Source organism: Phalangium opilio, unplaced genomic scaffold (assembly GCF_054372755.1).
Source record: "Phalangium opilio isolate 3A_F unplaced genomic scaffold, DU_Popi_V2 ptg000209l_1, whole genome shotgun sequence".
NCBI lineage: Eukaryota > Metazoa > Arthropoda > Arachnida > Opiliones > Phalangiidae > Phalangium > Phalangium opilio.
This window is the reverse complement of record NW_028324217.1, coordinates 15,314,811-15,386,899: the sequence shown is the minus strand read 5'-3', so window position 1 is coordinate 15,386,899 and position 72,089 is coordinate 15,314,811. Positions and strand designations below refer to the sequence as shown.

Below are 72,089 nucleotides of genomic sequence, written 5' to 3'. Positions count from 1 at the left end.
TTGCAGTTTTAAACTAGCAGCTGGTTTTTCTACTTTTTCATCACTTTTGCAAACCTGTAACATATGTCAATAAATATAGTCAAATTACAGTTTTAAACTAGCAGCTGTTATTTCTACTTTTGCATCGCGTTTGCAGAATTGCTCTGCATATTTCTGCCAGTACAGACAATTAACAGATAATAAACAGAAAATGTAGAAACGGCAGACAATTTGCAGTTCTGGAATTGTTGTTAAATTTTCGCGTTTTTCGAGCTGCAGAAAATGTAGCCTTAATGTATACCTATTACAGCGTGGTAGCGATAAAAAAGCGCGTATGCAGATGAATTACAGCCTAAAATTTCTGTACGGGTAAGCTTACCTGGGGCGCTATCGGCTATATTTTCATACACAGGGTGCCGCCATTGAACATTTGTTTTATCAATCAACTTTTTATGAATTCCATATTTTTGGGGCAGTCCGTGGTGTATTTTTAATACAAGCTAACGTATTAAGTAGTTTAAGTGAGCCAGTAAAATAATTTAAACTTTTCATTACATGTTAGAGGAAGGGGCTCTATACTGGGCTATAAGTCGGACTGAAGTAAATACTAGCCGTTCTCCATTCCAACTTCTAAAATTAAATCTATCTCTGTTTAAATAGAAAAGTAAAGCAGAAATATTCTCGCCAAATCCAGTACTATTCCTATGTTCTCAGGACGTGAGTCAATCCTTTCTTAACATAATCTAATTTTACCTGCCTTACTTAATAGAGTTAACATAACGTTCGTCCAGGATGATCAGCGCGGTGTAATAGTTGGACTTCTTTTCAATATTAATTTAGAATATAAATAATTATAAGCGTAAGTTTAATTATTATAATTTCATTAACATATATTTTCTTTCCAACTATGGTGATTTGCATACTAGTGCCTTTTTCCTGTCATATTACACGACGACAGTGTGGCGAATGGCACCTTATAACCGAACCTTTACATCTCCAACGAAATTATTCGAATATAAAACGCTGTCCATGTTTTGTGAAGAAAACTTTATTTCTTTAACTCAGGCTATGAATATGTTTCAACTGGAAGTAAATGCATTCCAAGTTCCTTCTTTTTACGGTCAAATTGGTCTCGTGACTTAACCTAACCCAACGCAACCCTACACGCCCTTTATTTAAATGATTCGTCTTTTAAACCCCGATAGATAAGAGTTTCGCCTGACTAGTAACAGCATGAAAAGTTCCTAGAAAATAATAAATACAAGTTGAAGACGTAAGTTAGGAAAAATGGCAACTTCTCATATTTCAAACCTATTTTGTTAACTCCCGTGGTGAATGTAGTCAGGAAAGACCGTTCATGGGAGTAGATATATTGAAATTGTACCAAAAGCTCGCCTTAATTCCGACAAACCTAAACTTATCTTGTCTGTGGTCTCATTTGGACGTTTAAAATTATTTATGTTATGAGTGTCGAGGCCAAATAATCACAAAAACAAACTGTCCCGAGACCAATCTGCCTCGAAACTAAATCAGTGATAACAATTTTTCCTTTCGTTATCAAGTCAAATATAATGTTAATGCAAACTGTCAGCATAAATATTTTTTCAACAATAACGTCTGAAAGTAGTTAGCCATATTGTTATTTTTGATTAATTTTCATTAGAATAGAAGAGCAAAGCAAAACTAATAGAACGGAAGTCATAGAACACTAATAATATTAAACGGAAACGTACTAAAGACGTTTTGCTAAAAAGTACCCTAGATGTTAAAAAAAAATTAAGAAAATCAGCTAGGCCTTTTCGACGTAATAGCGCAAAATGTTCAAAAATATGTAAAATGAGCTTTGAAATGATATATTAAAAGGTATGTTCTAAAAACGACTGAAATGATCCCAGTCATCCCATGAAAATTAAAGCTTTAAGTTAGAATTACGAAGAAAAAGAATTGTACACCTTTTAATTATTAATAGGAATTTCGATGTATGCGTAAAAGAGAAAAAGCTTCATAATCTGTTTAAAGCGCGAATGAATAAAAAACATCCCAACTTACAAACTCCAATTTCTAACTTATAGTTATTTTATTTCGTATATCGCTGATTTACTTTTTAAAAAGAGATGTCACGTAAGACACAATGTTACGCTTTGTTGTGATTTTTAGGTCTTAGATAAGTTTATGTGTTCTTGCTAATAAATTCGAAAATCCATTAGTGTAGTGGTCAATAATTATAATGTTTTTCAAAATTTAGGTATGGATTGCTGTATCAACATTTTTGATTATATTTAGGGTTGTAAATTTTCCGGAAAAATAGAACGCGGAAAATTTTCCGCTAATCGGAAAAATATAAAACTAGCAATTATGTGAGCTTTGAGTCAATTTATCTAACTTTTAAAGATTTAAAACATTCTCCAGTTATTTTGCCATATTTAGTAGATCTATTAAAGTACCACCAAATATTAGTGGTTGATTTTCCCATAATTTGTGACTTTAAACAGGGTTAACAAACTTAATAATATTAACAACATATTACCTCGTTTCCCTTACAATGACGCAGACGATCACTATCCTTTATGCCTGATAATTTTAGTTTCACTTGGGTCTCTTAACGGTTAGGTCTCGACTCTCTAATGCCTTATACCGTCATAAGAGCAAACAGTAACCCTATGCATGCAAGCAATAGCAAATGAGTGAGCTTTTCCTATAGAGAATAGGGGTCACTAGACTCTGTGCCCTTGGACAATTTTTTACCCCTCCAAATTAACCTAAAACAAAATAATGAATGTTTTGAAAAGAAAGGCAATTGAAAAATTTTAAAGTTTTAACTTTTTAATTGAAAAACCGGTAGCGGAAAAATACGGAAAATTTTCCGGAAAAATATAGCTCGGTCATTTTCCGGAAAATTTTCCGAGCGGAAAAGTTTCCGAGGAAAATTTTCCGACTTACAACCCTAATTATATTCAACTGTAAACAGTTAATAAAATCAGTTTTACCAAGAAAATTTTTATTTCCTCGCTGCAAAGGTGAGGTAGCTCTATCTTTCATGAATCACTGATACATTTCTTTCTTCGCCAAAAATGTGTCCAGTGCTTGTCATATTCCTTGAGATCGGCACTCATATGTAGGTAGGGGCTATAAAAGACTTGGCGTTTTCAAGCCCTTTTCATATAAAAACGCATTCAATTTGTGGAAGATTACTCGTACATCAGTGTACTTGGTTTGAAAATGTTTAATGCCAAGATCAACCTTGAACATTATCGCTTCCGTCGCATCATCGAAAGATGATACGTCTGATCAGAAGTAAGTTGAGACTAAAAGTGAAGGGCTCTAGCATTGATAGTAGATCCTGGCACTAGTAAACAAATTTGAGGATTTTATGCCGCTTCCCACGCGCTAAAACTAGAGGAAAAAAAATTGGTAGAGTTCCAAAAACATTTCCTACCCCTTTCCCCTCAACCTAAAGCCACGGAACAGGGACGCGGCTCCTTGATTCTAGTTCGGCCGTCTACCACCGCGAGCGTCTCACGTTTTGGAGGGAAAATTCTGAAACCGCCACCAGAGGGCCAACCGTTCGTGTGTTATCAAAATTATTCACTTTCGCCGAGTGAAGAATTTGGTTAGCTCAGTACTTCTGGTCTCATCTCACTTCTGCTCTGATCGAACAGAGACCAGGTTTAAAACAAAACCCTACCCACCTAGTTTTATTGGGTTTTTATCTTTAGTGGTTGCGTACGTGGTAGAAATGTCATTCACAAGTAACTGCATAATAATAAAAAGTCTGAAAATGTTTCACAAAAAATAATAACTATTATTAAATAGTACAGTGCTTTTGAAGTTGAAACAACAAATATGTTAAACTATCTTTAAAGTGAAATTATTCTAGCAATCAAATTCATGAAACTTGAAGATCTTAGTTATGGGTTTTTGTTGGTAAAACCCAATAAAAACCCTTGGCCATTTTTGGGCTGGGCTTTTTAAATTCTAATCCTGACATAGACATTCTTTTAAAAAGAAGATAAAGTCAACTTTCTTAGTGTAAGTCTATCATTGAAAGAAAAATTTTTATGAGACGATTCCAGATATACCACCGCTTGTTCAACACGTACCTAACTTACACAACCTTTCCCCTAATTATTGTATTTAAAATAATATACAGGGTGTTTTGATAAGTCTGACATAAATTAAAGGCCCGGGTGTGTTCTTGGGGTCAAACTAAGGATGTGCAATAACCGTCATTTTTGAAACGGTAGTTTACCCATCATCATTTTGAGAAAAAAAGTTACTGTTCAGGTGTTAATTGATATTTTCACGTGTTCATATTTCATTAAGTTTGAGCAACCTTGAATTATGAGCATTTTATACATAGTTTGACGGCATTACACGTTTTGTGGCTTTCGCTACCAAGACGACAGCAGTGCCGTGGCCTTTCTGATCTGATTTCAAACTAAAGATTTATTAAAAGACAAAATATCTAGCGCGCTTTTGTAGGTGCCTTGTGAGTCATTTTATAAATAAATATAGAAATAATTGATATTTTAAAAGTAAAATGAACCTTTAATGCGTAATGAGCCCTTGCCTAAATATAAAAAGCACTAGCATGGGCGTGTCACTTCTTGGACCGGCTGGCAAGTGAACACTACAGTGACAAACTTATATTAGGAATTGAGGATGAGAGAACTATGATTTTTTCGCCAGAACTGCCGAGTGAATGAACGGGTAACGGACTCAGAAAAAAAGGGGCATTGTTATAGTCTTTGGCAGGCTAGCAAACTTGCTTTACTCCCAGTAGTTTGGACTTCGAGGGAAGTTCGAGCACCAAAATTTCAAAAACATTTGATAAATTACCTTTGCAAAATTACGCAAAGATATAAATCGGCACATTACGCGGGGTCCTTTGCAAATTAGCGAATCACATCTCTAGGTCAAACTGTGTGGAAAGTGTCATACAACTTGGGGTCTTCAACATTTAGTTACGGAGATATAGGATATTGTCAGGTATTTGAAGTGAGACGTATTAATCAATGTTTGTCTTGATGCCGATGTTGGACATTTTGAACAATACTACACAGTTAACGTTGTAATAATAAATAGTACCTAAACTCGAAATACTTTTACTCGGTGCTCCGAGATCTTGAAACTTTATGACACTTTGATAGGCTGCTGGCCCATTGGGCCGAATCCCATTAGACCGAATGACTCAATGAACCGAATATAGCCAAAATGTGCGGGTTTATTATCTTAAAATTTTCATTGCTATTAAACGAGATATTTTTAACGCCGTATTTTAAAACCAAATTAAAAAAATACCTCTTTTGGTTGAAAGAAAATACCCTTGTCCTTAAGCTTGCGTCTATCAATACACTTTCCTATATAAAAAATGATACTGTGATGGTCAAATCCCAAGTTTAAAAGGATGCCTCTATTGTAACCGAGCCGAATCAAAGCCAACCTGAAATGACCCGTAAAACAATCAATATTTTGGAAAAGGCATATATTTATTGTTAAAGGAAGTTAATAAATGCAGCGTTAATTGTTCCAGAATCTTTATAAAAATAATTTGTTGGAAAAGGCCCGCTTTTATTATGCAAGGACCTCAATGAAAATAAAAATATTTTGGAAAATCGGTTATCCTACCACTTCCAAACCTAACCTAACCTAACCTAACCTAACCTAACCTAACCTAACCTAACCTAACAAAACCTAACAAAACCTAACAAAACCTAACAAAACCTAACCTAACCTAACCCTAACCTAACCTTAACCTAACCTAACCCTAACCCTAACCTAACCTAACCTAACCTAACCTAACCTTACCTAACCTTACCTAACCTTACCTAACCTTACCTAACCTAACCTAACCTAACCTAACCTAACATATCCCAACCAAACCTAACATATCCCAACCAAACCTAACATATCCCAACCAAACCTAACATAACCTAACCTAACCAAACCTAACCTAACCTAACCAAACCTAACCAAACCTAACCCAACCTAACCCAACCCAACCCAACCCAACCCGATTTGACAGCTTAACCCTATAAAATACTACCGTAATTTTAATAAAAGTTACGCAAAATATTTCAAATACTCAAAGGCCATTATTGCAATAGTATTTATTATTACTTTATAGTTTCCCACACTGTCTAACGTAACTGCAATTAAGTTCAAATGAAATTAATAATCAATTGCATAAAACTACTATAACGTAGTTTACATTTTCTTTCGGGGAATCGATCCAAGGACTGTCGCACGATAGTCTGATACTCTTCCACTGCGCCACGCTGAGACGAAAGTTCCTATCGCTAAATTAACTTATATAGCCTTATAAGTAATAATAATATTCTTAATAAAAAAATCGCAATAGGCAGAAACCGCACAAACGGCGGAATTTAAAATCATATTTCAGATAAAATCGGTCGATTGGGAATTCGGTCGAATGGGATTCGATCCAATGGGAGGACACCCTTTGATAGAGCTTGTCATTATCTATCCATTATCCACGTTATTTTATCTTCTTCCATACTCGAAAATTATCCACAGAACTTACATGTTAAATCGTATTATAATCTACAACTTAGTTTATAAATAATCGGTTATCCACCAATTTGTGGATAATGGATAGAAAATGCCGAGCTCTACACTTTGAATTAGCTTTACTTTTGAAGTGCACTCTTCTGCTAGATAAAGGTTCAATAACGTTCTTAGATGAAGGTTTTTTTTTTCAATTTTCAAATACTTTTAGACCAGATGGTCAGGCTGATAGTTTTACTACACACGTGGTGTCGAGATTTAGCGCGTTTGGTTTCGATGATTAACTGGGAGAGCTAATTAGTGGCCTGTGAGATAGGACGGACTGAAAACATCCTATCTAAGCGATTGGTTGTTACGTATAATTTACTTACTAATTGTTGGGATTGAATTGCGAGTCGACACGAATTTTAAAACTTAAAGAAATAAAACTGTTTAATACTTGAAAATAGTATTTCCGTTACAAAAAATGATTAAGTTTCGATGCGGTATAAAAATTACGCTGGGGAGAGAAAGGTGTTTCTCCTTGGCGTTCTTAAAATCAACTGATGTTTTTCAATAAAACGTACAAGAAAAAAATCTTAACAACTGGCTTCTTTATAGTGGTTCCATGAGTCACGGGTTTTTCCGGGGTCCGGAAAATCTACCCGTACCTGGAAAGCTTATTTACTCCTTGCCTGTATTTAGCTTGAAGACCACCAGTAAAGCTAGATTCCCACTCGACCGAAAAAACCCGGCGGAAATCACGCAGCCGACGGAAGAAATTTTAACTTACGCCGGAATCCGGCGGTAGACCGTTCACACTACGACTGAATTTAGAGTTTGGCGGTAGATATTATTGGGTCACGTGAGAGATTTGAGTGGTTTCCACGACATCTATTTCGCACCCTGAATTGATATATTTGTCCCCTTGTCGCTTAGACCATAGTACAAGAAGGGATAATTTCTAACCTCCTCAATAAAATCTTCCTTATTTAATCTTCCTTATTTTTCTAATCTCTTTTTACTTCCATTAGTTTCATTTTTCTTTCTTGGTGGTATGTTTCCGATAAGAATTGGTCAACCACAAAAAAATGGCGGCTATCAATCTATCTCGCGTATGCGTGCCCTCTTGAAATTTATGACGTAGTCAGTATAATAATTTCATTGGCTGAGACACCGGCGTAACGCCGAACACGACCGAAAAAATAGAACACAACTTACGCCCGGCCGAACGGTAATTCCGTCGGGCTCGGCGTAAAGATGTTTCGGTCGAGCCCCTTTCTGCCGGGTTTGTAACGATAGCTAAAGCAGCTTAAAAAATACACCCAGGCCTACTAGCTAACTGATAGAGAAAAAACAATGTATAAAGAATAAACTGGCCTACTGTTATGTAAATACGAGGTTACTACTACGGTAACGTTTTATGTATAAGTCAGAGTTGTCTGATACGTCAAGTAATAAACTTAATCTAATTTTATCCACGAGTATTTATTGACCGACAAACACATAGGTATAACCGAGTGTATAGGATAATATTACATGGTGTCAGAATTCCACGCGCCTACTCAAGATATCGGTCTCCTGCGTCTTCAACGATGGACGGATTAAAAACACCACCCGAATTACGTCTGTCTGGCAACGCGGATCAGTCATGGAGGGTGTTCCGACAACGATTCGAGCTCTTTGAGAGAGCCACGTCACAAGGAGAGGGCCGATCCGACGCTCAGAAGCTCTCACTTCTCCTTCATGTTGCGGGACAGGAAGCAATAGACGTCTTCAACACGTTTGTCTTTGCCACGGAGGATCCCACCTACCAAGACACTGTCGCAAAGTTTGAAGCTTACTGCACACCGAAGCGTAACGAGACATACGAACGCTACGTTTTCCGAGGGAGGATGCAGAAAAAGGGGGAGAGTATCGAGCAATACGTCGTCGATTTACGTTTAAAAGCGAAATCTTGCAACTTTGGTGACCTTGAAGACTCGCTAATAAGAGACCAAATCGTGTACGGGGTGACAGACCAGAAAGTGCGTCGAACACTACTGGCTGAGGAAAACCTAACCCTGAAGAGAGCAGTGCAGTTATGTCAAGCGACAGAAACCATGCTCCATCAAATGCAGACCTGGACCGAGAGTACGACGAACGCGGTTTGCGTTGAGGCCATCACGGGGAAAGGTCCACGACGAAACGAGAGATGCAACAGGCGGCGGCAACAACCAAGGTCACACAAACAGTCGAAGGACAGTCAACCGCAACAAGGAACGTCCGGTTCCGAAAGAGTTAAAAATTGCAAGCGATGCAAGGGCACGCACGACCGTAACAAGTGTCCGGCCTACGGGAAGACCTGCCATAGTTGTCAGGGAAAAAACCACTTCGCTGACGCATGTTGGAAAGCGAAGATAGACGCGGTACAACAAGTAGAGTACAGCGACGTCGACTTCATAATCGATGCAATCGAAACCCGGAATGAGAAGAGGGACTGGATAGTACCAGTTACGATAAATGGTATCTCAGTACCGTGCAAATTGGACACGGGAGCACAAGCAAATCTTCTGCCACTCGAATATCTGGAGAGAATGTCACCCAGACCCGTGAAGAGTACAACCAGAGTCCTAAACGCATACGGAGGCTCGAAGATTGAAACGTTCGGACAAATCAGCGTACTGGCTCAAGTCAAGGGGGCTACAGTGCACACCGAAATGATCCTGGTACGGAAAGGAGAAAGACCAATTTTGGGCCGAGAAACGTGTGTGGACCTGGGCTTGGTCCGACTGATCTACGAAGTGGTGGCGGAAAAGGAAGATAACAGAAAGTCAGAGCCCGAGGAGACAGGAGGCCGGAAATTTGGCGAGCAAATAGTTAATGAGTTCTCAGAAGTCTTCCACGGAATTGGCTGTTTAAAGACGGTGTGTCACATAAAACTGAAAGACATGGCGGTTACAGTTATCATACCACCCAGGAGAATACCCTACGCACTAAGGGAGAAACTAAAGGCGGAGTTGGAAAGGTTGGACAAGTTGAAGGTAATTCGGAAGGTCGACGAACCAACGTCTTGGGTCAGCCCGTTGGTAATCAGAGAGAAACCAGACGGCACTCTACGGCTATGCTTGGATCCGAAAACGCTGAATGAGAACATTCAACGGGAGCATTATCAAATACCCACCAAAGAAGAGGTTGAAGCAGACTTAGCAGGAGCAGAGTTCTTCACGAAACTAGACGCAGCATCGGGCTTCTATCAAATCCCACTGGATGAGCAAAGTCAATTGCTCACAACTTTCAACACTCCGTTCGGAAGATATTGTTTCAAGAGACTGCCGTTTGGGATAGCGTCCGCTCCAGAAATTTTCTTCAAGCACTTCAGCCAAATCTTCGACGGGGTGCCAAGCGCAAGACCAATACATGACGATGTCCTGGTATGGGGTAGGTCGGTGGAGGAACACGATCGGAACCTCAGAGCAGCGTTGGTAAAGTTGAGAGCAGCTAAAGCGACACTAAATGCCAAGAAGTGTGTATTCAGAGCAAGAGAGGTTACGTACATGGGAGAAATCATATCCAAATGCGGAGTGAAACCTGATCCAAAGAAAGTAGAGGCGCTCTTGGAAATGCCAACCCCAACGTCGAAAACAGAAGTGCAACGAGCGTTGGGCATAGTCAACTTCGTTGGAAAATACATTCCGAACCTCTCAGCACACACAGTCCACCTACGAAGTCTTAAGAACAAGGACGTAGACGACCAACAAATCTTGCCCGAACATCATAAAGAATGGAATCACATTAAAGAGGTCCTAACGAAGCAGCCAATACTGAGGTTCTACGATCCGGAAAAGCCTACGAAAATCTCAACCGACGCTTCAAAAGACGGGCTAGTAGCCGTGCTGATGCAGCTACACGGTGAAAGTTGGTGTCCGATAGCCTATGCCTCGCGAACCATGACTGAGGCGGAAACAAGATACGCGCAAATTGAAAAGGAAAGTTTGGGGCTAGTCTTTGGCTGTCAGAAGTTCCATAACTACGTCTACGGGTCCGGCTTTATCCTCGAAACTGACCACAAACCGCTGCTAGCTATGGCAAAGCGAACACTTGCTGAAGTCCCACCGCGACTGCAAAGGCTGTTTCTGAAATTGATGAAGTACCAGTACACGCTCACCTTCACACCAGGGAAAAGTCTAATTCTGGCAGATGCACTATCACGGGCAAGCATACCTCAGAAGCCAGGAGAAGATGACAGAACGCACGAGGAAGTAGAAATCCACGTGAATGCTGTAGTCCAGTCTTTGCCAGTGAGCAAGTCAATGATTGATCGCTTAGTAGACGAAACCCGCAAGGACAAGGACCTCCAGGATCTGATACAACAAATACGAGAGGGCTGGAAAAAGAAGAGCTCGCGAACAAGCAGTTACGCAAGTGTACGGGAAGAGCTGACAGAAGCAAACGGGCTAATACTAAAAGGCTCCAGAATAGTCGTCCCGACGGCCTTGAGGAAACGAATGTTGGAAATAATTCACGATGGTCATATGGGTATCGAAAAATGTCGAAGAAGGGCCCGTCAGTCTGTCTATTGGCCGAATATGAATGCTCAAGTAGAAGAACAATGCAAGAAATGCTCCACCTGCAACATGTACCAATACACGCAACAACAAGAACCTTACATGCTACGAGAAACACCAGACCGACCGTGGGATCGGGTAGCCACGGATATTTTCCATAACGGAGGGAAAAACTTCCTGTTGGTCATAGATGCATACTCGAGTTACATAGAAGTGGAAGAAATACAAACCACGTCAGCTAGAACGGTAGTCAACGTCCTGAAACGAATCTTTGGACGACACGGAATCCCGCGCGAACTCTTGTCGGACAACATGCCGTTTCAGTCGCAAGAGTTTAACGACTTCGCGACGGAATATGACTTTATCAGCACGAAATCAAGTCCGAAGTATCCGCAATCAAACGGCCTAGCAGAGAAAGGTGTACAGATTGCAAAACGCCTATTGAAGAAAGCCTTGGAATCGGGCGAAGACTTCCAATTGGGGTTGCTGAGCTACAGGAATACGCCATTAGAAGGTGGAAAGTCCCCAGCGGAGTTGCTAATGGGAAGGTCCATTAGAACTCGTCTGCCGGAGTTGGAAACAAAAGTACGAGGGCGTAAACCTATCAAACAGGAGCAGCAACTAAAAGGAAAGGAGCTGGGAAAACTAAAGCCAGGCGATGTGGTCAGAGTGCAGAACCAAGAAGGAGTTTGGAGGAACAGGGCAGTTGTACGACAGGCTGTAGCACCAAGATCGTATGAGATAGAATTAGAGAAAGGAGGAATATGGAGAAGAAACAGAAGACAACTAAGACGAGTTGACGAAAGACTTGACAGAGCCACAAGCAAACCGGAAAACCAAAGCATTGTTGACACATCTCTCATATATCGGGTGTCTAACGAAGAGCGGGGAGAGCTCCAGACGATAATTGACGACGGACCGAGACTACGAGCCTCGACACCAGAGGCAGCAACTAGGAGCAGGCCAAGGGTAGATGTAGCCCACGAGGATCTGACAACTCCAGAACGCAACACGGAAGCTCAGTCCTTAACAGATTCAACACCGGAGGTGCAGATAAGCAAAGCTCCAAGAGAAGCTAGAAGCAAGAAAGACGAACAGATCGGAATACCAGTCAGAAGGTCGCAACGGCAACGGAAGCCGCCACGCAGGCTAAATCACTACAGCTTCGAAGATGTAGACTATTAAAATACAACCCAAAATGTTAAAGTTAAGATAGGAAAGTCTGGCTGAAAGGAAAGATGTAACGATAGCTAAAGCAGCTTAAAAAATACACCCAGGCCTACTAGCTAACTGATAGAGAAAAAACAATGTATAAAGAATAAACTGGCCTACTGTTATGTAAATACGAGGTTACTACTACGGTAACGTTTTATGTATAAGTCAGAGTTGTCTGAGACGTCAAGTAATAAACTTAATCTAATTTTATCCACGAGTATTTATTGACCGACAAACACATAGGTATAACCGTGTTTTCCGTCGAGTGGGAATCTAGCTTAAGAAAATTTTGAAGAGGTAGCTAAAGGAGCGTTGGTGACGTGGCAGGTTTTTCTATAGGCTTTCAACGGAGGGAATACGAAAATAACCCAACGTGACAAAAACAACTCCTTCGAACAGATAGAGAAGCGAACTTGTTTTACAAATATTAAGAAATTAAAATGCACAAACAAAAAAATTACATTTCAATAAATCAAATTTTAACTCAAATTAATTAAAGTAAAGATATATATATGCCTATTGTCGCTTGGGCACAATATAAAATTCAACACGTGGGACTATTTCCTTGTTTTAGAGACCTATGTTTGGGAGCCCATACTTTCGTAACTGAATGTTATAGAGTCCATGTTAGAACAAACCCTTAAATTTATGCCAGACATATCAGAAACAGCCTGTGTAACTAGCTTAGCTACCCAGCGGTGCCCGGATTTTTTAAGGAACTTTAAACCGGGAAGTTGTGCCTGACAATAAAACCTAATGTGTCTTATAGTCTACACAAATGAACAATCTGCATGATGATGTTTTTTAAAATCTAGCCTTTTATAAAACTTTCAAAATTGAATCTGAAACACTCAAAATTAGAGGTAGGCTATAGAGTCATGGATCGATAATAGTACATTCTGATCAGCCTAGAGAAACACCACGTATAAAACCTTCTCCGATAGTGTAACCGATATCAACCGTGCAGTTTGGTCAAATTCGGAAATTAACTTATTTTGACTGTCGCTATGCATAAGGAAAAAACCACTTTGTGAAATATACTTATAAGATAATTTTAGGTCGTTTATAAAGCACAATTTTGAAAAGTGATCTGTTCGTCACTAATTTCAGGCATAGCCAATTAAATGTAAAAAAGAAACAGTTATTTTACTTAGATATGTTAGAAATTCTATGGTGACTTAATGAATTACAAATCGTTTAAAATTATCTTCATAACGTAGTCCCTTGCGCGTGACAAGTTTGTTCACGAAAATATTTTTTGGGAATACTCATTTTTCACAGTTATATCATGAACCAATCACTCATGCACATCCAACACTAACTAGTTATTAAATTTTACGTTTCCCAGTACTTGCTACGTTGTTTGCGGATTTAAAGTCTAAATGGTTTCTATTTCGTTTATAGGCTTAGCAATGCCCATACAAACTGCGAAAAGTATAACTGATGTGACTTACGCCATTGGAGTGTTTATTATACTACAAATCTTCTTGGCTTACCTGTCGACAAAATTAACGGTCACCGTCAATTGCAATGTCGATAGTCTGGATGATATTTTTAAGTTTCCCAAGCTTGGAATATATTACGACGGATATAATAGAGATTTACTTAACCACCTACTGGTTAGTAAGAGCTATTAAAACAATATAAGCTTAATAATATAAATGGATTTTATAGGTTTTGAAGGACTTTCATAAGAAGAGATCGCTTAGAGAGAATCAGCCGGAAAAGAGGACTGATTTTAATCAAGGACAAGTGGTTTATTTAGGAGACCATGATACTTTAGAAATGTTTTGCAAAAACCAATATCTAGCTGGAAAACGACTTCATTTCAGCAAAGAAACATTTATGACGACCTACCTAAGTCATTTTATTTCAACAAACATAAAAATGGTTTTGAAAGAATTATTAAATCAGAGGTAGGCCTAATAGAACTTCAAGCAAAATGTTTCACCTTGATTAAGGGAATGTAATATGAGATTCGGTTTTTGACCAAACGGTCATCGTCCAAGGTCGTTGGTACCACCTGATTTTTCGACTTCTTAAACACTCCCACCATTATCATAATTTTTGGTGAATGTGTACGAGCAGGAATACATAGATCTACTTGGAATCTTTAAGAGGCCATAGACCCCACACAAATATCTGATTGACTGTGAGGGGAGCGCCAAAAACTTTTAAACCGCCTGCTTCTCCTTCCTCGCGTCTCATTGGTTATGCGAATGTGTAAGACAGAGTCGAGATCATGACCTTTTAAGCTGTCGTCTGCACCAGTTTCGGCTCGAAAATGACCGGGAAGTGCGAGAACATGGAACAGTTTGACGTTAATGACGTTTTTGAAGCGGAAATTTCTCTAACTGTAAAAAAAATCGACGATTTAGAAGTTAGTGTAGCTCGTAATTCAGTATTGAAAACGAATGCTATAATAATTTCGAGAAAGTATGACGTTTACTTCCCCTTAAAACCTAAGCCTATGCATAGGGATACTGATGTATTGTCTTTGTGTAAGTTTGGTGAAAAGTGGAAGGAATTAAATTGTTACTCCACCCCGTAAGAATAGTTAAGGCGGATGCATACATGGGTTTGGGAGCGGCAACGGCCAACGGAGCGCGTCAGCGGAAAATCATTCACACATACAGTTTGGTTTGACGCGTCGCTAGCACCAACGCCACCGATTTCCATAGATATAGGTGGCGTTGTAGGCACAAAATGTAATGAAAACCAGTAGCAGACGAATACTTTGGTAAAATGGATTCCCATTTATTGACCTTGAGGCGAAGAAAATTATCATTAACTTTACTTGTTAATAATATAAACAAGAGAGAGAGAACCAAGTGGGTTAAAGGTATATTTCTCAAGAGGCGGCAACAAGGAGACTTGCAAATCCATATTATACACTATATACGAACCGCATGTAATTATGTAATAAAATATATATATATATATATATATAATAATAATAATAATATATATATGTATAATAATAATATATATATATGTATAATAATAATATATATATATATGTATAATAATATATATATATATATATATGTATTATAATAATATATATATATGTATAATAATAATATATATATATATATGTATAATAATAATATATATAAATATATATAATAATAATATATATTATACAAAATACTATATTCGTCTGCTTTCTAAAGAAACCACGTGATCGTCTAAACTGTCGTGATTGGATTGCGCTTCTCCGCCGTTCCGTTACCTTCGGCGAAAATAGAAAAATATCCTATTCTCGTCAAGGCTCACGAGCGGCAAGCGGAATACGGCGCGGCATGTACCGAGATGGTTTAGCGCATGCACGCCGGCGACAACGGAGAGCGGCAACGGCTCAGCGGCGTATGTATGCATCCCCCTTAATATCGAATTCTAAACAGAAAGCAGGTCTCCAAGTATTTACGTTTTTTTTTGTTGGAACTTAACCCTAGGTCTACTCGTTTAGACGACGCTTCTTGTTAACACTCGGGTTCAGCGCGCATAGGTCGCGGGAGTCTCGGCGCAGGTCGCAGAATAAGTCAATGTCACGTGGATTTTAAGATCAAATAAATTATGCATGACGTCAACGGTTTCTACGTCTCCTCCCCTTTCAGTCAAGCGCACAGGCCCATAAAATGGACTCTAAGATTCCAAGTAGTAAATCTCTGTATTCATGGTACGAAGTTATCGCCTGATTGGTATACAGGGGTAAAAACAAACCTCAATAATTCACCGTCCGTGCTCTCGTCTTGATTTCGGTATACCCCTTATAATGATTTTCAATTGAACGTGGTCTAGTTCTTCATCTTCAATTTAAACTACAAGCATAACCTTTATATTTTCACAGGGTTACGCTTTACTGGGACACTGGACACCGAGTTAAAGCCGAGTATTTTCTGTATAAGAATGGTTGCGTGAAATACTTGAAACCAAACGATAACTACGAAGTTTTGCCAACGTCCTTCTATGATCTTTCCTTCATGTTTTTCATTTGTTTTGCTTTGATTGCATTTCCAATTTTCTCATTCATTAATGAATTCGCATCAATTATCAAACATAGAAAGGTGGAAAAACGAATGAAACGCTTAGAATTAAGAGACTACTAAGTAAAGAAATTGGAAAACCAAATTTTCTTTACCTCGAAAATTTTATTTGCCAATAGACCGATAAAACAATTCGTCTGTAAGTTGTTTTCCCTCAGTAGTACTGGATTCTGAAAATCTGAAATTGAAATCAGTTCGGTTCGGTTCATATCATTCTCGATTCTACTTGAAGTCCTAGGACTGCGAAGTTTTTTATTATTATTTTTAGTTGTCGTCTTCTTAGAGTTCTTGTTGTTATAAAAAAAACCGTTAAAGCTTAGCACCTTTTTATTGTTATTTAAGTGGTTAATTATCAGTTTACAAATAGAGGCTGAGCCTTGGACACTTGGACACTCCGATCTACAGCTCTACACGACTCACGAGTATTATAATAATAAGAGAAGAGTGCTTTATCCTAAAAAATACTTAAAACGTTATTTCCCTGCCTGATCGGAAAACGTTGAACAAGATTGGGTAACAAGTTTTCTTTTTTTGATGACCAACCAGTCATAGGGTTATTGGTATAAAACGTTCTACCAGGTTGCACACATATTCTGACCAATCATGAAGGACCACACTTTTGAGACTCTCGAAACGGTGTGTATTGCGGTAAAAACAACTAGTAGGCGAATATTTTTATCGGTCTATTCGGGAAGTATTATTAGGGCATAATTTTCTTCGAGTAATTGCATTGAATTGAACACATTATAGTCTGTCAAACGAAAGAAGAGCCCTGAGAAATTTGTCCAAATTGGTGTCGCCACCATCGACCCCATAGTACTTTATCAACTTGTTTTGTTTTGTCAATAGTCGTCTGTAATATAGTCTGCTATATACAGATAGGCTTAATCGCAATAGAACCAATACATTTTGCAATATATATTTAATACGTTTATGTTTCATGGTTTTTTTACGATCATCGAGTATTAAAGAATATAAAACAAAATTAACGACAAGACACCAGTTTTATCTTTGTTGAACTAGCATTGCAATATATTTTAATGACATAAGTTAAAGTATCTGTATATAGCAGACTATATTACAGACGACTATTGACAAAACAAAACAAGTTGATAAAGTACTATGGGGTCGATGGTGGCGACACCAATTTGGACAAATTTCTCAGGGCTCTTCTTTCGTTTGACAGACTATAGCATCAATTAGAATTCTATCGAACATTATAGCATCGGCTAGAATAGTTTCAAACACAATAGCATCGACTTGTTGTAACTTAAAGTGAAAAATGTATAAAGAATAAAAAACCTGATAAATATTTTAAGAGCTACTATGGATAAGTACTTATAATTAAACAAGTTGGGAAACTAAAAAAACCTCTCCGAGTCGAGACTAGGGCTGTCTACCTACTTAATTTTCCGAATATGCAACTATCGCTATAGGATTGATCTGTGTCCGCCATGACCATATTCGTACCCCTAAGCATAATGTTGAATAACATTTTTTTGAGATCCTATCTGAGATTGAAAAACGAAGGGGGAAAACTTTGCCACAAGAAATAGTAGATAGTGTTTCTTCTTTTTTCGAAAACGATGAAGTATCAAGAATGTGTCCTGGAAAAAAGGATTTCGTGAGTCTACGCATAAATGGAGAAAATTTTCATAAACAAAAGCGACTTGTGCTATCAAATATCAAGGAGGTTTATTTACAATTTAAAGAAACAAATCCGAATTTCAAAGTTGGTTTCTCAAAGTTTTGCTCCTTACAACCACGATGGTGAATTCCTGTCACATCCGGAGGAATGCACAATGTTTGTGTCTGTGAAATACAAAAAAACTTGAAACTCATGTCTTTCGCACTACCATCAAAAATTGATTATAAGTCACTTATGCTCGAATTCGTATGCTCGACAGAAAACTGACAATGCATGATTCACCGCTGCGATCATTGTCCATCCCAAAACAATTTCAAAAATTATTTGATCTCTTTATGTGATCAAAAGGAAATAGACCAAGACGATTACGTTCGTTACAAACAATGGGCACACAAAGATGGTCAAGCGAAGCTTCTTGATATCCATGAAAAGGTTTTTGAGTTCGTTTCTAGCCTGACAATTTTGATAAGCAAAGGTGTACAACACCATTATGTTGCCAAAACACAAGCAGCATACTTAAGAGAATTAAAAGAAACCCTTACACCGAACCACGCCATTATTCTTCTTAACTTTGCGGAGAACTATTCTTTCATTGTACAAGATGCTGTTCAAGGATTTCATTGGGAGAATACTCAATGTACTCTTCATCCCTTCGTGTTACATTCCAAGAACGAAAAAAACCTAATTCAAAACATAAATTTAGCAGATTTTTGCAATTTTTATGCTGCGAAGCAGCTCCATCGCTAAAATAGTGGAGATGTGTGACGTGTGGTAAAATGTCCTTAATGTAAGATATCATAGACTTAATGAAGCAGTTAACGGTACCGGCACTGTGATCCATTTCATTACTAACTATGCATGATTGTCATTTTAAACGTCGCTTTGGTTTTGCGCCTTCATTTATACGACCATGATTCAATTGAGTCCCTTTTTTGTGTCGACGATTTAAAATGTTTTATAAATCAATCATTAAAATTTGGATGAAAGATATTATTATGAAAAAACCGATATATTATTAGAGTGTGTGAGAACTTTTAAAAGTTGTGATTGAATTAGTTTGGTATGACTTCGACTTGCTATTTATGAGGAACACATTATAGAGCAAACGTATAGCACGAAACACGTAAATGGACACCGACAAATGGTGGGCTGTGTATTTATTTCATTATTGGGCTTAGTTTCTCCCTGGTTTCCAGTATTAAAACGTATTGTAGTTCAAATTAAATGCTGCAATCCTTTTAAATATCGCTAACGAGGAACTGTTTCTATCATGGACCACACTGGAAATCCAGCTGTAAATATAAACGAGGTCGCATGTATGTTATATAGTAAAGCCTTGACACGAGCCATTTTGAAAAGAATGGAAAATTTCATGATACAAAATGTTTGGGTAAATGTAATTTTGGTGAAAAAAACGAAGATAAGCATTTTTTTTTAAATAATTGAGGTTTTATAATCATGTCTTTAAACTGAAAAGATTTAATATCTGTCACTTCGAACATTCCATTTAGTTCTCTTATCATTTACTTTTTCTAGTCTTTGCCCACTAAGACATTTTTTTTTATTAAAGGAATGGTTCACCCATAAACGTTTTTGCTGTAATCCCTTTAATTTCACCCTAAACCAAGATTAAGAGAGTTGAAAACATTTTACAATAAGTATATTTTAAATTAAATAAGAAAAACTAATTGCATTGAGGACCTTATGGTACTTTTCGGCATAGCCAGAGAGAGTGAGATACGTCACTCTCATATATTAATTTAGTAATCCATCTTATTGGCCGAGGTATCTATAGGACAAGCTTCTACTAAAAAGTAAACTCGACTATTAAGCGCTTGAGCGCTAGACCGGCGACAAGTTATGTTGGTAGCGCCCGTAGAGATACTATGGTAGCGCCGTAGAGCGCTGTAGCCAAGGCCTAGGACGCTAGCGAATCGTGGCATATCGTACCCATTTTGATGCAATATCAGGGTACTTAAAATGATCGGGAACAGTATAAAAACTAACTGCACTCCTAGAGTTAACACTCTGACAGTCTTTTATAATAGAACTTGGCATTTCGGTAATTAATTTTGATTCAAATTGATCAACGATTATCAACGAAACGACAAACGAGAGCTAAACATACTTGAAGACAAAGTTGTCACATTTAAAAAAAACCAACCTAAATTCTTCTGCTGGGAGTGCCAAAATAATAATAATAATAATCTACGCTTTGTCTATGAAGGGATTTCCACACTAAGCCTCTGGCTTGTTTAGAGGTGGGTCTGTTACAACTTCAAAACCGCCAAGATAAAGAAATGAACTGAATAGAATCGAACTAGAATTTAGACTTAATGGCTTTCAATTAAAAAAACTAATGATTATAAAAAACTAGATAAACAAGGATAAGACTGTATATACGTTTATATACAGTCTTATCCTTGTTTATCTAGTTTTTTAAATGACAGAATAATATTTCTTAAACTATTGTAACTTCCGGTTAATTTCAAACTTAACTAAACTAACTCATTATTTGTAAAGTTATCATAAACTACAGTATAATATTAATTCAACTAGGGTCAGCAGCCCTAATTTGGAGCATTTTTCTTAAAATCGTCATAACTTACGTTTTAGAGCTTCAAATGAAAATTTTAAGGACTCATTTTGAAGATTGAAATTTCCTCTATCCATAAAACACGGCCTCTAGACTCTAACAAAAAATCCAGAGAATATGCAAGCCTAAGTAGAAAACCTCATATTTCGCATATTTTATTTTTTCCAAACTGAAGGGAAAGTTTTCCCTTGGGTCTCGGGAAATAAGCTTCCACGGCAGTAGTACCTATTTGAGAGTTCATGCACAGTACCGCCGATGCCGCTGTTGGCGCCTGACACCAGGTTGGCGCCGTTGCCGCTGTTACCGCCGTTATCGCTGAAGTCGCTTCAATCTCCCTGTTGACGCCAGATATTCAATGCGCGTCTTATTTTTATTGGCTTTGATAAGGGAAAACATATGTTAGGCTTAAGACTGAGCGCCATATTTCCACAACTTCACCTGAAACTAGAATTCATTGCATCATTATTTTGTGGCGCCAGATATTTGTGGGCGCCTTATTGACTTTGACAATGCGGTGGGGGGGGGAAATACGTATGGAAAAATATTTAACCAATCAGTGGCGCCGCTAGAAACTTTTGCGGGGTAAGCGGTATTTTGTGAATGGGCCCCTACCCTATAATAAAAGGCGTTGCTACCACATAAATTTAATCGTTATTATTTATTTAAAGTATTATTTGTGATTAAATCGGTTTAATACATAAATGATAATATTCTATTTTGAGATTTGGCAAATTCATCAACAACAGTTGTGGGATTGTCCCTTAAAATGTTACAGATTTCTCTGTTGATTGATAGCAGAGCTAGATTTGATAGCCTACTTTCCTTCATTGCAGTTCGCGAGTAGACTTTTATTCGGTTTAGTGCACTGAAACTTCTTTCACAAGAGGCACTCGACACCGGAATATACAAAACTAGATCGAAGTATTTCAATAAGTTTAAAAACTGGTCCTTTGTTTTAATTAAGTAATTGTAGCATTCGTCAAGAGAAGATAGTTGATGATTCTTAACAATGTTTTTAACTAAAAGTAGTTCAGATTTTAAAGAAATCAAATTCAAATCTTTCAAAAACCTTGCAAAAATTATTCACGTCTTCATCTCTTAGAAAATTGGCATTCTTAGGCTCAGAGGCCGATAAAAACTTGTATAGACTAGCATTATTTGTTAACCTTCTCATTAATTCATGGTTAAATTTATCCAAAACTTCATAGAATATTAATTTTAATTTTTCTTTTACTGTTAAATAATCATCTGACCTATTTCCTAGAGTACTGTAAACTAAACTGCCCGCAAAGAAGGTTTATTTTCCAACGAAATTAGTTAAGAATTTTAGAGATGAATTTCAAAGGGCCAGATATATTGCAAATATGCTTTACATATAATTATCTCAAAATATTTTTACCCAAATTGTTTAGCTAAAGTTTTCATAGATAGATATTAACTTGATGGTTAAAAAAATTACAAACGTTTCACGAAGGCTTGTCCCGTAGCTGAGGCTCAGCAAGCGCTGAAATGGAATGTTATATTTACCTATTTTTTTTTTTTTGCTTTCAATAATCCGTGAGGTGTTTATGTAAAGGATAAAATAGATTAAAAGTAAAATAAAAGTAATTAAAATCGTTATGTTTAGATTTACAGGGAATCTAAGCTGGCAGTCGGAATTTTTGCTTAATTCTCTTATGGCATGTTTTATCTTTATTTCGAGCGTAATTAGAGTCCAAAATAAATATTTTTGAAAAAACATTGTAGAGGAAATTAGGTTAAACGCGTTTCTGATACCCGAAAAACTCTCAGTGAATATACATTATTAAATTTAACAACGACGTCTGTATCTACTGCTTGGCCGTTAAAGCCTCCAAAACCCACTTAGTACCCCATACAATTGCACAAGGTTTAAAACTTTCTGCCGTTTACGGATGTTTTTAAGTCGATTAAATGTCTGACTTTTAAAGCAATTTCACACTGCGTGCGAGAACTTCCCTCTCTATAAGGGGTGTAGTTCAGCATATAAGAACTACACTTCCTGTATTGGGATATGGTTCTGCATGTAAGGACTATCCTCGTTTCAAGTGGCTAAATTAATTTACCCACTTCTCTATATATTTCCCACGAAAATTCCAAAGATGTTTCCCAAGAACATTCCAAAGATATTTCCCAAGAAAATTCCAAAGATATTTCTCAAGAAAATTCCAAAGATATTTCCCAAGAACATTCCAAAGATATTTCCCAAGAAAATTCCAAAGATATTTCCCAAGAAAATTCCAAAGATATTTCCCAAGAAAATTCCAAAGATATTTCCCAAGAAAATTCCAAAGATATTTCCCAAGAAAATTCCAAAGATATTTCCCAAGAAAATTCCAAAGATATTTCCCAAGAAAATTCCAAAGATATTTCTCAAGAAAATTCCAAAGATATTTCCCAAGAACATTCCAAAGATATTTCCCAAGAAAATTCCAAAGATATTTCCCAAGAAAATTCCAAAGATATTTCCCAAGAAAATTCCAAAGATATTTCCCAAGAAAATTCCAAAGATATTTCCCAAGAAAATTCCAAAGATTTTTCCCAAGAAAATTCCAAAGATATTTCCAAAGAAAATTCCAAAGATATTTCCAAAGTAATTTCCAAAGAAAAAGAGGCCAATATTCCCCAATTTCCTAAAGAACGCCGTAAGGATTTCCATAGAAATTTCCCAAGGAATTTTCTTAAGAGTTCTTAAGAAGATTTTTGTAAGGGATCACTTCGACGTGAGTTTTCAACACTTCTCTGTTTCTATTCACGCGATCACGGTGATGGTCATCAATTTTGCATGCAATTGAACCGTTATTTTTCGCTTGAACGTAATCTAAATGTTTTGCACGAGCTTCTTGGTGAACCGATTTTTCGGACAGAAAGTGATCTTTTAACACTTTGCTTAAATTCCCCCAATCACTGAATCCTGAGTCTAGCATTGTATCAGCAGATTTAAAGAAATGACGACAGCAAAAGCAATATGCTTTGTTCAATTTCACGGAATACTCCAACATATCATATTTATACCAAAAGGTACTGAAGCTTCTATTTTCTGCGTTTCTTGGGTAATCTGATAAAACAGGTCGAACAGGCAGAGAATCTTGGTCCAAGCTTATGTCCAAGTTTTCTTTTGTACTAGTTGATGCCCTCAGCGTGTTATGATCCGAAGTTATTTGGTTTTTGATTGTACTTGAAAGCTCTTCCGTCAAAATGATTTCGTTGCTGGAGCAAGCGGCTGCGGCAGCCTCAGGCTCCGCTAATTCTACTTCAGATGCCGCGGCAACATTTTGCTTCTCAGTCGATGAACTTATGTCTTGCAAAGCAGCCGCCGAATGGCACAAGAAACGATTCATCGACTGTTTCTGGTTCTCTATAAGTTTTCTATTTTTCTTAATTTTTTCCCGTTTTTTGGCACCCGATTCATGTTTTTTCTTTAAAACCACGTTCATTTTTCAATAAGTTAAATTTTAGACGTATTAAGTTAGAAAATAACTTTATAACAAATTTATCAGCGAAAGATTCAGAAGACCTACTGTCCCGTTTGAAAAACACTTACGAACTGGAGATAAAATTCTACTGACCCACTCAATGGGCATTGCCTCATTGGTATTTTCTATTTCGAAATAAGAAGTAACAGTAGAGAGTTTAAGTTGCAATACGTGTAAGCTTCTACAGTGCATTGGACAAATGCACTGTAGAAGCCTACAAGTAGTGCAGCATAAACTCTCTAATAATAATCCTCGAGTCAGCGCCGTCAGGTTAACGATCCTTATCAGTACACAAAAAAGTAACACAATAGAGCTGGTCGAAGTGAGAAGTGCTCGGTTTAGTTACCTCTTTCGCTTCCAAAAAATTCCTACCAGCAGGAGGTTTCGATCAAGTGAAAATATTTTCGCCTCTCACTTCTAGGTCCCCATCCCCTAAGCGCATTCTTTACTAACCTAACCCCATCCCATTATGATAGCGACGGTCTACAAAAGTAACAAAAGCCGGCCAAACCTGTAATAGCCACCGCGGTATTCCACCTGCGACTCAGGACTAAATTTTTGAATATTTTCAGTAAAATCGTATTTTTGTAAATGAGGCCCTTCCTCCAAAATTAGGCCCCCTTCAAAATTTGAAGTAAGCAGTCGCTTACCGCGATTACCACTGGTCTCTCTATTGGCCGAGAAGCTCATCGCAAAAATTGAAGTTTCGTACCTTTTATAAGGGGGGCGGAATTGTTTTAGTGAGAGCCAGCTTTCCGCGGCTGATGTTAGTTGGCGCCGAGAAAAAATGTTAGGAGAGAAAAACTTTGGGTGTTCAACCATTATTTACTCTACAGTAGATACATTCGGCCTAGCCTTGGGATATCAAGTTTTAGGAACACTCGAGATGAGACGTTCGTTAGAGAGAACCTGACACACAATACCCTCATTCCTAAGCTGGAAAGCTAGGTCCTTGGTGTTAGATTATTCACCTTGTGACTCTAATCATGTCAATATTAGAAGTGAATTAAGCGCATGCACCAAAGCGTGATAATTCGAAAGTTGAAGTGCTATATAGGTTTCCCCTATTTCTACACTTACCAATCCAACTATCATTTTGCTTACACAAGGAAGAAATTTTCCTATGATTTGGAAGTACGTATTTACTCACAAAATATATGAAAAGTAAATATGGCCAGCAAGTCAATAAGAAGGCGCCATTGAAAACAAGGGATTCCCCACATGTATTTTCCCCATTGGTTAAGTATTTTTCCATACGTATTTCCCTCCCCCCACCCCATTGTCAAAGTCAATAAGGCGCCCACAAAATAATGATGCAATGAATTCTAGTTTCAAGTGAAGTTGTGGAAATATGGCGCTCAGTCTTAAGCCTAACATATGTTTTCCCTTATCAAAGCCAATAAAGATAAGACGCGCATTGAATATCTGGCGTCAACGGGGAGATTGAAGCGACTTCAGCGATAACGGCGGCAACAGCGGCAACGGCGCCAACCTGGTGTCAGGCGCCAACAGCGGCATCGGCGGTACTGTGCATGAACTCTCAAATAGGTACTACTGCCGTGGAAGCTTATTTCCCGAGACCCAAGGGAAAACTTTCCCTTCAGTTTGGAAAAAATAAAATATGCGAAATATGAGGTTTTCTACTTAGGCTTGCATATTCTCTGGATTTTTTGATAGAGTCTAGAGGCCGTGTTTTATGGATAGAGGAAATTTCAATCTTCAAAATGAGTCCTTAAAATTTTCATTTGAAGCTCTAAAACGTAAGTTATGACGATTTTAAGAAAAATGCTCCAAATTAGGGCTGCTGACCCTAGTTGAATTAATATTATACTGTAGTTTATGATAACTTTACAAATAATGAGTTAGTTTAGTTAAGTTTGAAATTAACCGGAAGTTACAATAGTTTAAGAAATATTATTCTGTCATTTAATTAATATTAAAATAAACCTATCTTCACGAGTGAGATGAATGATAACTTTATAAATAACGAGGTTTCAAGTAAGTTAATTGATGAATTTACTGTAGTTGAATTAATATTATACTATAACTTAATTAAAATTATACTGAAGTTTAGGAACCTAATGAGTAAGTTACTATAGTTGAATTACTTGATGTATTTTATTCATTATAGGAAAGTTTTTTATAAACCATGAGAAAAAAACTCCGAAAATTCTGAAATAGCCGGGAACATCTAATAATGAATATAGTAATACTAGTGCGGTAAAAAGCGTAAAATGAAGGGTCATCTTGTTTAGAATAGAGACCGACCACGGCCTCTAGGCCTAGGTCTAGTAACTTTCTACCTAATTTCTCTTTTATCGGCGCTGTGTAACCACAGAAACATCATAATTAAAATTGAATAACAAAAATCATACGAATTTCTCGCTAACCCTTTAAAACCGTGCCGCTTAATTTTATATTAAATTCCGTATTTTTCATGCACAACAGAAAATTAAAGGTTTTTTACAAATAGCTACAACAAAAATAAAATGACAAATTTCCAGAATACTACAAAATATTTTCTCTACTACTGGCCTGCATAAAATCCTTAAACCAAGACGTAATCCCCAAAGATTGTTTCCAAGAGAAGGCCTTTTATGTTAATTACTTCAAATCCTTATTTACGAGTTTAGTTGGGAAGCGGTAGTTTCGTTTCAGACATGTTTTTATAATTCTGTTTTGAAGTCTCGCAATTTTATCAATTAAGTTGTTGGAGCAGTTTCCCACCAATCGAGACCATACGACATGATTGGTTACCGTCAACAAAAAAAGCTGAGTTGTGACCGTTGTTTTAGCAGTCATGAATGGCTACTGTGGTTTGGCCGTTAAGTATAATGACAAGTTAGTTAATATCATCGAGAAAAACACTAAATCGAGTGTTATATTTACGGCGAAACTTGTTACATTCGTATGACTGTAATTTTACAGTGTATCTTACTGCTTGGTTGAGTTAATTTCTTAGAGTGTACTCATTCGTCAAACTTTGAACTTTTGAAGACTATTGTAATTATAAGAATAGATTTTAGCCAGAAAAATTGACAACAAACAATGTGAATTAACAAACATAATTTATTGACTAAAATAGAAGCAATAATACATTTGTAACACTGTATACTCCTATTACGCAGACAAGGAGAAAGTTAAATTTATACTGTTAATTAAAAGCCATATGGCATGGAGAAATTAAAAATTATTTAGCTAGTGAAATTAATTTTTATTAATTAATTTATTGCGATCGCCCATATTCGTTCAATTTTCGCAAAACTGCTGGGTAAATCAGTTTATGAGCGTTTTGTCCCAAACAGAAATCATAGTGTCCAAATTCTTCCATTTTGTCTACAATGTAGTCTTCAACTTTATTTGGAAGATTTTGACGTAGAAATTCAATGTCTCTTTGATCCGCAAATACGTCGATATCGCTACTGTACAACGCTACTGGTGTCTTTATCTCCCAAACAGGGAAGCTGGGTGGTTGTTCCTTAAATGTTATAAATTGTTAAATTGCATTTTAGATAATGAAATATTTTTTTGAAATTTTTAAACAGATGCCGGTAGTTATATTGCAATCAAGTCTAACTAAACACATTGCATAAATAGTGTGAACTAACTTAAAATTATAAAAGAAATCAGTACAAAGGTTTTAAGGTTAAGATTAACTGCAATATTGTAACGGAATAATGACTTTCCTGCATCTTTGTACTTTACCTGATGGTATATTATCTCATTTTTAAATCCGAAGTTGAACATTTGAAATCGGTCAGATTGAACTAACTTCGAAGAAAGAAAAATTTCAATAGTTTAGTATATCTACAGAATGGTTTACTAATATAGTGGTTTCTGATTTTCAATATTATTTAAAATGAATAGGTTAATATTTCAAAGCGATAAACTAACTAAATAACAGTACTGCTAATTATATATTTGTTAAAACATTTATAATATAAAGTTATACTCTAAAAATCTTAATTTCCCCGTTGCTCCTATGTATACAAATTTAAAATACGGCGACAATTTATTTCCAGCCCGCATTTAATCATCCTTAATTTTACGCTTGTCTTGACAAATATAACCAATATTCAAATTATAAGTCATCTGCTTGAAATCTGGTTCAGCGTTTGCGTTAAGAGTAAAGTATAGCAAGCCCCTGATTCTAGCTAGCCCTGTGCAAGACAATGGTGCTATTCATTTGTATGTATTCAAAGTTATTTTTAACAATAACGTTTCGCAAGTGAAACGCTGTCCTAATCTCAAGTCTTGTTTTTTTATGAAGTCGATACATTATATAATATATCATAGTTAATACGGAGCGAAAGTTTAGAACGTTATCCCATTGTATTAGAAATAATGGCAAATCTTTACAAATACAGTAATCATATCGTTAGTTACTCAAAAAGGAGTAGAGAAGTCGATGTAGGATAAATGACAAATGAAGTTTATCTTGTGAATCTTTAAATTAGGATAGAAAATGTTTTTTTTATAATATGGAAAATTAACATCCAAAACTATATTGCAATAACGAACTGTTCTGATGAAAAACATAAAAGATAACATTTTATATTTCCTATTATGGCCACAGCTTCCACTCCTCAGGTAACTTACGTGTATTTTGCCAAGAAACGAGAAGAATTTTAAAACAAATATTAACTTGCCCGGGGTTCTTAAAAGTTAATTTATTTTAACACTGTTAAGGGTAGCGATTCGAGGGGCAAATCAATAAAAATGCCTGAACACTACGTCTATTAAGAGTTATATTTTGGGTTAGGGGTATTCATTTGAGCACTCTTAATGGTTGTGCATCGAGGGACTATTCACTCAAATTTTCTTTTCCGGTTATTAAGGGTTACATGTTGGTTGCTGGTAATAATTTAAGCACTCAAGTTTTCTTAACACCTGTAAAGTGCAATACTATTTGGCTAATATTATGAGCCCAGACCTTGGGCCATTTAGTTTCAAACATAACGTTCTGAAAAAGGATTTGTTTAGTCCTAAACCTCTCCTGATTCAAGTTACTACGGTTGGATATTTATTTGTTCGCGATGGGAAAACATTTTTCTATTCGTTGCAAATCAAGTGCTTTCCATTGAGTTTTAGAGATTTTATTTACCTGGCTAAAATGTACTAGAACATACGTTGATGTGCTTGACGGAAATTGAGCAAGAATAAGTGGATACAAAGTCTAATAAATGCGATTAGTAATTAATATTTTTTCAATACTTCATTAGAAAGAAATTTTAGTACCTCATTCACATTTTTGGATCTTATGGAGTATAGAATTGAATAAGCGGTTTGACAAACAAAAGAATTCAAGATGTTTAATTTGCATACACCAGAAATGAGACTGTCAAATTTCTCCATGCCTGGAAGTAACTTTCCTTGCGTTCCCATTAGACTCGACAATATCTGTTCAGGTTAAAAGTTGCATTAGTGTTTTATAGATCATCTAAAAAATCACGCATAAGCCGCCACACATGGTAATTTTTCTCACACGCAAAAGACAAAGCTTAGAATGTCAGACGCACAGTAGAATTGTCTAACATACCGCACGTAGTGTACTGAAGCTTCGTCTAGCTTTGCTTGTAGGTGAGATTGAAATTTCCTAGCATGGCAGTCTGCCTTAATGCTAAAGTTTTTTCATATTCCACATCTACGAAAGGGTAAGACTTAAAATAGACCTTTACGAATTTTGAGGAGTGATAAATTGCTAGTTTTGCGCCAGTCATTCAATTCTACATGAACGAGGACGTGCTATGTTTTGAAGGGCCCTTCAAAACGCAATGTCGAACACGAACTCTCTCAAATGTAAATTATGTAGGGATAGAATATCATAGGGGAATGGAATTGTGATCAAAAAGCCGAGATAAGTAATTTTTTAAAATAATTGAAAGGGAATAAATTGATTACAGATGGAATACGGAAATGAGACGTTGTTCTCTTAACTTTGTCTATAAGTTTTGATTTGAAAAAAATCAATACCTGGTCATTCAGTCAAATGATAACCTCATTCTTATCGATACTTTTTAGCCACGTCGTAATATACGATAGGCTCTTAGTTTGACCCGAGCCGTTGTAGTAGTAGTGGCCGGGGTTGTCACTTTCGTTATCGTTAGATTTTAGCCTCAAAGGAATTCGATGGCACCTCAAACCCACCAATAAGGATAACTGAGCTCGGTTTGAAATTTTATTTAAAATTTTCTTGGTCGCAGCCGAGATTCGAACCCGGATCGATCGCACAGTAGTAAGACACTTTACCACTGTACCACTAGGACTTTACAGAAATAGCGAGTTTTCTTCCTTTAATTTATTTGTTAGGTTGGTTATTTCTGTATTTTTGGGGTCGGATACTTCTGAGTTTGTGTCTTTTGGTCTTTTTATTTATGTGCGAATTAAATAGATAACGATGCGGCTGCAATTAAGGCCCAGCCCTTGGGCCATCTTGTTAACTCTTGGTTCTATCAAGACAGTTTTGATTTATGTTTTAAAAGGCTTATCATCATATCAAATAAGTAGCCCACACAAAAAAATGCGGGCGCTTACGTTTAGCAACTTAATGTGTGCATGGCGGAGTGACCATTTCAACAAGATACCTTGGCTCCATAAGGGATTTGCCTATTGAATGCTTAGTTAATAATAGTTATATTTTGGATGTATAAACCAGTTTAGATTCTGTTTAAGCGAGCCTAGCCCTATGAAAAAGTGCAGACAGTTTTGATTTATGTTTAAAGGCTTATCATCATATCAAATAAGTAGCCCACACAAAAAAATTCGGGCGCTTACGTTTAGCAACTTAATGTGGGCATGGCGGAGTGACCATTTCAACAGGATACCTTGGCTCCATAAGGGATTTGCCTATTGAATGCTTACTTAATAATAGTTATATTTTGGATGTATAAACCAGTTTAGATTCTGTTTATGCGAGCCTAGCCCTATGAAAAAGTGCTGCCTAAAACCAAAACGCCAACGCTGAAAATTTCTCTGTTATAGTTTCAACTGGCTGTGATTTACACTTTCAAAACATTCGACATGGTACATTTCTATTCCCTATACTTACGGTAATAACGTTAGATGCTGGAGACAAATTAGTTAATAGGTAAGTCATGTGCGTTGTTTTCGCCACTGGAGCTAAGGCTAGAAATATATTGATCTGAAATTAAGAAAAACGTTAAAAAATTCTAGAATAAATTTAATGTGAAATTTTAATAACTATTCGAAGCGACGACTCTGGGATATTTTTGCGGTTTTAATATAACGGATTATAAAATAACAAATACAAAAAAGTTTTATAATATCCGTTCCTTGCTGCCCTTGTCCGTGTTTGTTATAAATGCTATTTGAAAGTCACAAGAGCGCGTGATAGAAACTAGACAATAATAAATCTATTCAGTTAGGTAATCCTTTCCCAATAATAGCGCTCGCCCGAAGGCTCACGGAATAGGATATTCTGCGTTGGCGGAAATGCATAGGTGCTTCGTTTGCGAATGATCGGAAAACTACTCTTCAGCATATCCTATCACACTGACCCTTGCAGAAAAACGAGGTAAAGTAGCTTATCCTAGAAAATACTTAAAAAAAATGGATAATTACAGGCGAAAAAGGCCCGGTAAAAATCTCTAGCATTCCTAGGGACAAAAAAAGCCAGAGGTGCAGTTTACACAATGCAATTTATCTCTGATAAATTTAATAAAAAGAATACTTCAATTAAAATTTAATCGTGGGGTCGATCGCTAGCTTACGGCAAAGAAAATATAGTAGCACTGTTTGAGGGTGCGCATGATTATGAGTAGATTCCTTTTCAAAAAATAGGCATGGAGATGAAAGTAATTATTCGAAACGGATTTCATCAACCATATATTACGCCTCCAAGACTCAGTCAAGCCTTTTGTTTTATATTTAATTTTGATTTATCTTAATTTTCCATTTAGGATAACATCGTCGTACAAGGATTAAAATGAAGTGTTTGTAAAATATTAATAACGAGAATTTATAAATCTTTCACTCGATCGTAAGAACAGATTCTATTAAGTATCCACTCTGAGTTAACGTTTTTCACCTCGTTTTCACGCTTTCTCTTTTGTATATACTCCCATTGGATAGAATTCCGTTGGACTAGATTCAGATTTGTACAACAGTAGCCAAATTTTATACAATTTATAGCGTGAAGGGCGATTTTCTGCTGAATGGGAATGTTTAAATGGATGAGCTTTCGACTGAATGGGATGGGTTTACACACATAAAATCATAGCGTTTTTCTTGAGCTGCCGAGCTCCAGTAGCACAATGGAAAGAGTGTGTTGGATGATCGAAGAAGTATAACAGAATCGAGCGCCGTCAGTACTTGGGAGGGAGACCTGGTAAAGGTTGGTTAGGTTCGGTTTGTTAGGTTAGGTTTCGTTAGGTTTCACAATTTCCAACAATAAAAACTATTAAATCATACGAATAAATAATAAACTTAAAAAACAACAATTTGGGGAAAAAAACAGAAATGAATAGAAAATTCATTATTGGAAAACCGCCCAAATGTAGGTATTCGGTCCGTTTGGATTCGATCGAATAAGACATTCGATCCAATGGGATTCGACCCAATAGTACGCAAGGATTTCGTGAAATCTTTAAAACCCCTGCCCTCGACATTGCTAAAATGATTACTAGTATATCGTGTTTGGTGTACTGTACAGGAAACCTGAAAGTGACGGCTGAGAGTCAGACGTCCTTCGCTACACATCAAAACTATATAAGGAAGTACCTTAATAAAGAAATAACCGACCTCTCGAGCTCGACAGAAAAAATAAGAAACTCGTGTAATATAGAAAAGACGAGGCTATGGAAATATAATATTTCTATTTTTGGTAATTAATCCTAGTTCAACTCCAGGTGCTGGATCAACAAAAGTCGTCCCGGTATGAGTTAGATATTGATTCATACTAAAGTTTTATATCCCCCATATTATTCTTAATATAACGGAGACTCATCAACTAAACATATAGAACTGCTGGAATAAATTAGGAATTCAGCAAAGTTTTAGAAGGACCAGGCGTAAGAAGTGTCCGTGTAAGCTTTCCAAGCGCATGCGTGAAAAGCTAAGATTCTGTCGCAGGGAGTTAAAGCTGACACAGTTGTGAAATTAGAGAAATAAAGAAAGATCTTAATTGTCCAATTCAACTATATGGGTAGTTTTTCACCATCTTACTTCAGAGTGCAGTTATTAGTTAATTACCTTGTAGGCGTAATCAAGATTTTTGGACAGAAATCCAAATGAAGCAGCAGTTCCCATTGAATGACCACAAAGCGATAGAGATTTTCTACCAGTGATTTTTAAAACGTAATCCACCACTTCAGGAATATCGATCAAAGCCATTTCGTTTATACTAGAAGACAAAATGTTTTTCACACATAAATAAGAGGTTTTGGGAAGTGAAATCACCACATCTGCTTTCAATGTCGACGAAGTTCATAAGTCTATATTCCTTTTTATAAGCAATAATTTATAAGAATCAGTTTTTAGGATCAGAAGCTTATAACCGGACCAAAGTTTACATCATATGCCTCTCCCAGTTGGCATTGACTATGAATTTTTCTATCGATGTGACCACAGCGCGCTTATGCGTAATTTTCGATTCTTGTCATCCGAAAAAAATATACAATAAATGTTCCTCTAGCTAAAGGAGGCTTTGTCCTCGGCTTTGTCACTTTCTGAGAGTCGGTGAGAGAGAATAGGCGACGAGAGAGAATATAATCCAGGTAAAAAAGTAGATACAGGCAGAGGCTAGTAAGGGCTTTTAAAATTCTAATTTTGACGGGTAAAATTATGGTGACCTCAATATCCATTACAAAATGTATTCTTATATATTATTGACACTTCTCAACTTTAGAATGGGAAAGAATATTCAACCCGGTGTGTGCTTAAATGGGGAAGCGTTAGGAACATTTTCATTGCCACGCTGGTGACATTATAAAGCTTTGCTCTAATTAACTCCTATTTAATGTACTCCTGGCATCACCTAAACCTAATTGTATTAGGCAATTATAAATTTTACCTCGATAGTAAACTCTTCGAACAAACAGGTGTGATATAAGTGTTTAATCATGATCTGATCACACTGAAACTCTAAATTTTCTTCAATTAGCGTTCCAAATAGATATAGAAAAAATTATAGTTCTTGTCAATAGACGAATAACAAATGTACTAAACATTTACCTAAATTCCCAAAATTCAGGCTCATCCTCGGTGTATTTTACGTGTCGCCTTGAATATGGCGATCCTCTGAAGTTACCCAACCACACATCGTATCCTTCGTCCGATAAAATGGTAGCTGAAATGGCCAAATTAAATTGTATAGCAAACCTATTACTGAGAATGATATTTAGTGAACTTACGAAGGTTTTGATAAGGATGAGAATTTATGACGTACATTTGACTTGAAGCCAGAAATCCGTGAAATATCAGTACTACTGGAGCGTTCCCAGTCCTGGGAGAAATTCTCTCCAATCCTAATATATAGCCATCGCTAGTTTGAACCGTATGCTCCTCCACCGGATATCGCAGCTGTATACTTATTAATTCACTCTAATACGAGGATTTGAATGAAATGTATTTTGAAAGAACTTCGTGTCCATGTACTATCAAATATGATTTAATTTTATGCTAGGTTAAATCAAATGACTGTGGCTACGAATAATTTGAAAGGTCCATAAGACGGAGAGACCATCTTCTGACGTTAATTTTAATCTCCTTACTCGATTTCAAAATTGTGTGGAACTGTGAGTTAAAAGATTGGGTCTTCATTGAATCAACCAAATTTTAGTAGTCAAACTCTTATTTGAAGCCTAGCACTTAGCCTTTCGGTTGCTATTAATTTAGGTTCTTGAATTACACCATAATAATTGTGATTTCAACTACTACGCGTTATTTCTAGATATCTTCAAATAATTTTTGAGATCACGACTGTTACGAGAAGAATATGGGCTTCGCTGTATATAAATACTTAATTTCTTATTATAGTGCTAATTTATATGACCACTTCCTATTGGAATTTACCCTCTGTGGTTACCACAAACCTTAGTTAAAATAATACTATTTTTGACTCTTGGTTGACTTAACTATCCATCCGCCATCCATAGTTTTCAAAGTGTTATTTTATTTATGCAGGGATAGATGTAATGTTAGAAGCAGGAATGGAGAACGGATGGTATTTACTTCAGTCCGACTCATAGCCCAGTATAGAGCCTCTCCCTCCAACACGTAAAGAAAATTTTAACTTATCTTATTGGCTCACTTAAACTACGTTTTGATGACGTTGTTGACGAGGAAGGCGAAAAATATGTTATTCCAATTCCTTTTTACCTTTGTCGCTATGAGCCGCCTCTATTTCATACCCCCGTCCGGGGAAGGGGGTCCAGGACTTTGATGTGCCCAGGTTACTCTGTTCTCCATTCCTACTTCTAAAATTAGATCTATCCCTGGTTTATGAGAAAAATAGTGCTAGTAAAATAACATGCAGTTCAAGAGTTATTAAAGAAAGGGCTGAAAATGGTCTCATTCTTCTCTCTGATCATTCTAACTCGATTCCACTTAAATACTTGGCAAAGCTATTTTAAATTCTCGGTATATACTTACAGTATTGAATCCCGCTTGCGGTAAATCAGTATATAATTGCGCCTTGGGTAATTTAATATTTTTAATGGCTAATACAGTTTGCTCAAACAGAATACCGGCAAACTCTACGACATTTTCGATTGACTCCGATAAGGTTTCTATTAAATTGAAGTCTTCCTCGTCATAAGGCTGAAGAATCAAATCGTAGTTCCGGTATGGGCTTAGCGGTGAAAAATCACCACTTTTAAATACATTATTCAAAATAAATATTGAGAAAAAGAACATCATTCCATTCATTTTTACGAGTGAAAAATAATCTATCATTAAATGTTGACGATTCGTTTAACAGAAAGGGATAAAATGATTCGCGTATAAAAAATAAATGACGTACTTAGCGAACTCCAATAACCTCAAAACATCGGTGGAAATTTTGCTAGTACGTCTACTATTCAGTATATATATTCCATTCGTAAATACCTCTATAACCTCAGCGCATAAAAGGGATGGTGCCCTCTATACTACGCATGTATATTTTTTTTCTGGGTCATTGAAAAAACGCCCTTAACACAATTACTTAAAAGCTCCAAAATTCATTATTAACACAAATTAATTTTGAATTAATTACACTTCTGCAGCGTTGTATTTCACATTATTATTGACGGGCTTCTTCGAAAAGTACTACCCAAAAGCTAGGATTGAGTACCATCCTTTCATTTTCTTTAAGTTCAAGAATTCCTCCTCCGAGTGACGTATTTCATGGAGAGGTATTACAATGAACGTTTCTGTCTTGGTATCCGTTATTATAATAGGGTAAATTCGCAGTTTGCTTATGGAAGCAAACATGTTTGTAATTTCCGGACCACGTTGGCGGTTTCCGGAAATCGGTGCGTAGCCCATCTGCATGAGTACCCACCTTCGTTTTGTTGTTAGCAATGATTCCTTCATTCACTATTCATACTCCTAGTTTTCAACCCAATCTCTAAACATTGACTTCAAACTGGACCATATACTGGTCAGAGAAATACTGCGATTGGCTATGGTTAAGAGAAACAAATATAGATGAAGATTCTTAAAAAGAGTGTCTAGAAATGTTGCGAACTAGTCCATCAGTATCTGAATAAGAACTTTTGCGCCGTCAAGGAAGGTTTACAAGAAGAATAAATAATGGAGTATGATATACTATATTACATGATATACTCTTGTATTTTTAGAACATCCAAGAATTTAATTTTCAATATATATATAATAAAAAGTATTAACAAAAATAAATAGGGGAAAGTGTCGGACTGCAATATTTTCCTGCCTTTGCCTTAGCTTTCGAGACGCTCAAGCGCGCGAGAGATGTTTAAAATGGTTTCAGTCAATCACATTTGTTGTTGATGATGTCATTTTTCCCTAAAATAACGCTCGTACGCCACCAAAAGAGAGAATTTGGCATAGGCGTATCTCAAGGAAGAGTCACAGCCTCCGCGCTCTGTTCTACTTTTAGTGTTATTTTCGCGTTTGAACGAGGTGAAAGTTTCTTTAAAACGTTAGCACGCCGAAATTAAATTAAAATTGCCGCAGATGTTCTTGAAATCATTTAATTCAAAAAACTCCTCGTTAAAATCCTTAAGAATTTCGTTTAAACTTAGGTCCTGGGTTGTCATTATAAGCTAAAACGTTTTAATATTAGTAAATAACATCAATATTAGCATATAAATTAAGACAATTATTTACATCATCAAATTAAATTGTGGCGATAAACTGCAGTGGCCACGGTTAGCCTCACTCAACAGTTAATGTAAAATAAAACCGCACTACTTCTTCACGCGCAATATCAAAAATTATCTTAGGAACGTGGTGAATAGGGGAGGGGGATGAAACAGATTTTGCGAGTATGCATTCACACCTCCAAATGTACGTCACAGACGAAGGAGAAAGTCCGACACTTTCCCCTATTTATTTTTGGTATTAACAAACCTAATCTAGCTTGATTAACTTTCTATGTGCTATTTAAGATACCTGTTCCGTGTAAGTGGTACAATGGTAAAAAAATCTTCTGAGATTATTCTGGGACGGATAAAAAGGCTCGTATTTTTTAGTCAATATGTAGATCATAAGTGCATGACATATGTTCCATAAGTATAACACTTCCTTTATTTCGTTATTCTAGAGACTGAAATCTAGTTAGAGAACGACGAGAGAATTAACTACACGGATTTTACACGGAAGTCCATCTTCATGTTTAATCTGTACTAAGCCTCAGTAGGTAGATTTTGAGAGTTCAACATAATTGCCGCCGTTGCCGCCGTTGCCGCCGATGCCGCCGTTGGCGCCGATGTCGCTGTTGCCGCCGTTATCGCTGAAGTCGCTTCAATCTCCCCTCCCGCCGACAGTTCCTTATCATGCTGATAAGGATGTAAACAAATAAAGCTATTGGAATTCGGAAATCAGTCCCTTCCCTGTAAGAGTTGTGACTTATCAATCATTGATGGTACGATAATTCATTTTGTTTAGGAGAATAAGTGCATTTTTGAAAAACTGTATGCAAAGTGATGTAATCTATCCCTTAGTGAAACTTTGAACAGAACTGAAATAGTGAGAATACTTTAACATAATTATATTTATTTTATTTTCAACAACATTCAAAAATTTATAAAAAAGAAAAAAAATAGCAAGTTTATACATATTTACATATACAAATTTACACGAAAGATAAGATATTTTTAAAAAAGTTATACAATTCTAAGATATTAAAGTTACACAGTTCTAAGATATTAAAGTTACACAGTTCTAAGATATTTGAAAAAATAATTTACATAAAGCGAGAAACCGGGCTATGCCACGGAGGAAAACTCGCTTCTATAGATCCCTAATTTTAAAATGTCCTAACGAGTAAGTAGACACACCGTCGATGATGTATCGCTTGTCATCGCACGGGTTCAATGCAAGTTTCTTTTGGGTGACGGAAAACAGTTCATGTTTCATACTCACAATTCTTTTCATCTCTTCCACGGTGAGTTTTCGTTGAAGTAGACACTCCTTGTAGTCGGCATGACGAATCTTCTTCTTAACCACACGACGGCAAATTCCCTTCGCCGTCTTCTTTTCCCCTTTCGACGACAAGATGGAGTCCGCAGAACTCCCGAATCGGTACTCTATTAAGCTCGTCTTTGAACTTGCCGAGAACCTTCTTGTTCTCCTCGCTGAACAAAGGATGGTCTCGAGGGTAATCGGAGAAGTCGTACATCTCCTTGTTTTCAGCGAAGTCTCGGGGCAGATGGTCGGTGGAGATTTGGTAGGTCAGGGAATCTGTGTCTGTGAAGAGAAGCTTGGCGGCTTCTCCATATTTAGCTCTCACGGTGTTGTAATGGAAATCGTACATAACCAGTTTAGACAAGTCTAAAATGGTGAAGCCCGTATAAATGGGTCGGTCCAAGGTTAAGGATTTCTTCAGTTGGTGAATTCCAACTAGGTCGTTCTTGAAAACTGTTAACCTTTCGAACGCCGGAGAACTCGCCTTCTTGATTGCCCATCTCCCGAGTTTGCACAAGGTCGAAATTTATGCGGTTACGTAGATTCTCCATCGTCTTCCCGAACACAGAGTTGTTGCATGGTTTGAAGAAATCCTTTTCGAACGCGTTAGCGGCCATCTTCCGCTTCTCCGTGTTAAACTCGATAAAGGGTTTTAACCAGGCCCCTTGTTCAAACGTGAAAATACGGTGAACCTTCCCTAATTTCATACCTTTAGCGAGGTAGAACTTTAGATTTCGGTAATGGAGCACGTATTTTTCTCTGTTATAAAGCGAGGGGACTAATTTGGGAAGACTATCTTTAATTTTCAGTTTTAGTTTGTTCAATTGATCTATTGAATATGGTGATAGTTCGCCGGCGGTAACAACACGTCTTTCAGGGGCGAGGGGGAGACAATTATGCTCCACGTGTAAACTGTCCGGGTATTCAAGATCCACCTCTAGAATGAAACCCTGAGGGTCATCGTCGGGATGGTTAAGAATAACTTCTCTGGTGAAATCTTCACATGGCTGCAACCATCGGAAACCCCTCATAGGTAAATGCTGACATATAACTGTTCCATAAAGATTGTTACAGTCCAGGTAAGTGATGTAGGAACTAGGTTTCGAGGCGTCGTAGGTTTCAGGAAGATGTTTGTTATTCGCCTCAGCCAACCTGTGGGTTATCAGAGAAACTCCTCCCCTAATTCCCTTCTCGATAAATAGGTGCATATCAGGGTCTAAAAGAAGTTCTAATTTAACTCCAGTCATACGTAAAGCGCTCTGCCAAGCAAAACCGGGACCGGTAAAGGCGTGAGCGCAGTCTAATTTGTAATATTCCAAGCACATGGCTCGGAAGTTTTCAAATACGTCAGCCAGGAGTAAAACGTCGGTTTTGACGTATAAATCATGATACTCGCCGAGGTTAGCGATCTTGAAATTTTCCCAAACTGTTTGGGCTTGGGAATAATCCTCGTCACTAACTTTTTCATCGATGAGCGAGTTGAAAAAAGCCTCCTTCGGTGGTAACTCCGTCTCGTCAAATTTCTCCTCGCGATCGAAATAGTCATACGGGTAGACTTGTTTCCTCAGTAAATGCTCCACTTCGTCCGGTTTGAAGACAGAGTTTAGGCATTTGAACTTGTCCGCACCTCTTTGGCCAAGTTGGAAGCGAGGGAGTCGAGCGAGGCTGGCATAAACCTGATAGAGTCTAGAAAGCGTAGATTACCCAAGGAAAACGAAATGTAAGTCTCGGAATTCGTCGGGATGCACTTAATTTGCTCTCTCTTAAAAAGTCCGATTTTGTCCATTATCAAGTGAGCATCATAGCGGGATAGGTTATGCATAAACACCGGAACGAATTTCAATGTCTTCAACTTGAGGTTACAGGTATTATGAGCCGCTCCCCTGTAGGACCCATCTGTATGGTCGTGGTCCCGAACTTTGCAGTTATCATGGGTGAACGCCTTCCCGCATAGGTAGCAGACTTGGGCTGATACAAATTCCGTCATTTCCGAGTTTGTCAGGTTCATTGGTACGTTGGCTTTTATTTTCCCCTGGATGATTTCATCTTCACGAATAAGGTTTTGTAAAAACCTTTCCGCCGCGTCCATTCCTCTGTACGTCACTGGTTTTGACACTGGACCGTCTGGTCCAACGATGACGTAGCTGAACCCGCAGGCTACGTGTTGGGAGGTTTTCGTGGAAGAAGAGAGGGTAGCGTCCGGATCACAGCCCTGTATTTTACTTAAGATTGACTCGAAATCCGCATAGATAACGAATTTAACCTAAGGGAAATAAAAATAGTTAACATTTCTTTTTCATGGCACACTTTATCGCGCGCTTCTTATGTATTAGTAAAACCAAAAGTGGATGAAAAAACTTACTTTTTGCTCCCAGGCGATGTTTTTGAACTCTAGGATGGGCTCCTTGACAGGCATTTTGATTTTCTGGGGGCCGTGTAAGCTACACTCTTTGACGTGCTCTACACGTCTTTGTTCTGACCCGAAGCCGGAGAAACGGTGCAGACAATAACGAAAGTAGAAGGCTCTACCGTTATGTGCGGTGAATGACGATAGAAGCCGACTCAGGCTACGAATCAAACAAAAATGCTTCTCTGCCCCCTGGGATAGTAGCAGCAGATCTATTTGACGCGCATCGTTGACCCTGTTCGAGCTCACATAAAGTGGGAAAACCTCATCCTCATAACCATAAATGTTAACTGTTCAGCTACATTAACTTGTTCAGGGAATGTGATTCCCGTCAAGTCTAACTCGTTTTGATAAGGGAGATAATTTTCTACGCAATTCGGGTTATTTCTAAAATTTACAGGATGTAAATGAGCTAAAATTGACCATAGAAAACACTTATTATCATGGTTTTTAACATTAAGAATAGCTTTCTTAGACACGAGTTTTTTGGGGTTTCGAAATACGTACCCCCATTTAAAGGCATATATGTAATTATGTTAATTTGTATAAACATAATTCTATCTAATGACCAACCACTACCTTGCGTTTCAAACTCTTCCATTAACAGTTTTAATGTTACTATCCCGTGAGCTATTTGTCCCGGAATAACGTCGGGGGTTAAAATAATAAGATTGTGCGTTCTATGGTATATTAGAGTTTCTACATCCTGTTCCGAATTTCCCAATTCGCGTGTATAGCGAGCCCTAACCGTCAAATACCACTTAATCCCCCTATCTTGAGCTAGTTTGTTTCTTAAGTAATTTTCTATGGCGGCTCTATGTCTACCAATGTAAAGTTCCGGGCTAGTTTCCACGGCTGCCGGCGCAAATCTAGCGCAGAAAATCGAATTACGCAATACGTTTAACTCCTCCAATTGATCGGGAAGAGACTCGACGGGTGTGGTAACCAAGGGTTGAGGTTCGTCATTGGCTCGCTTGGTCTCCTCCCTGTCCATCAGGGCTTGTAAGTCCTGATTTTCCTGACTAGTTAGATCGTCCAGTTCGTCAGGATCATGAACTTTCCCTTGGTCCATCAGCATGCGTCGAGCCCCCGTTTCCTGCCTTGTCAGGTCGTCTAGAGTGAGAGCTGGCGAAACTTTTTCGGCGTCGATCATAGGAGCGGGGTAGGTAACAGAGTGGTTGTTATGGGTCGAGGGGCCAGAAGCGTCCTTGGGGTCTACTATTTTACGTCTCTTAACACCGTGAAACTTGGCCTGGTGACTTACTAAGTTTTGACGCCTTGTGTAAGTTGCAGAGCAGTCATCACAAGAGAATTTAATTCCCTCATGTTTTTCACGATTATGTCTCATGAGATCCTTATTCCTTGCATACTGACTCTTGCAAACGTTACACTCAAACATTCTTACAATTTAAGTTTACAAAAACTAAACTTTAAATATATCTCTTCACGAGACTTGTGAAAGAAAGAAAAAATCTCACCCTTTGCAGATACTTTTATCGGTAAAAGTTCAGGATAATAGCTCGAGAACATCCAAAAACTGGAGTCAGGAACAAAATAAAATGTTTTCTAATCTTTGGGGGTCTTTTTATAGTCTACTCATGTTTACTTTAGAAATAAGCAAATTTTTTTTTTGGGGGGGGGGTGCGATACGTTAAATTTTCAACTCCAATATCGGAGTTAATATGTGTTTGTATTTACACTTTATTTGCATTCTAAACCACTGTATGTTACGAAATTCATGGTTTCTCCTGTCCTCGTGAGGAATCAGGTACACTGTCCTAACTGAAAACTTATTCTCTTCTTACCGTCTACATTCATATTCCCCGCTTACTTCGTTAATAAAAATAATAACAATAATAACAATAATAGGTACCACATCTTTTATACGAGGGAAACACGTCATCGAAAGTTAATATGGCACCTAGTGTTAAGCCTAACATGTAAGAGTAAGATAACATCCCTATCAAAGGTCCTATTATCAGTGAAAGTATAGATTTAACATTGCCCTCTTAAAATATGATAAAGTACGCCAACGGGAATTCAGTGGCGTTATCTTGAAATTACACGCCAATTTTCCCTCCTTATCACGCCAATGTCAATAAGGCGCCCACAAATATCGGGCGCCACAAAATAATGATGTAATGAATTCTAGTTTCAGGTGAAGTTGTGGAAATATGCCGCTCAGTCTTAAGCCTAACATTTGTTTTCCCTTATCAAAGTCAATAAAGACAAGGCGCGCATGAAATATCTGGCGTCGGAGGGGAGATTGAAGCGACTTCAGCGATAACGGCGGCAACAGCGACATCGGCGCCAACGGCGGCAATTATGTTGAACTCTCAAAATCTACCTACTAGCCTCCTCATTAGGCGTCGCTTTACGAGAGTCTATGACGTTGACCTACGTCCCTTCATGTCAAGCTCTCAGTAACCAGTGACAAACTTATGGAACATTTCGTATTAACTTATGGTAGATGCTTGTTTAATTATTAAATATGTATCATTTTGAAATTTAATTTATATCTCTTTGACACAGTGAAAACGTAAAATATATCGAATAGTACTACTGAGTTAATTGTAAGTGAAGAGAATTGAAAGCAACTGTGAAAGGTTCTTGAGTTTGACCTTCAGTAGAATGTAACCCCAAGACATAAAATTTAAAATTAATGAACGGTTACAACTTCACTGTTAGCTGTAGATTTCTATGGATTTAAATGGATGATCTATGATTTAAAGTTTCTGAAACAATAAGTCAACCATGATTCCCGTTATTATAACATATAGTAGTCTTTCCTTTGAGAAACAAAATCCTAATTTAATATCAACGTAGATGTTGAAAGGAAGCTATTTTAAAAACTATAACTTATTTATTGTAATATAATATTTCCAATACTAATCATTAATCGTATATATGTATTGATATAAAACCTTAGATAAGAATAGGCTAGGAGGTAAAGAACCTTAATAAATGGATGCTCCTTAATATCAGCTTTCGAATTTCTTAAAATATTACAAATGTCAAAAACTCTACAAAATCTTTTAAACTTTCCGAACAGTGCAAGATAACGTTTGAGTGCCTCGGAGACTTTATGGAAAATTTTAGGATCAAGAAAAACAGCTTTCGTTATTTATACTTATTCCATTTTGCCAAATGCCCAACTTCAGCTTTAACAACAGAGTTTTGAAAATTGTTTACGTCCCCGTAAGTATATGATTCTATCAAAAACCAACTAAGGTGTGTCGCTAGCAAACGTTTCAACTTTTTGTTAGTTTTTTGTTTTTCATTGGGAATTTTTTTAGAGCTATATTAGGGGTGTATTATTATGAATAATGTATGGTTTGTGCGAGGATAAATAGAACCGTAATTAGTGCGTCCAGGGCCGGATTAAAGGGGGGGCGAAGGGGCACTGGCCCCCGGGGGCAAGGCTTGTTGGGGGCGCATTGAGTTAAACTATTCCCCGTTAGGGACATTTGCTGTTCCGTTTTTCCGGACTTAAAGGGGCACACACTATCTCTGCCCCCGGGTGCAAAATTGCTTAATCCGGCCCTGAGTGCGTCAAAATAAGTTGATTTGACGCTCGTCCAAACATAACGCTTCCTTCTGTTAAGAGCAATTGATTTAGTATAATTCTGCAATAAAATCATGAATCTATATAACTATGAATATACACCTCTATCATGTCGCTTTGGCTTGGGTGTTACGCTCCAAGCTTTGACGCGTTTTGCGTAGCTCTAATAGCCAATCACAAGACAAGAGGAAGTGACGTTCCGAATTTACACACCCCGGACTCGCCCTCTCTTCTCCCGCTCCTAACACTAGCAGACACGTGACTGATGTCTCCTTTCGCTAAGTCCCGCCCAAACTTTATCGAGAGGTAAGACGGCGTAACGCAGCTGTACATTCATAGATATAGATTCATGATAAAATGTAGTAACGATATAATTGGATATCTCTAAATTAACTGCCATATATTAAAGTACGGAGTACTCTTCACCAAAGTCATTTGGTTAAAACACGCTAGAGAGGAATGAAACCACGAATTTTAAATGAAGAAGTTGAAAACTCAGTGAAAAAATCCATAATGTTAGTTTTGAATACAGAAGGTTTTAAGTTAATAATCCGCTGATTCATTCTATTTTTCAAATGCCTAATAAATACAAATATTAATGTAAATAAGGCATTTAAATATTAATTCTTTAAATTTTATCCAATACAGAAATTACAATATTTAATATGTCCAATCATCAGTATAAATTTTAAGAAGTCAGAGAATGTTTCAGCTAGGAGTTGAACAGAACTAGAAGCTAAGGAGTCTAATATTTATTTTCAGCTCCAAAGAAAACCAGAAGTTAATTACTATATGCTCTCGGCTAAGTAGCATAGGCTCCAAACCAAAGTTGCTTATACTGTCAACAAAGAAGCATAGGGTCCAAACCAAAGTAGCTTATACTGTCGACAAACAAGCATATGCTAATGACAAAAGTAGAATACGTGTCTGATAGAAGTAGCATACACTCCTCACAAAAGTTTCATACGCTACCAACAAAAGTAGCATAGATGTCTGATAAAATTAGCAAGGGTTACTGATAAAAGTAGCATAGGTGTTTGATAAAAGAATCAAAGGTGTCTGATAAGAGAAGTAGAAGAGACTACCGACAAAATTAGCAAAATATTTAGAAGAAAACGTAGCATAGGCTCCTGACGAAGGTTTCATGCGCTTGCGACTTAAGCAGCATCGGTGTCTAATGAAAGTAGCAGAGTAGTCTAGTAGTAGTAACTCAAGCCTATAATTATTTTTATTTCAACTAAAACATTGTTGGTAAAGTTGACGTTAGTAACTTTCAGTGTTTTTCGTGAACATCCTCAGAGAGTTACGATTCTATATGACTCCTTGACTTGACGATTTTATTTTTCCTCGTTATATAGATTGATAAAACCGTTATGTTGGGCGAAATAAGGATCAGAGTGGTTCGTGACAGGAGATAGTCCAAACGTCTTTCGGTTTTTGACTCGAGTACGAAAATGGCGAATTTTAGCTTAAAGCAGAAGTTTTTAAAAATTGTATATTTCCCGGTAAGTAATACTTGTCTCTCTATGGATATTTTTGCCATTCAGTATGTTTGGTTAGGTTTAAATAAAGATGGTCGAAAATTTTTTGTGCGCAAAAACCAGGTTTGTTATGTCATCGGCGCCATAAATCAGTGTTTACCTTTTGATAATTTTTCTGATTTCAACTTCAATGATCTTCTTAGTTTGCCAGCACTATGTAATATCAACCAATCCTGATTTGTGGCTAGCCGTACTAAAGGTGCACGTGCTCAAAAAAATAATGGAAACTCCGATTACGATCAGTTCTAGTTGCATCCTTTAGCCTTAATGACAAGGTTTAGGCTTTATACAAAAGTAGTATAGCTTAATTAATATGTGAACCCCCGGAATCATTTTTAAACTTGACCTGGAAATGACGAATTTTCCATTGAGTGCCCTACGAACATATATAGTCCCTGGCCCACCAGTTTTACGACTTCAGATCAAGTTATCGTATACATAGAAAACCTTCCCTCACAGGGAGCTGATTAGTCACGGGGTTTATTTATGATTGTATTGATCTGCTACGATTTACCGAAAGAGAAAAATGCACACTAAAATAGAATGGCACATTATGGTGTCGTGGTCACGCATTCCGTGAGTATTGAATTAGGCAGGCATTTCTCAAGTTTATGTGGCAATTTTCGTAACTTTATATTGTATGTGAGACACTGTATCGCCTTAGATCGTTGTTGGGCGCAGGGTGCTGTACAACCTTAGCACATTCAAAACCACACGGAGTATTGAAAAATGATTTTTGCCCTTGTATATTATGAAAAAAGAAAACAATAAAGTGCCTTAGGATTTCTTTGCATAGCAACTCAAGGCGACTTAAAAGCAGACGCACTGAATTACTCTCTCTGAAATAAATTTGAGTTGAGAAACAAGATTATCTTAAATATTAAAATAGATATAATTAATATTGTATATTTTCTTTGTTAGTTATTAGCATTATTCGCGATATTTCCATCGTTTTAAAAAAAGAACATTTGAACATTTTTGAGAGACTTCACTAATATTGACGTTTGCAATTATTATTTTCGCCTTACGCAAATCGGTAGTATATTAAGGTTTCGAGTGACAGCTAGGATAAGAAAAGCTCGGTTGCCTTAAACTTTGGTGGTAGCTCCAAATTATTTATCATGCCTAAATCGAATAATCAAAGACTTTTCATATTACGGTTGCGTTTGATTAATAGCCACTGAGACCTTATAGACCTTAATCACATAAAAACAGTCCCTCTGTTGTTAAGCCTTTGCCATAGTTGGTTAAATTTTTAAAATAGTAATTTTTGTTTTTGATCTTTTAATTTGGTTGGTTGCCTAGCGATAAGTTACTTTTAGTATATTAATTTCTTGCAAACTAAGTCGCGGGTAACAGCAAACTTAAAATAAAACTAGTTTACTAAAATCTCACAATTACTATTTCTCTCATGAACCAGGTCTACCCATTAACTACGGATGACGTTCATTCAACCGAACTTGGAGCAGTAGTTGGAAAAATGATCAAAACTTTCGGTACGAAACTTCAAGAGAAACTAAATATTAGGTAAGCTGATCGATTACGAGAAAATCACAAACAATGAGAACTACAATTTCAAATTTAGTAGTTTTCATTCACTAGCGGTCTCTTATAACTGTTATAACACGTGTTTTCCAAGTTTGCAGATGATCCCTAACTTCGACTTGTTAAGCAGCTACCGCGGTGAAGATGGTCGGTGGAAAGGAGTACTAAGTGATGTGCAAAATAATGTTAGTACTTGTACTCGATACAATTTTGCAATCTTCATATACATATAGAGGAAAAGTGTTAGAAGCGATTCTGAATCCAGTACGATAAAGTCAATATAATTTATGCAATATCCACGCGCTACAATATTAAAAGTCACGTAAAAAATGTACGTATTAGCTAGTTGTGGTTGGGGATGGGGTGGGCGTGTTAGTTTCGTAGGCGCTAATGTAGTACAGTATTCATGTTTTCTAACACGCTAAGGTAATATTCGAGATGGCCCAACGGTTGGGGTACATTAAGGTCTCACCACACCTAGCTAAATGGTCTTTCCGTCTATCCAGCCTCCACAGACTAACCAAAAACATACAGTCACACATTATAATCGTAAAGCCAGTATGTCATTCATAACGTAGATATAAAACTATAACAAGTTAACAACTATATATGTTTTCAACGACAACTATAAATAAATAAGAGCAACCCAGCCCTTTACACAGAATGAGAGATAATTTTCATACGGAAAGGGCACTATAAGTACCATGCCCGCATTCCCCATCTCTCCGTAGGCAACCTAACAAACTGGTCTATAAAGAAAATATCGAGCTTTCCAATAAATCCGTTTTGATATAGCCGCCCATAAAATTAACCCTAAACTTCAGGGTTACACAATCTAACCGGGTAAATACTTTGACGATGCCGATCTTATTTCTTTCCCAATACTTTGAAGAGCCTAAAGAGGATCTTTTCTTAACTATAGGTCCAGACAAACTTCTTTTACGTCCATCGGATGTCGGAAAATTGCTCTTAACTCATACCATAAAACTAACGTATTTCCTTTCTCAATTCTTTGACATTACGATTGTGGATCTTGCCTTGCTCGGTTTGCATCAACGCTGGTTTTTCGTGTCGTCGGGCTAGAAAAACACACACACACACCCATACCAAACACCATCGCAATTCTAGGTGTGATTACACCTAACAAAAACTGGGTAGCGCTTAGGCGAAATAGGGCTACCTGATCCCCATTAAACCTAGTATAAGCCTAAACCTAACCTATACTTAACACTAATGTAATCCTAAGCTTAACCTAACCGGGTCGCCACCTTAGTTCCCGAATTAGTACTTATTTTACTCATTTAATTATTTTCGATTATTAAGGTAATTGACTTGTCATTGGGACCACATGTGGCTAATCCTTCGATTATTCAAGACTTTCAAGTATCTCCAATATTTTATCAAAACTCGTACATGACCCTGGCTTCAACAGAAAGTCAAAAACCGAGCAATTTTTTCGCCTTTTTGTCGACATTCACCATAGAAGTAAATATAGGCAAATAAAAAGTGTTTCACAAGCTGCTTGCTCAAACACTTTCATATCCTCCCCGCTGGTCACTCTGTCTTTATACGTTCAAGGAAAATGCACCTGCACTTCGGCAATGACTGTAGTTAGTGTTTCCCAAAGCTGTAACAAATATTTTGATCGATTATAAAAATATAATACATCTTAACTTACTTTACTTTGAACGATTGCAATATGTGATTTATGAAGAAAATGTTTTGTGAAATTTTATAGTTTGTTTTAAATAAGATCACTAGACCATACTCCTAGAGACAGTTTTTTTTTACTAATTTTTGGATCAAAATTGAAAAGTTGGTCTAAAAATGTAATGGATGAAGACAAAGGTTTTAGGAAACACTGCAGTAATTGCGCAGCAGGAGGGTAAAACTATGTTATCATATCAGGACCCCCAGAGTACTGTACCTATAATACCTGAAAACTATGGTCCTACAATACCCATATATGTTGGTTAAAAACACTTAAGAAGTTCTAAAAACAATTATAGGCTTTATTATTATTTTTCAAAAGAGGTGACGTTTTAAATGCCGTTTGAGCAAGATAACATTAAATATTCAAAAAGGAGATTTAAAAGCAATTATTAAGTTATATTTAAAATAACAATTGGGCCTAAACAAATCAAGAAAAATCGTATAAAAGGACAGATTAAACCTTAAAAAGTCGTGCAATTTGGCAACCTTGGGTTGGTCCACAGTCAAAAATACCTGACATTAAAATTATTTAACAGTTAGATAGTTAACTATGCAAATTTCATAGTAAATAGTTTAACTTGTACAATATTAACTACTAGTCCGTATAGTACCTGACTGGTAAATTGAATAACAATAAAATGTTTTATAAATAATGTTTTAAAAGTTTTCTCTACTCTCGAATATATAAAATACTTCCTGTGAAACTCCGATAATTCAAAACTTTTAAAGTATATGACCAAGATAAGTTTGAACGTATAAGTTGATGATTTTTGGAGCTATAAGTGTATAAATATTCCAAAAATTTGGCTTTTTATTCATTCCTGATAAGATCTATTAATTTTGCACATGAATCGCAGGGAGCCCTGTCACAGGCAAGCGGCTTGCATAGTTTTTCAAGGCTTCATGGAGTATTTTTAATTGTGAACAATTTTGGAAAAAAACTAAAATTTTGAAATTGCACACAAAAATCAATCTACTCGTTTGAACATTTAATTATATTTGGGTAATGAAAAACGTGTTTTATGTCAAATAGATTTGGTACTGGATAGGAATTTCTATGCTCGCGTTGATTATAACTACCACTCTAAGCGAGCTCGTCTCCAAGAAGAAGAAAGGTCTTAAGATACAACTTGAAGAAATGATCTCCAGCAATTTTTGGGCCTATTTAGCAGCGTTTTTCCAGGAAGGTATGATTTCTCAATTGCTGAATTCCGAACGGTGTACCTACAAAATAATAGTCAGTAGTTCAGCTATTCAGACTGACAGGCACTTGTTTTAATTTAAATGTACACGGTTCAAATTTCATTAACTCAGCATATAGATTAAAAAAGACTTAGATGGTCATTGCCTCATATTATTTTCATTATACATAGTCCAGAATTCAGTCATTTTAAATTTAAAATGGAATTTTAATTCCGGCAAAATTTAAGAAAAATCCCAAGTACATATCCATGTCCCTGTGCCGGACGCGTACACGATTTTAGAACAAGATACTTTGCTGGTAAGTGGCTTGTTCCACAAAAACCACCCCTTTATCCGACATTGGGTCTACCTCATTTGGGACCAACGTTGGCTGGGTCTTGAAAGGGGTAGAAAAACCGCGGTTTTAAAGTGGTTAAAATCAGGTGGCAAAAACTAGTTTTTTTCGCGTGGTTTAAACCTGGTTAATGTCGGAATTTTTAACCTAGTTTTTAAATAACTTTTTGACTAATCATTCGTTAAATATTCGCAAAAACACTTAGAAAACTTTAATCTGAAGTAATATCAGTTATCATTATGCCTTAAACTTACTAGCACGGTCCGGGTGCTTCTAATCTATAGCCTGAGAAAATTCAAGTCTTCTGATTTTTCACTCTCTTGTTATTGGCCAGATCACCAAATATTTTGACTTATCTCAAAGTATTATGTCAGCCTTGATAGCAAAAATGTTTTCTAATCGGTCTTTTATTTATGAGAAATTTTGAAATAGGCTAGAGATTGAAACCGCTACTACTTTAATTCTACTACCAAAGGCTTATAGAAAGACATCTGGCACATTCGAATAGTAATAATTTAATACAACAGTAAATATCTTAAATTAAAAATTTTATTGTATTTTTCCAACATAACATTTACAAACATCGCGAAAATGCACTTGAAACTCTCTAGTTTTCCACTTTAGTTTTTGCCGGTTTCTTTCACGTTGCCCAGCAAATTCTAACTTTTTCCGGGTTTTGCGAATCATGTTTGGGACAGTAATATGAATTACTGATAAAATATCCTGGAATTAATTTGTGAAATGGTTGCAAAGAAAAGTCAAATTAGCAAATTTTCTGACAAATATCTTTTCATGAGTAGTAACTTGGTAAATATGGCCGCAAAATTAAAAAGTTGGAGGCGTTAAACAGTGAAACCCTGTCAGTTTTACACATGAAACATTTGATTTAACAGATAATAACATGTTTAAAAAGAGCCCTTTGATAAATTTTTCAATGCTTTCTTGTGATTTTTTTTTGGACGGTTAAGTCTGTATTGCAAGTCCTGGTAAAAACAATTCCGCTCGACGAAGGTTCGTAATTAAGCTACTAATGATATTTCTAAACATAGCTCAGCTTCAACTTCAAATGAGCGCTTTTTTAAACATTTTGTACAGATATTATGAGACGATAGTTTAATGTAACAAACAATATAGTAGCAAGAATTAATTTAATATAAGAATGCCTAAGTCACTAGATTTTACGCTTCTACTCTTACGCCGGTGTTAGTGGAAATGTAAGCCCCACCTCTTTCATGTCCGTCATTGCTCTGCGCATTCCTATTGGATCCCGTCTGGATAGGTCATACAGGCTCAAATGACGTATTCTGACTAGATAAAAAAACCTCGAGCAAAGTCAACAGAAAATGGAGGCTGCCAGCGGTGCTGTAACGGTACGCGAATGGTTTTATTTGCCAATGACAAGTTATTTAAATGTTTTGAACCTAACTTAATGGATTTTGAATACGTGTCTCTACGTGAAAATCGTTCGTTCTCTAATTGTTTCAAAATCGAATCAAGTGTACTACACTTATGATTTCGTGAGTTCCAAAAACCAAACCAAGGCTTAACGAAAACTTAAAAGAGATAGATGGTGGAAAACATAGAGTAAGATAAAATATTAAGCCCCGTCTCCGTTTCCACCCCCACCCATGAGGGGGATTGTCGACTATCACGCGCGCACCGGACGCCTTTTTAGGTCTTCTTATAGTAAATTCCTTCTTGATAGTAGTGATGAATTGTAAGGAGAAATACAAATTGAGAAGAACTTCTGAAACAAAGACAGTTTTTTCTTTAATCTGTTGGGTTGTTAGCCATGAAGATTAACAAAGATAGTTTGCTTTTTTTGGATTTCAAAAAACTTCAAACAATTTCTATATTAGACCTTTTGATATAATATCAAAATTATTATTGAAATCATTATTTTATATCCATTATTAATGAAATTCAATCACCTAGGCTATACAAGAGACTAAAAGGCGGATGCTAGCTGAGGTCGGTCGAAATTTCGCGTTCTTTTAAAACACGTTAACGCAGATGTATTTCAAGCGTTTCACGCGACAACCATTCACACTGGAATTTTGCTTCCCGCTGGAGTCGCGCGAAAAAATGAGTAATTTTAATTTTGAATGTAAAGAAAAGAACACAAAAAGTCAAAATGGGTTAGAGAATTTTTTTTAAAAGAAAGCAACAAGGGACTTTCATAATTTGTTAGTGGATCCCAAGATTTCAGATCACAGGGGTAGATTTTGCAAAGGGGTTTATTTTTCAACAAAAAATCAATAAATAAATTTTTTTTTGTTATTTAAATCGGATTTATTTTTTATTTTTATTGATTTATTTGATTTATTTGATTCTTTTGATTTATATTGAACTAAATTACCAACCTAAAATATTTTGAGTCAAAATTACTCATAAACAAAGTAATCGTGACTATTAAGTAGCTGTTAGAATCATGACTATTAAGTAGCTATAAGAATCATGACTATTAAGTAGCTATTAGAATCATGACTATTAAGTAGCTATTAGAATCATGACTATTAAGTAGCTATTAGAATCATGACTATTAAATAGCTATTAGAATCATGACTATTAAGTAGCTATTAGAATCATGACTATTAAGTAGCTATTAGAATCATGACTATTAAGTAGCTATTAGAATCATGACTATTAAGTAGCTATTAGAATCATGACTATTAAGTAGCTATTAGAATCATGACTATTAAGTAGCTATTAGAATCATGACTATTAAGTAGCTATTAGATATTTTCTATAGAGTTATTCTTATTGTTACTGTTCAAATGCTTGTAAAAAAGACTAACTTGACCGGTTGTTCATTTCCTAGCCTATTTCGAATCTTACTCCAGCTAAAATTGACCATATGAGTGACAAGACAAACTGGAGTTCTGGGAAAAACTTAAATTAAAATATGCTAAAACTATGACTGTTTGTAATTAGAGGCCTTTTCTAGTAAAGTTTCTTATACATTTTCTTGGAATCTTAGAAAACCTTTTTTTAGAATAATAAATAAATATTAATTTTAATCAAATGATTTTTTAAAAAATCGCTTGATTTAAATCGGCGATTTAAATCCAACTGACTTAAATCCAACTGATTTAAATCAAACAACCCTGGTTTGAATCCTATTCCTCGTGGCACATTTTTAATACGAATAACTTGTACTTTAAAGAAAATTTCATAATTTTAACATTCTAATGGTATTGTTCATTTGAAATAGGAACTCCGCGAGAACCTTCGACTTTTAGAGACCGTTACTTGTTCGCTTCATGGTTGGTCGCCTTGATTGTACTTCTCAATTCCTTCACCGGAGAATTTAAAGCTCTACTTCTAATCAAGGCAGAAGGGGAAAAGATGGCTAATCCCGATGACTTGGCCAAGAGACCAGACCTCTTTTTAGAGCTACCAGACTATTATTCTCATCATGCATGCTTTAAGGTGAGCCAAAAAAGGTGTAGAAATAGATGTAGATATTAAGTAGGCCTGTGCGAGTCCAGTTTTTTTGGGCTTCGAGTCGAGTCTCAAGTCCTAAAAAAGGTCTTTTAGAATGTCGAGTCGAGTCACTTAACTGGTATCGAGTCCTCGAGTCCTAAATTCAGCTTCAAAACTACGTCTCAAGTCCAGTGTCGAGTCATGATAAATAATATCAAGTCCCAGTCAAGTCCTAATAAATTATTTCATGTCAAAATCAAGGCTAAATATTTTCATATCTTTTATTTTTTATTCTTCATTTGCTCAAATATCACAGCTTGGATATTAAAAGTAACAAACGTCAATAAACATGTTCTAGCTGACGTCAAATTTTTTGTCCAATCACCCGTCTTGTCTAATATCTAAATCGGTAAAACCCCACTAGATACCGCGCTCTATTTGAAATTCCGAGTCACCGAGTTCAGGCGAAATACATGGATAAAGGATGAGCGTGAGGAAATTTGTTTTCACGCTAGAGGGAAGGCAACTCCCTATCTCCGAAGGCAGCTTATTCGATATATACTCTGTTGCAGCTTCGGTTGTCAGCACGGGAAATCTAGGCCTCTATGTTATGTAGATTTGTGCGTGCTGACAAGAGACGTGCCCGTTTCTTTGAAGAGGCAAACCGTTCGTATAGGCAAAGCTAGAGCTGAAATGTCCTCTTAGTTTAGTGGCCCGTGGTAGGACTGTGCTTTAAAACGTTTTGTTGCATTCTGCATATTCTCCAAATTTATTTTGTACCTTGTCATTTGCCTACAATAAAAACTGATATCCAAACATTTATTCACACCCGATGTTAGAGGTATATAATTTAGTATAGTGACGTCATCCGTTGGCAGTATTGGGGGTTTTCCGTAAAGGAAGGTGACATTCTGAACTTTTCAAAAGTTATTTACCTGCACTGTATTCTAATTAGTTAAAATTATTGTATTTTCGTTTCCAGGACTATCCAACAAACGCTGAAAAAATCATATGGAAGTCAATTTTGAAGCGTGGTGTAGAGAAATCGTTTTTTCATAGTAGTCTACTGAACAAACCGGAAATCTATCAAAGAGTCAAAGATGGTGGTTCAGTTATGATGTCCGATCCTAATATAATTAAGATCAACTTCGCCAAAATGTGCGCGAGCCTGAAAGGATCACGTACCATCTATTACTTTGAAGGACTTTGCGGATCATACTATTTAATCTTACTAGCATCCCCCAAAATGGACAAAGAAATCTACCAGATATTCTACAAAAGGTTAGAACACTTCCTAAAATTCGCTATTTACACAACGTAGAGTATGTTTATTTGGCTTTTTGTTCTTTATGCACAGTCATAGTTCGCTTCCAAATTCGATCAAACTTCATAACTGATTTTAGTAACTCTAACAAAAAGTTTTAAAAGTGTCTTAAACGAGTTATTTTCGAGACGAAACAGTTGCGATTAAGCCTCTAAAGACCAATTGCATTTGAGCTTTTTGGTTTAAGCCGAATTAAGCTAGAAATTTAATTTCTTAAAAACATCGGGCGGATAAATTATATGGGCGGGACCAAGAGACTATTTAGTATTTAGTTTCGTCATAGACATCAACCTAGTTTCCACACTCCCTAGTTTGTTTCAAGGGTAAAGGGGGTAGCCATCATAGAAGCAGTTCCCATATAAGAGGATATAATTATAGGGGTCCTCCTTATAAGTCAAATACTTTGAGCCTCCTGGAAATTCGCGAGAGCGGAAATAAGCAGAACACTTGAAATGTATCCAGGGACACTATTTTCTAAAAATTTAAATGATTAAATACCCAAATCCAAATGTAAACATTAGGGTTAGTTCCATAAAGAGAGAGAGAGAGAGAGAGAGAGAGAGCTTAAAACCTTTTTCTCTAACCCAAATCCAAATCAACATTTTAATCTCCCGCCAAACTATTCACCTTCTCAAATTATACTCTTATTTCTTTAACCCAAATCGACATTTGAATCTCCCGCGAAACACTTACCCAAATGTACGTCACTTCCTATTTCATTGCATAATTTTATTTCAGCATAAATTACACTACACTTTACAGGCAGTAAATTAATTACCTACGATAAATTAATTTATTACTTTAAAATTAGAATTTTAATCATTATAAAACTAAGCTTTCCTGAAGGTTTTAAACCGTTTAATTGAAATTAGTTAAACTATTAGTGATGATCAATTGGTCAATATCGTAAATTAACCGATGTCAATACCAATTATAAAATCAATGAAACGAAAATATCAATATCAAACAATTATCCACTGGAAAAGATATCAAGCTATTCTTTAATTTAAATTTCTCAGGTTAAGTTTCAAAAGAAGATGAATTTTATTATTTTCTGACACCAAAATTGGCAGCTTCTTTGCATAATTCCCGAAGTTTTTCTATTCCAAAACAGAAATGTTAACGTTTTGTGATATTAAAGGAGAAATATAAATATAATTTTCGTTTCTTTTGAACTTTAATCAAATGGCCATTTGTATGAATACACTTACCGATAATGGATTTTACTAATCTAGACAATTATTACGTCTTTTAATTAATATTTTATAAATAATACCTGAATATTTTTTTAAATATGTAAGATTAGATTATTATTTCAGATTAATGAGTTAAAAAAATTGGTATCCGTGTTTCAGTTAAGCTTTGATATTGACATCGGTTAATTTACGATATCGGCTAACGATCCTAGTCTGTTTATAACATTAAATCGGAACTTCAAGTGTCACAAGACAGTATATAACTTCAAAATCTCAACAGGATATCCGTGGTTAAACTTATTATTATATGTGATTATGTAATAAGATAATGTGACGAAGCGGCTCAGTGAACGTAGGGCAATGGCCTCAGAGTTTTGCTTGCAATGGTCAAGCTAAAATTCCTCACTTGACGCAATCTTCTAAGGAGCTATTAATAAAATAACATATTACGAACAAAAATGGTCTCACTTAGACCACAAAAATTATTATACAAAAACGTCTTTGTTTGGACCAAGACCGAAAAAACCAACGATATGAGTGAGGTTTATCAATTGACTGAAGTTTCAGATATTGAAATTTTTCTTTAAGTATTTCTAGTAGTTTAATCCTTAATCACTATTTAATTCAATCAACTGATTTTACTCTTAATCGATCTATTCCCTCTAAATTTATTCCAAAAATTGCATATCTCCGCTTTTTCAAGAACAATTCCATTTTCCGAAAACATTTTATCATGAAATTAATTATTTTGAAGGGATTTCGTGTCGATGCACATTAACTTGTAAGCACCTTGACGGACATTGGTTTAAATGTTAGTGGCTTGAGAAATTTTCAAGTTTGCACCAAAAAATGTTTTTTCAATGGTTACAATTTGTTGAGAAGAGTAATTTAGTTTGCTCGGACTAATAAAATAATGTCGTTTATCAAAGGAAAAGGAACAACTTTTGTCCCATGTGGTACCTTTTAGTAGGTAGCTCTCCTTTCATGGACGGGAAAAATATTTTATAAGCATAAAAATAACCAAAGGTTAGTGTAAAGATTCCATAAAAAGAAAAATTTCTCAGTACTGTACAATGTCATTTTATATTCTTTTCAGCGGAATTAATACGTAAATGACTTCACTTACTTTGCAGTCATCCGTGCTTGCAGTGTATGGGTGCTCTTATTAGAAATTCAGTAGAATATTACAAATATTAATTATTGATCCCTCTAAACGTACTCCCTTCAAAATAATTAATTTCATGATAAAATGTTTTCGGAAAATGGAATTGTTCTTGAAAAAGCGGAGATATGCAATTTTTTGAATAAATTTAGAGGGAATAGATCGATTAAGAGTAAAATCAGTTGATTGTATTAAATAGTGATTAAGGATTAAACTACTAGAAATACTTAAAGAAAAATTTCAATATCTGAAACTTCAGTCAATTGATAAACCTCACTCATATCGTTGGTTTTTTCGGTCTTGGTCCAAACAAAGACGTTTTTGTATAATATCTGTCACTTCAGTCTTAAGGCAGTAGTCAACTCTTAACAGGCTGAAAATGTCATTTCCCGTCCCTATTATCTAAGGAACCAAAAATGCTATTAGTTGGCGGTTTTGAATAAAATATAAATCGAAATCATCTTTGGTTTGTCATACATTATTGATAATGATGGCACGAGATATTAGTGAGTATTAAATAAAATTAATAGCCTTTTCAAAATCGTAAAGTTAATTTCGTAGAACATTTTACTTCTTAAATAAGTGCATTGATTATGGCTAAAAGTGCGCCTCTTTTTAGGGTAGAAAGAAGCTAAAATACCATTTTTTTAGAAAATTTGTGGCAATAAACAAGATAATTAGCAATAATCAGGGGTAAAAACAAATCCATTTTAGTAAAATTTTGGAGCAGGGGAAATATATTCAGTTGATAAAACTTGATAATTCCAAAAACAGGTGAACATTTAGCCGCTCATAACAACCTAGCCTAACATAAGCTTAACCCTGTATCTAAACCTAACATGATCTATTACATCATAAATCAAATGGGTCTTAGGTTGCCTATTTATAGCCTTGATGATCTATACATGTTCTTGATTATTATAATAATTTGCCCTAATATGTTAAACTTACAGTTTTGGAGACTTGGGAGACCACAAAAATCCGAAATTGCGTCTAACATATGAATGCTCACTGAGAATAGCCAAAATAAAATTAATATAAAAATTAAAAAATAATGAAACCCTGTATACCTCATATGGAAGTGTTGAATTAACTGCGCTTACGTAAACACCACTGTCTTAACTGCCAAGCGAAAACACTTTTTGTCATCTTTCCAGTAGTATTTTAAGTGTAAAACCTAGGGTTGGGAACTTAGGATATTTTTCTAGCATGAAACGAAGCAGACTAAATCAAATTCCAAAACAGAGCTGGAAATCAGCTTTTTTATAATCATAAAGGACGAAAGACGCTATAAAGAGTATATTACACAGACTTACCAAAACTCAACTTAAGCCTTGGCCAAAACGAACGTAGAAAAATTACTTCAAACGATATTAAAACCTCTATTAACTGTAATTATTTACCTGAATTACTTTTTAGACGAAAATTGGACCTGATAAAAACAATTTTGGTTTTTAAGGGCGTTATAGTTCATTAGAAAATCCAAATAAAGGTCATAAAGCTCGGATGAAATATCAAAAAAATAATTAGCGTTGCCTTACAGTCGTCTGCTATCATAGCCCACTCGATCACGCGCGTCACGACGCAAGCTGCTCGCGCTCGAGCAGCGCAGCGTCCGGGAGCGCGGATCGAGTGGGCTATGCTGCTATGAAATAAACTTTCTTACTGTCGTCTGCTATGAAATAGGGAATTCGAGGCATAATTAATTAGTTAAATTACAAAAATTAGACTTCAATTATTTAAAAACTAAGCAGGTAAGTTTCTCATTTAGTAAATTCTTGTTAATTTGAAAGTATTCCAAAAACTAACTTCGCTGTAGTTTTTCCGTATCGCCTATGACAATTTCCCCAAAAAACCGGGTAAAATGTAATGCTTTTTCTATGGGACGCTAACCCTAAAAAGGTGATTTTTTCGTTTAGCATTACAAACGGCTATCAAGTCATATCTACAAGGGCCTACCGGCCCTGTAGAATACTTAGCTTGAAAAATTAAAATTTAAATCAAAGTAGAAAATTCAGTTAAGCAAAAGTTTAGAGCATTGACGTCGGCAATGAAAATACGAGATTCCCGACGGTACATAAGACTCCCAGTCTCCACTCTCCCGTCAAAACTCAAAGCTGAAAGCTCGCGCAGCTAAAATTCCTCTCAAGTAGTAAATAAAGAACACGTGACGCAATCTTCTAAGGAGCTATTAGTAAATTAATATATTACGAACAAAAATGGTCTCACTTAGACCACAAAAATTATACTTAAATGTCCTAAAATTTTAATGAGAGGTGTGTTACAAACTATCATATTATATTAAAAAGAATTCAAACTTTTAGAGTGGATAATTATTTTAATAAAAATTAATTTCCAATGTCATAATTGTAAAGTGCTTTTGGTAGAAACACAAGGGTTCTTCTGAACTTTCCCAAAATAGGTGTGTTTTAGCCTTTAGAAACTATAATTTTGTTTAATTATAAGATTTTTAGCGTAATGTTTAAGCAATACGTTTAATCTTGAAAAGGGAGTGAAAGTACTAATATATTTTTTTTAAACTAATTAATTATGAACATTTTTAACCATTTTTGGATATAATCGATTGTAACACACTTGTCATTAAATTTTCAGGGCTTATACTTAGCTTGAAAAATTGATATTTAAATCTAAGTAGGAGATTCAGTTAAGATTTGATATTCGGCTCTAAAGCCTTAATAACAATGTTTAGTAAATAAATCATTAATAGAGTCCGGCATTATCTATCCATTATCCAAGTTATTTTATCTTCATCCATACTCGAAAATTATCCACATAACTCATATGCTAAATCGTATTATAATCCACAACTTTGTTTATAAATAATCGGTTATCCACCAATTTGTGGATAATGGATAGATAATGCCGAACTCTAAAAATTAATCACAATATTCAGTAAGAATAATCCTAGACCAAGCTTAGATTATTATTATTATTAAATAATACAATTAATCGCAGTGTTTACAAAAATTATACTTAGCTTGAAAAATTTATATTTAAATCTCAATAGGAAATTCAGTTAAGATTTGATAATTTTCGTTTTATTTGAACTAGTTTCTATATAGGAACTTAAATCAATTGGCCATTTGTATACACTTACCGGCAATTGATTTTACAGGGAGCCCACTCTTAAATTTAAATTCCTTATAGGAAAAATAGGAATTTTTTTCCGGAATTATAGGATTTTATAGGAGAAAAAATGTGTTTTTATAGGAAAATATAGGACTAAAAATGCTCTAATATAATACAATTTTGGGCTTAAACTATGTAGAAAAATCCCAAAAAATAAAAAATAACAAATTGGATTTTACTTTGAACTTAATTAAAATATAACATAATATAATATATAAAAAATCCTAAGCGAGCTCCTCAATTTCGGTGTCTTTTCAAATGTAATCTCGATAAAAAAAGCTAAATTTTGATAAATTTGATGCTAAACTATACGAAAACTTCGACTAAGTCAAAAATATAGGATATTATAGGACCTTTCATGGAATTATAGGATAATATAGGACAGGTTCAAAAATATAGGAATTTATAGGAATTATAGGACCGGTGGGCTCCCTGATTTTACTAATCGGGAATCTGTTTATAACATTAAATCGGAACTTCAAGTGTCACAAGACAGTAGATCACAAAAATTATACTTACCTTGATAAATTAATATTTAAATCAAAGTAGAAAATTCAGTTAAGCAAAGGCTTAGAGCATTGCCGGTTCCTGATAACGCGCCAATCTCCCCTTAGTTTATTCTCAGTATCATCTTAAGCTTAAAATACCAGGTTACTAACCGGCAAGTCGCGAGCAGCGCTCGGCATTCGAGGGATCAGGCAACTAGCGTAATACGCTTCCCATCGTACACCCTCAGAAAGACGATGGGAGATATGCCTTTAATGCGTTCTAATATTGAAATGAAAACTGTAAAAAGTAATCCCGAGTGTATTTCCGCGTTAAACGGCGTAATGCGCTTCCCATCTTACACCCTCAGAAAGACTATTACAGAGTGGCTTCTCCCTCTTCAAATTTTCCGTATGGAGTAATATTTTTGCAAACACCATCTAGATGTCGTGTGCAAAAATAACAAGTTGGGAAAGCCAAAATATTACCTCTCCGAGTGGAGATGACTATCACTACCCCTTAAACAACCTAAATATATGCATCTATCGCTTTTTTTAATTCTTTGCAAGTGCAGGAATTCAATTTTAAAATAGTCAATTGTTCAAGCCTTTTCAATATCTCTCAATTGCAGTGGAAACTCTAATCTCTCGCTATACCTCAACCGTATTCTTAGTCTACCAGTATGATTTGTAACATTTGTCCATATCAAAGCTGAATCATACCTCGCCACACAAAAAGCAAATGTCCCCAAAACATGGAAGCCACAACACAATCACACATAAGCTAGGCTCCCACTTAACCAAAATAATTATTAAACAGTTAAATACTCACAAAGATTGGCAAAATCAATCTCCTTCAGTAATACGTTGCGCTTAAATATATTATTTTCCGAACAAAATTAATCGAACAAATTTAACGTTTAACTTCTGCCTTTGAAATTCTATCATCAAAGAGTGATTCAACTGCTTAAAAAAGGTTTTTTTCGCAAATAGGGCGCTATCATATCAACCGCAATTCCGTCATATTTAAAAAATATACATTGCCAACACTTTTTTAGACACAATAGTGGAAGTTTTAGCCTCATTTAAAACATGTAAAACATTATCTCATCTACAAATAGCTTACACATGTCTTTTTTACCAATACCTAGCCGTTTGGATTTTTCTAAAGCAATCTTAGCACCAAAATATTTTTTGACACAAAATAAATGTTCTATATTCTTCATTTTTGAAAATATATTTTTAAGCGTTTATAATGATTACTCTCTATACCTACACTAATCTTACACAATCAAGGAGTATAAATCCACTAGTGGAAGCGGTGTTTTTATTGAAAATATATATTTTTAAGCGTTTACCATGATTACGCACTACAGCTACACTAATCTTACACAAACAAGGAGTACTATAAACCCACTACTGGAAGCGGTATTTTTATTCAAACGTAAAACAATTTCGCTTAAGTTTATCATCTCTAGGCATCGTTAAAAATGTATCTATCACTCCTAGGTAACTGTATGCACAGGATTTTACAACATTGTAACTCAAATTCATCTGATTATGTTTTAACAAGGTTAAATCTAACTGGGAGTAAGATGAAAGGAGTAGAAGCTTATCTGTCTTAGGAACTATGAAATTTTATCTTAACAGTTCGTTAAATCATAAGTTTATAACGAAAAAACGCGGAAGGGGAAAACGAGCAGACAACAGCGATTTTTGGGGGTAGAAGGTTAAGAGCGCCAAAGTTGAACTTCCTCTCGAAACGCAATTAGAAAGTGGATAAAATAATGCCATCAGCTATTTGACTGCGTCGATATATTTAACGACTTGACCCATGACATGCGCTTAACACTGGCTTTTATGAATCCTATTTAATGTTGGATGCTAGGAAACTTGGTAGACGTAACAGTCTGTACTAGTACCCAAGCATCCTTCAATAAACGCCTGGCAACATTGTGGTACGCATGGTACAACTAAAAACTAGGATGTGTATTTATCTTTCGACTCACTCCAAGCCTTTAAGCCCTCATTACAGAAGATTTGAAACACTATCGTAATTCCTAGTGTCTCAAATCTCTACGTTCCTGTCCATTATGAACAGTGCTGAGAGAATGATACATCAGAAAGAGCCATTCAAATCGAATTGCCGAAAATATTATCCATATTTTCATTTCATATAACAGAGAAAACAAATTATTATGGTTCTGAGAGGAGCTTCCCATTATGGTTGTTGTTCTCAAAAATATATCGCAATGCACGGGCCTTGTTGGATATAGGAGGCAATGAAGGAAATATATCACAATGCGTGGGCCTTGATGGATACAGGACGCAATGTAGGAAATATAACGCAATGCACGGGCCTAAATAGATATAAGAGACAATGTAGGAAATATAACGCAATGCACGGGCCTTGATAGATATAGGAGGCAATGATTTAACGACTTCGGTACTTGGGTTTATCTTTAATATTTAAATAAATATAATTATTTTTAATTATTTTAATCGCCAGTAAATAACTTTAAAAATAGTTAAATCGTTTGAAATAAAGTTGTTCCTATTATCTTTCGAAACTTTGCTAATATTGACGTTTAAAGTGAAGGGTACCCCTCTTGCCCGCTTTTTTCAAATTTTGGGGTATATATAAGATTCGTTTCCATTATAATAATAGATAAAAACGCATTCGCGTGAACCGATGGTGGAAGCCCTGCCATTGGGAGGCTAGACGTTTCTCGTAACCCTAGCCGATCGCCGCGTATATCTTGTAACCAATAATAGATTATATAAAATGGACTTGGTTTGCCCAAGCCTAAAAAACAAAACGATAAGAGTTTTTTCCAGTTGATTGAAGCGCGGAAATTTTATTTTTCTATATAATTTTAAAGACAATCCGTATTTTACTACTCATGGGAATTTAATTCAATCTCCTGATTTTACTGGTAATGGATTTATTTCCTATAAATTAATTGAAATAAAAAATTACTTATCTCAGATCTTTCATGATAAAATTTTACGAAAATGAATTGTTGTTGAAAAATCTGAGATAAGTAATTTTTTATTTCAATTCATTTATAGGAAATAAATCCATTATCAGTAAAATCAGGAGATTGAATTAAATTCCCATGAGTAGTAAAATACGGATTGTCTTTAAAATTCTATAGAAAAATAAAATATCCGCGCTTCAATCAACTGGAAAAAACTCTTATCGTTTTGTTTTTTAGGCTTGGGAAAACCAAGTCCATTTTATATAATATCTGCTCCTTCAGTCTGCATTTGTATTAATCTATTATAAAACAATTTTTTGCCTGAAATGCGAAATTTTTCACTTCTAGGACGAGGTTAAAAATGGTTCTACACTTCTACTAATTCTTATAAGATACGGCTCACAATTCGTTTTAGAACCCGAGCTTTATAGTCAACTTCAAAACCAACATCCTGCCACGATTTTTAAACTATCAAAGCCGTATCTTTTACAGTCCACTTTACGATTGCAATTATCCATGACATTGCGTTCACTGCCCTTGTACTTTTACAGTGAGTGGCACCGTGGCCAGTTATTTTAATTAATATACCTAGGCCACAGGTCCAGTTTTAAAAAAATCCTTATTTCCAACACTGATCCATCTATCCTTCAAGCTTTTACAATCACCCATTTCATAGACTCACTCAATAGTCTGCATGGATTTATAATAGAAGCTTACGCTTCCTTGATATTTCACTCACCTTAAAACGCGCACAACATTTATTCCTCGTCTGAAATAGTACCGGCCTGGCACGCGCGTTTGTGACGTAGAATTTGAGGCAAATTCAGAGGGGGGTTGAATTTTTTCACGTGATCGAGTTCTAATTTTTAATAGCGCGCGTGAAATAATTTTTAAAAAAGCGCGCGCGCACGCGCGCCGAAAGAAAAAAGTTTCCCTCAATTTCTACGTCATCAGCCCCCCAGTCCCCACTCGCGCGAATTTTTATGACTTAAATGTGTTTAAAATCGAAATGCCTTACTGAAGGCTACAGTGAAATATCCATGGAGTGTAAGCTTCCATTATAAATCCATGGCCAAAGTAAGGCAACTTAAGCCTTGGTCGAAACTAACATCTAAAATATAAATTAAAAAGGTATCTTAAGGATAGAATTTCAACCGAGACACATAATTAAACGAAAATTAGACCCGCCAGAGAAATTTTTAATAAATATAGTGTTATATTTATTGAAAAATATCAAGTTATAGTTTCAAGGCGGTGAAATGGCAAATTAGCGTCGTCTACTGTAGAGTACTGAACAATTAGCGTCGTCTGCTGTAGAATAATCTTTTGAGGTACTTACATTTTTAATTAAATTAACACACTTAGACTTAATTAATTTTGATGAAACTTGAAAAAGGCACACCTTGAATAGTTACTTGTTAATTTGAAAGTACTCCGAAACGTAACTTCGCTTTAGTTTTTAAATGATTCGATGTGCAGGAGCACCAAAAACCCCATGTTATTCCTATGGGAAAATCGGCGAAAATCTGTGAATTTTCATTTAACATTACGGGAGGGTGTGGGATCTTATCTAGAAGGGCCTACCGGCCCTCTAGAATAAAAACGCATTCGCGTGAACCGATGGTGTAAGCCCTGCCATTGGGAGGCTAGACGTTTCTCGTAACCCTAGCCGATCGCCGCGTATATCTTGAAACCAAACGGTGACGAAGGAAAAGAAGCCGGAATGGACTGACTGGCGTCCATGTGGAATGGACAAAGACCTGAAGATGGTGGTGCACAGAAGCTGGTGTCAATGTGGAATTGACGAAGAACAGAAGATGGTGGTGCATAGAAGCTGGTGCAAGGTGAAATTGACGAAGATCAGAAGATGTTTGTGCTAGGAAGCTAGCAAGTACAGACTAGTGTCCATGTGGAGTGGACGAAAACCAAAGCTGGTGGTGTTGGAACTCAAGTAGGATAGCCAGAGGAGACAAACCCAAATTTCCGTGAACTGTCAATGCAGTCCGGAAATTGGGAACACGTTTGCTCCGATACGCAAACTGCGAACGCGGTCAAGTGGGGTCTGACAGACAGACACACAGACACGGCCGGTGTAATACCTCTCCGTGACATAAGTCACTCGGAGAGGTAAAAACTGCGAACGCGGTCACGTGGGGTCTGACAGACAGACACACAGACACGGCCGGTGTAATACCTAGGAGGAAATATGGGTGAAGGAGTCTTCGACTGCCCGTTCTTAGAGCTCGGGTTTCGGCCTCTCAGATGGGAGATTCGTCCAAGCGCACCTAGTTACATTGCACGTAACCACGTAAATCCAATTCAAAAAAAAATAGCGAGTTTTTCATGCTAGCTTAGGCCTTTGAAGCAACGCCGCCTATATTACGTGTTCACTGCACATGTAGAGATATTTTTTAATTTTATCGGGCGTTAATTCGACCCTCGCACAGGCTTTAATCCACCTTAAACACTTATCTAGTAGAGGTTTTGGTGTTGGGAAAGAGTAAAAAACCGTTACCTTTACTTCAGTTTTATCTTAGAACAATAATTTACTATTAATAAAAAATAAAATAATGATAAATGTTCCGTTAAAGCTCTAAAAAATGCAGCGCCTTAAACAAAATTTAAAACAAAGGAACAGACGACGCCCGATGACGATGAGCGCGGAACAAGGTGCGCGGCTAAGAATCTCCCAGAATGGACGATAATCTGTAAGCGCGTTTCAATGGGAAAACGGGCAGTCGAAGACTCCTTCACCCCTATATCCTCCTAGGTAATACCTCTCCGTGACACACGTCACTCGGAGAGGGAAAAACGATAGTCGATTATGGCGGTGTAGGTTTGGTTTTTTGAACTTTAGTAGTATTAGGGTCAGTTTACAAAAAAATAGTATTCGGTCGATTAAGGTTAGATTAGGTTAGTGTATGATGTTCTTGTTGTACTTAATAGATAAGGTAAACTTTAGGGATAAGAATTATTATAAACTCAAGGTGAAAACTGCTATTTCTCAAAACAGCAATTTTGAACAGTGTCGCTGTTTTTATGGAATTGCGGTTGCTATTTCGGGAACTGCTCATACAAGGTACACCCAGTAAAGTCAAGGGTGTTAAAGCATTTGCTGGAAGTAAAGAGTAAATACATCATATAACGGCCTGGATCATAGCAAAATCTATATCTATATAAATCAAAGTCCTGACTGACTGAATGATAATCAACGCCCAGGCCAAACCGCTTGCCCTAGAAGGCTGAAAATTTCCAGGAGTGTTACGCATAAGTAGTAGGCGCGTACTAAGAAAGATTTTTCCAATCCACCGCCATCTTAATAAATGGCACCCAGAAATGTAAAAGTCTTCTCAATGCAACAAAGTCCGCGCGTTTCAACCGTTTTCACAAATATTAAGTACACTGGTTTCCTTTAACCTATAGACGGGCTGAGTGGTCTTTTGGGTTCGATTTGTTACCATCTTTTAAAATGGTGGCCAGAAATTTAAAATCCCTTCTTTATGGATTAATGCCCTCATTAAAAGTAATAAAAATTTCCCCGACGGGCTGACTGGCAACGCCGAGTGCCTTCACTCCTAGCGTGCTACAAAAATACTAGTCATCAGTAAAATCTATCCATTCTTTGTATCACTTTGATGGACGTTCTTATTACATAATCGAATTTTTTTTGTAGTATACGTTCGATTACAGAAGCTAACTTGGTTGAAAAGTGGATGCGTGATGAGAGTAAAGATTTGTGGAAATGCTTCTCAAACCCTGAATACAACGACGTCACACCTTTATCTCTGAAGAATCTCTCTGGTGCATTTCTTATTTTTGTAATAATGGACCTAATGGCGTTGGCAGTATTTGTGGCAGAAATTATTGTACACAAAATCAAAAAGAAAAATATTAATAGGCATTATTAAAAGCACGAAAAACATATTAAACCTAAGACATTTTTGCAATAGACTAGTGTTTCTCAGTCGACTTATTAGTGTTTCTTAAGATTTTAAAAATGTGTGGGAAAATGTTTAGATAACTTTCCAATTTCCGGTTTAAAATTGCTAAAATGGGTTCGTACACTTAAATGAAATGATACATTACTGAAAAAAAGTGCGTGACACGTATTAGTTTTAAGTCAATGTTGGCCTAAATATACTTATTCTCATTGCCTCTAGATGTCTATAGTCTAGTCAATGCTTGTTAAACTATTGTTATATAATCATTTTATACCACCACATTTTTGTCGTACACCGCAAAAACTGTTCGAAACATTTCTCAGAAATCCAATGCACTTCACACGGAAATTAAGACGTGACATATTTCTAATCGGGCAATAGATGTGAACTGCAACTTCATAACCTTGGGAAACAATAGCTTAGAATTGTTAAACGTAAAATCTTTTATTGTTAGACCATAAGCCTTTGAGCGATTTACATAAAAAACGTAATGTTTGAAATTTAGAAAACATTTAAATCTAATATTTGATGTGAAAATGCAGTGTAACAAAGCAAAGAATTAAAGTGGTATGCAAAAGTTGACTTTAGAGCGCTTAAACAATTTAAAAGAAACGTCTTGGTTTGAAACAAGATCGCAAAAACAAACGTTTTGAGTGACATTTATTAATTGACTCTTTCAGGTATCGCAATTTTTATTAATTTAATCAACTTATTTTACTGTTAATCGATCTATTCCTTCTAAATTAATTGAAAAAAAAATACATATCTACGCTTTTCAAGATCAATTCCATTTTCCGAAAACATTTTATCATGAAATTAATTATTTTGAAGGGATTCCGAGTGAAGCTCACTAATAACCACCATGACAAACATGTTTGTTGCGGACTTCAGATATTTTCAAATTTGCAAGAAAAGAAATTTCCGTCTGTTATAAGTTACTGAGAAGACTGATGTTCAAGAAAATATGACAAAGAATTTATTTTGCTCGGACTAATTAATAGAATAATGTCGTTCAATTAAGACAAAGCAACAACCTTGGTCCTGTGTGGTTTCTTTTAGTAGGAAGCTCTTCTTTTATGCACTGGAAAAATATGATATAGGTATAAATATAACCAAAGATTCCAGTGTATGGGTGGCTGTCGTAACACACTCAGCGAATACCACTTTTTGGGTATTGAACCGGTTATCGAATACTAAAAAATTTTCCTTATCAAATACCGAATCGAATAGTTTATTCCAAATCGAATACCGAATAGTTAGGCCTTGGTAAATATTTTACAAACCGATTAATCGCGAATAGTTGAGCCTAGTATTCGCGAATAGTTAACCCTAATACACGCGAATACTAGGCTTAACTATTCGCGATTAATCGAGAAGTAACCCTTATATTCGCAAACAGTTAATACAAAGCAATGAGAAAAACATTTAGGAGCTCCTAAATTTCAAAATACCTCTCCTCATTGGTGGCCAAGTATTTTTTAAACTTTTTCTAGGCACTTGATGGTAGTTTTTGATGGAAGACAAATAAAATCGGGATGATATTTTTTAAAATAAGGTGGGTCTCTCTAGTGCCAAGGACCAAAATTTATGGTACTCGAACTTTAACCGAATAGTCAGTTCGGTATTCGATATTCGTATAGAATAGTGAAAATGGGCTTATCGAATACCGAATCGAATAATTCGGTTCGGTAATTGATCGAATTATTCGATTGAAACGGTTAACCGCACACCTCTAATTTGAAGTCACAAATCAAAATGACGGATCTCATTCCCTTACCGAAAAAAAACCTCTAAAAAACGTCTTCAGCCCAACCTAAGACGTGTTTTAGAGGTGGTGTTTTCGGTAAGGGTTTTAGGAGTAGTAGAGCGAAATTGAATCAAAATAAGTGTTTTTATTATCTGTTCGACCCTGAAAAATTAAAATGCTAAAAGCTCATTTTGTATTTGTTCGCTTTAATTATTTGACATGGATAATTTTTTACGAGAACATATTCTATTATATAAAAACGTCTTGGTTTGGACCAAGGCCGAAAAAACAAACGATATGTGTGAGGTTTATCAATTGACTGAAGTTTCAGATATTGAAATTTTTTTTTAGTTATTTTTATCCACTCAATCCTTAATCAATATTTAATTCAATCAACTGATTTTACTGTTAATCGATCTAGTCCCTCTAAATTAATTGAAAAAATTACTTATCTACGCTTTTTCAATAACAATTAATTTCATGATAAAATGTTTTCGGAAAATGTAATTGTTCTTGAAAAAGCGCAGATAAGTAATTTTTTCAATTAATTTAGAGGGACTAGATCGATTAACAGTAAAATCAGTTGATTGAATTAAATATTGATTAAGGATTGAGTGGATAAAAATAACTAAAAAAAAATTTCAATATCTGAAACTTCAGTCAATTGATAAACCTCACACATATCGTTTGTTTTTTCGGCCTTGGTCCAAACCAAGACGTTTTTATATAATATCTGTCACTTCAGTCTTAATGTAATTAAATTTTGAATAATTATGTTTGCTTTACCGTCATACATTTGCACTCTAAAATATAATGGTGCATTCAAACACCATATATGCTGTTTTTTCCAGTGCCAAAAAAGACATCATTTAGGGTGTACTTTAACCCCATTTCTATGATCAATTCACGCCATTTACTAATATTATTTGGAAGTATTAAGAGAATATTAGGCATTTAAGCACCATTTACAGTGGCTTTTAACATCTTTTTTTGACAATCTGTTGAACTTCTAATATTACTTAGTTTAATGGTTTTAAAAGTAGGGAAAAAGTACGCTACCTATGTCACATTATTAAACCAAGTGAAGTGAAATAATTGTTAAATATTTATTATAACCACTACACCACAGACACGTGGTAAGTCTAAGTTTTCCAAGAGATCTAACTAATTATTATGTCCAATCACGATGGTTAAAACATGTATCTACCTGGGCTCGAACCTGGGACTTTCCGTATGTGAGGCGGACGTGATAACCACTACACCATAGATACGTGGTAATACTGAGTTTTCCAAGAGATCTAGCTATTTCGTATGTCCAATCACGATGGTCAATACATGTATCAACCAGGCCTCGAACCTGGGACCTCCCGCGTGTGAAGCGGACGTGATAACCACCACACTACAGTTACATAGTAACACTGAGTTTTCCAAGAGATCTAGCTAACTATTATGTCCAATCACGATGGTCAAAGCCGTACTTCTGTACTTAACTAAAATTAACATACTTAGACTTAATTGTTTTGATCAAACTGGCTGATAGCACACCCTGAATACTTAATTGTTAATTTAAGATAATTCCGAAAAGTAACTTCGCTGTACTTTTTAAGTTAGCGGTGGGGAAAGATCACGAAAAACCCATGTTAATCTCCATAGGAAATTAGCAAAAGCGGGTGAATATTACTTTAGCGTTACAAAACGGTATCAAGTCATATCTACAAGGGCCTACC

At 36.1% G+C, this 72,089-nt stretch overlaps 3 protein-coding genes, 1 long non-coding RNA gene and 1 other non-coding gene across 7 annotated transcripts; 2 read left to right on the top strand and 3 right to left on the bottom strand.

Moving 5' to 3' along the window:
- Positions 1-27,091: 27,091 nt before the first annotated feature.
- On the bottom strand, positions 27,092-42,607 carry LOC149620810 (gastric triacylglycerol lipase-like). Its single transcript, XM_089854022.1, has 9 exons — positions 42,528-42,607; positions 34,406-38,068; positions 34,227-34,341; positions 33,246-33,396; positions 31,084-31,176; positions 29,274-29,435; positions 29,140-29,211; positions 27,741-27,806; positions 27,092-27,513 (listed from the first exon to the last, which is right to left on the bottom strand). The coding sequence occupies exons 2-9, from the start codon at positions 34,440-34,442 to the stop codon at positions 27,262-27,264; spliced, it is 948 nt and encodes a 315-aa protein (XP_089710148.1). The 5' UTR covers positions 34,443-38,068; positions 42,528-42,607; the 3' UTR covers positions 27,092-27,261.
- LOC149620811 (uncharacterized) lies at positions 38,214-42,577 on the bottom strand. Of its 2 annotated transcripts, none has more exons than XM_089854021.1 (2): positions 41,005-42,577; positions 38,214-40,905 (listed from the first exon to the last, which is right to left on the bottom strand). In XM_089854021.1, exon 2 carries the CDS (start codon positions 39,965-39,967, stop codon positions 38,999-39,001), a length of 969 nt encoding a protein of 322 aa, XP_089710147.1. In that variant the 5' UTR covers positions 39,968-40,905; positions 41,005-42,577; the 3' UTR covers positions 38,214-38,998. The 2 variants fall into 2 exon arrangements, with proteins under 2 accessions (XP_089710147.1, XP_089710146.1); XM_089854020.1 differs by having other exon boundaries at positions 39,827-40,905.
- A 475-nt stretch (positions 42,608-43,082) lies between the features above and the next one.
- Positions 43,083-43,707, top strand: LOC149620809 (uncharacterized). Its single transcript, XR_016375341.1, has 3 exons — positions 43,083-43,207; positions 43,269-43,515; positions 43,582-43,707. It is a non-coding gene; the product is annotated as an uncharacterized LOC149620809 (long non-coding RNA).
- A 400-nt stretch (positions 43,708-44,107) lies between these two features.
- LOC149620808 (glutamate receptor U1-like) lies at positions 44,108-69,197 on the top strand. Of its 2 annotated transcripts, XM_089854899.1 has the most exons (9): positions 44,112-44,247; positions 45,973-46,119; positions 47,576-47,682; positions 47,795-47,885; positions 49,024-49,185; positions 50,447-50,600; positions 54,165-54,382; positions 55,359-55,657; positions 68,348-69,197. In XM_089854899.1, exons 2-9 carry the CDS (start codon positions 46,069-46,071, stop codon positions 68,580-68,582), a joined length of 1,317 nt encoding a protein of 438 aa, XP_089711025.1. In that variant the 5' UTR covers positions 44,112-44,247; positions 45,973-46,068; the 3' UTR covers positions 68,583-69,197. The 2 variants fall into 2 exon arrangements, with proteins under 2 accessions (XP_089711026.1, XP_089711025.1); XM_089854900.1 differs by lacking the exon at positions 45,973-46,119 and having other exon boundaries at positions 44,108-44,247.
- A 2,363-nt stretch (positions 69,198-71,560) lies between these two features.
- TRNAV-CAC (transfer RNA valine (anticodon CAC)) lies at positions 71,561-71,633 on the bottom strand. The gene has a single exon. It is a non-coding gene; the product is annotated as a tRNA-Val (tRNA).
- Between the last annotated feature and the right edge of the window lie 456 nt (positions 71,634-72,089).

Bases quoted from the DNA above. Each gene is read 5' to 3' on its own strand.
- LOC149620810 (XM_089854022.1), bottom strand. From the start codon at position 34,442: ATGTACGTCATAAATTCTCATCCTTATCAAAACCTTC. The intron at 34,342-34,405 runs GTAAGTTCACTA...TGGCCATTTCAG, and splicing joins TCATCCTTATCAAAACCTTC to CTACCATTTTATCGGACGAA. The intron at 29,212-29,273 runs GTACTAAAATTT...CGCATTTATTAG, and splicing joins GATCCAAAAATGTGAATGAG to ACTTTGTATCCACTTATTCT.
- LOC149620811 (XM_089854020.1), bottom strand. From the start codon at position 42,448: ATGTTTGAGTGTAACGTTTGCAAGAGTCAGTATGCAAGGAATAAGGAT.
- LOC149620808 (XM_089854900.1), top strand. From the start codon at position 44,197: ATGCCCAACTTCAGCTTTAACAACAGAGTTTTGAAAATTGTTTACGTC. The intron at 47,886-49,023 runs GTTAGTACTTGT...TCGATTATTAAG, and splicing joins TAAGTGATGTGCAAAATAAT to GTAATTGACTTGTCATTGGG. The intron at 50,601-54,164 runs GTATGATTTCTC...CATTTGAAATAG, and splicing joins AGCAGCGTTTTTCCAGGAAG to GAACTCCGCGAGAACCTTCG.